We start from the raw sequence: 72,089 nt of genomic DNA on the forward strand, positions 1-72,089 counted from the left end.
ATGACACCGACCTTATAATAACGTGATATGATATATATTTATATATATACTAACTATATTAATATATAGTTTCATATTATTATATAAAATGATGTCTACGACACCGAACTTATAATAACGTGATATGATATATATTTTATTGTGTATATATATACACTAACCATATTTGTATAATTTCACAATATTATATAAAATGATGTCTATGACACCGACCTTTATAATAATGTGATATGATATACATAATTATTTAATTATGATTATCATTATCATTATATGCATCACATGACTATCATAAGTTTTTATTCAACACATAATCAATTTTTTTCTTACTTCCAACGGTCACAAACGGTAACAAAACGGCTAGTTTTTGCCCTATAAATATGATCACTCAAACACATTTTCAATCACACCAAAATCACTCATTCTCTCAATAATTTCTCGATTTTTCGAAGAAGAAGATGATGGAATTTTTAAGGCTAGTTTTTATAACTATTATGGTTGTCATACTCACAAGTCTTATATTCATCGGTGATTATCCACCACACACTTTTTCTCTATTTTTAAACATACTTGTACTTGTCGTTTATCCATTATTTTGTATTGTCATATTAATGGAAATTAACTAATAAAATGCATTGTTATTTTTCTAGTACCACCATGTCAAATTTGGCAAAGCTTGAATTCGTTGCGCTCGATATCACTGGAAAGAATTATATGACATGGACTCTCAATGTAGAAATGCATCTTGAGTCATTGAATCTAAGTGACAAAAAATTAATATATCATCCTCAAAAGATAAAGCAAAAGCTATGATTTTCTTGCGTCGACATCTTGATGAAGGATTGAAATGTGAGTATCTCAAAGAAAAATGCCCAATAATTTTATGAAAAGAGTTGAAGGAAAGATTTGAGCATATAAGAAAAGTAATACTTCCGACCGCCTGAGAAGAATGGAATACGTTGAGATTTCAAGACTTTAAAAAATTCAGTGATTATAATTCTGCGATGTATCGGATAGTCTCACAATTGAAATTTTGTGTGCATGTGGTTACTGAAATGGAAATGCTTAAAAATATATTTTCCATTTTTCACGCATCAAAAAAATGCGTGGATTTTCGATATATTCCGAACTCATCGCATGTCTTCTTGTGACGAAAAGAAACAACGAATTGTTAATGAGAAATCATCAATCTCGACCCACTAGATCAACGACATTTCCGGAATCAAATGTCATAATTAAAAATAAAAACAAAAATCAAAGGCATAGACAAGATTTTGGTCGTGGACAAGGTCGAGGACGTGCGCGTGGGCGTGGACGTAGAAATGATCGCGATCATGGTCATGACTGTGGATATGAAAACAATCGAGATAGTTACTTCAATAACTCATCTCAAAAAAACGTCATGAACCACCCACCAAAAAGGCAGCATGAAAACATGAGTGAAAATGAAAATCACTCAAAAAGATTTGAGAGTGTTTGTTATAGATGTGACACTCCAAGACATTGGTCACGTACTTACTGAGCCCCTGAGCACCTTTGTAAGCTCTATAAAGTATCGATAAAGGGAAAAGAAAAAGAAACCAATTTTGTTGAAAACAGCAACCATTTAATTTTTCAACTCATTTTGATGTTGCTAATTTTTTGATTGATTTCGAGGACATTAATTAATATATTGGTGGAACTAGAATGTAACATATTATATTTTTCATGCATTCCTGTATTATTATAAAACATGTTATATTTTGCATTTGTATTGTCTTTCATTTTTATTGCATATTTTTTTAGACATGCAAAACGGTATGAGCAAAGTTAAACAAGGAAATTATCCAATGGAAGCTTGCATACCTGATAGTGGTACAACGCACACTATTCTCCGAGATAAAAGATATTTCTTGGAACTAAAACCAACAAAAACAATGGTGAATACAATATCAGGTCATGTAGACTTGATTAAAGGATGTGATAAAGCACATTTTTTGTTACCTAATGGTACAAAATTTCTGATAAATGATGATTTATATTCACCACAATCAAAAAGAAATTTGTTGAGTTTTAATGACATATATTCTCATGGATATGATACTGAGACAATAACTGATAGAAATCAAAAATATATGTGTCTTACTACATATGATTCAGAAAAGAAACATGTAGTTGAAAAACTACCAATGCTCCCTACTAGATTGGATTATACGCATATAAGTCCAATTGAATCAAATATGGTGGTTGATAATTCATCAATATTAGCCAATTGGCATGATCTATTGGGACATCCTGGTTCAAAAATGATGCAAATAATTATTGAAAATACACATTGTCATCCACTGAAAGACCAGAAGATCTTTCAGAATAATAAGTTTCAATGTAAAGCTCGACTTGTTGCACAAGATTTTTCTCAAAGGCCTGAAATTGATTATGAAGAAACGTATTCTCCCGTTATGGATGCAATTACGTTTCGGTATTTGATTAGTTTGGCAGTGTCTGGAAATTTGAAAATGCGTCTTATGGATGTTGTTACATCTTACATATAAGGATCACTTGATAGTGATATATACATGAAAATCCGTGAATGATTTAAGATGCCTGAAGCACAAAGTTCAAAACCCAGAGAATTTTATTCTGTGAAATTGCAAAGATCATTATATGGGTTGAATCAATCCGGCCGAATGTGGTATAATCGGCTAAGTGAACACTTGATGAAAAAGGGATATGTAAATGATCCAATATCCCCTTGTGTTTTCATCAAGAAAACAACATCCGTACATGTAATTATTTCTGTATATGTTGATGATTTAAACATCATTGGAACGAATAAAAAAATTCAAGAAGTTATGTTGTACTTGAAGGAATAATTCGAAATGAAGGACCTTGGAAAAACCAAGTATTGTCTGGGCTTGCAAATCGAACAAAAATAATGTGGAATTTTTGTTCACCAGTCAAATTACACAGAAAAGGTTCTTAAACATTTTAATATGGATAAATCAAATCCTTTAAGTACTCCAATGGTTGTTAGATCATTAAACATAGAAAAGGATCTATTCCATCCATGTAAAGATGGTGAAGTTATTCTTGGTCCAGAAGTACCATATCTAAGTGTCATTGGTGCCCTTATGTATCTTGCAAATTGTACTAGACCTGATATATCTTTTGCTGTTAATTTATTGGCAAGATTCAGGTCATATCCAACAAAGAGGCACTGGAACGAAATTAAACATATATTCCGTTATCTACGAGAAACGACAGATTTGTGACTTTTATATTCAAAAGATATCAACCAAAGTATCATTGGTTATGTTGATGCTAGATATTTATCTGATCCGTATAAGGCACGTTCCCAAATCGGATATGTATTTACTCGTGGAGGCACTGAAATTTCTTGGTGTTCACAGAAACAAACACTCGTAACAAATTCATTAAATCACGTCAAGATTATTGCGCTACATGAAGAAAGCCGTGAATGTGTTTGGAAAAAATCAATGACACAGCATATCCAAACTTCTTGTGGATTTTCAGTAGACAAGAAGCTTGTGACACTATATGAAGATAATATTGTATGTGTTGCTCAAATGAGAGAAGAATACATCAAAAGTGACAGAACCAAACATATCCCCCCAAAGTTCTTTGCTTACACTCAAGAGCTTGAGAAGAATAAAGATATTGATATCTGTTACATTCAATCAAGTGAGAACTCATCAGATCTCTTCACAAAGACACTTCCTACGACAATATTCAGAAATCATATATATAACATTGGGATGCGCAATCTACGGAATATGTGAAGAATCACTCGTGTTAACATGAGAGAGAGTTTACGTGGTTGCACTCTCTTTTTTTTTGCTATGGTTTTTATCCCACTGGGTTTTTTCTTGTAAGTTTTTTAACGATACAGTATAAAAACACGTAATTAATACAGTAACTATATCACGATCATCATCACAAGGGGGAGTGTTGAAAATAAATTATATTTAAATTTGAATGTTGAATGTTGAAAATTGAGTTGTAAAATTTTGAATATTAGTGTGTGATGATGTAGATGATGATGTATTAATTTTTGAACTAATCTCCAAATTAGATCTATAAATAGTCTCTCCATTTGTATAGAAAAACACAATTTAAGAGAGAAAATTTTATTAAGTATAGAGTTTGATATATTTTTAGTTTTGGAGTTTTTACTTTTTACCATAAATTTTTACTTTTTCAAAATAATAATGGATTTGAAGTAGAATAAATCAACTAGATACTCATTTGGTTTGATAGATAGGATTGGATATTATAAAAATTAGATGATTATTAATAATTTTGAATTTGATGTTGAATATTAATAAATAAATAATAATATGTTTGGTTTGAATGATTAAATTTAAGGTAAAGTGGTAAATTACATTTTTAATATTTTTAATGATTAATAAAAATAAAACAATAATATATGTGGGGTAATACCATAATTTTATATCAATGATACGATTAATGTGAGAAAAATAATTAATTATTTGATTGATATGAGATAAATAATTGTAAGATCGAGCGCTTATTGCTTTATCAAAATCTATAGTTGTGGTAATGGTGTAACTCAAATCTTTTAAACTGCACAGCAGCCCAAGCACCATGGTTCGATCTTTCAACCTAGAAGCGACAATTATTGCTCCCCAACAATCCCCCTCCCAATAATTGCACTCCTTGCAATCAATGTGAATCGAACCCATGACCTTGGCTCTGATACCAAATGTATGACCGAGCGTTCGCCGATTTACCAAAAATTATAGCCGGTGGCAATGGTGCAACTCAAATATTTTAAACCGCACAACAGCCCAAGCATCATAGTTTGATCACTCAACCTAATAGGGACAATTATTGCACCACAACAATAATTAATGAAATCAAACATAAATGAGACAATCTCGCACAACAAACACATATATAATTGTTTTATATTTGGGTTTTGGTCTTTGGGGCATTTCTGTACATTTTGGTAATACACAGGTAAAAGAAACATGACCAGCTGTATTCAGCATGTGTACAAACATTTCCAAACAGCAAATTTATAAGGTAGAGGATTTATTAGCATATATTTATTTTATTCAGGGAGTTATATGCCACTTTCACCTATTACGGGAGAGCCCTATGCAAATCTCCCCACTTAATAATATTTTTAATGGAAAATGACATATATCACCCCAGTGAAATCTCGAGTTTGCTGATAAGTCTCTATAAAAGTTTTGAGCAAGTAGCCCCAGTGATTCTATATATGTTGCATACACACTCCTACCGAATAAAAAATAACTAAACTGCCCTTAAATGACTTTTTATGAACTCTTTTATCACCCTTTATTGAAAATTTAAATTAAAATATCAATGCATTAACTTATATTTTTAATTATGTTTATTTATATAATCACTTTAATTAATTTAAATATTAAATTTTTTTTTAAAAAAAGTAAAATTACTACTTAATTTAATGTAATAATACAATTTATTATTAAAATATATTTCGCGTATAACAAATATTTAGGGGTGTTCATCGGTCGGTTCGATTTTAATTTGTCCAAATTCGGTTCGGTTTTCCGGTTTTCGGTTAATGAATAATGTAATCCGAAGTCAAACCGTTTTAGTTTGGTTCGGTTTTGTACTATAATGGACCGATTTATACGGTTCGGTTTAGTCGGTTTGATCAATAATACATAACACAATAAAATGTAAAGGTGTTCATCAACCGATTCTATTCCGTTTTCGGTTTTGTATTTCGTTTCTTTCGGTTTTAGTTTTAGAGATATATAATCCAAGATCCTAACCATTTTTATTCTATTTGATTTTGTTTTCTGCCAAAATTATTCGATTATTACGGTTAGTTATTTCGATTTTGATAAGTAATATAAATATATTGTAAATATAATATGTTATCATTTTTTACATGATTTCTTATAAAAAATTTAAAAGTACAGTTTAAATGAATTACATAAACAAAAATCAACTAAAAATTACGTTAAAAAACCATCAATTAATTAACTATGAATTAAAAAAATAACAATAAATTACATAAATAACAATCAACTAAGAATTATTTAAAATAATTATACATTCACTAAATATTATCTCATAACATATATATAATATAAATATAAATATAAATAAAATTATTAATTTAATGAATTTTGATTTTTTTCGATCGGTTCGGTTTTGACATATATAATCCAAAATCGAACCAAATAAATTTCGGTTTTAAGAATTATATCCGAATTACAAAATACGATCGGTTCGGTTCGCGGTGTTTGGTTTTTCCGATTTGGATTTTCGGTTGTATTCGAAATTTGAACACCCCTACAAATATTAAGATAAAATAATTATATATAATTTTCATAGTTATTTAACTAAAATTGGATTATTTTATTCAATATAGAATTATAAAACAAAATTAATTTAATTATTTATTTAAGTATGGTATTTTTGTCATTTTTTAGCTGGAAGGGGTGTGCATGAAATAGATCTAGAATTACATAGGGTTATTGGCTCAAAAAACTTTCATAGAAAATTATCAGCAAACCCGAGATTTCACAGGAGTGATATATACAATATTTTCTAGTGTGTAGTATATTTTATTGGATAATAGTATATTTTATTATAAAATATAAGATATTTAAAAAATGAAATATTAGATAGATGATGTGGTATGATAAACTCACAAATATTTGGGAGAAATATTCTCACTACTGTGGGTGCTCTAAGCACACTAGAATATCTCGCACATTAATTAAATAGTATTTACACTGATGACAAGTTGGTATGGACATCGATTTTCCAGATTTTATAAATTGTTTTTAATCTTTATTTGTAATTTTCCATTTTATTTATTTTAGTTTTTTGAATTAATTTGTTTCCTGATTTTTAATTTATGAGTACAATTTTTAAAAATCGAAAACTTTTAGTTAGGATAGCTGTGGGTATTTAGAAGAGGATGAATTAATACACCGACCAATTTTTTTTCTACTTGAAGTAATAGTTCTCATCTGTGTATAGTAGCGAAAAACCAATCTCGAACTTCGGAGGGCAGTAGACTACTGGAATAGTGCAACACTTAGTGAAACAAAGCATTACAAAGAAAATTAAAAGATAAAGAGCACAAAGACTTTTTTTTCTTGAAGTTCGAAGGATAAACCTTTTTTACGTCCCTCATTCTTTTGTTTTCAGAAGATACGACATGTATAAACTCACTTCAGTCGTATTTATCTTTGCCTAACGAAACTCCTAACACTTAACACTTTGATAAAATGAAAGGATTCTGGTAAAGACTTTTTCAACATATTACAAGTACTCGTGCTTTCACAAAAAAATACTGGCTTACAAAAACTTGTGAGCAACACAATAGCACAAATGATCCTCTTCATCAAATAGAATTTAATTTGAATGTGTTGAAATGTGTTTTGCAGTAGCCTTGTAAAATCATGATGGTAAGTTCTTCATTACAAAGATATTCGAGAGAGAGATGTATCATAACACATTAACAATACTTTAGTATAGTTTATTAAATAGATTTTACTTTTAAGTAGAACGATTATTCATGTGAACCATTCTCTAATTTAGAATATACGATTATCATAAATATAGTTGGCCTACCAAAACTAATAGTTGGACTACAAAAATTCTAAAGAATAATAATTAAAAAGAAAATAAAATATTATTTAGTTTAGACTGATGTTTTACTTGAAACCGGATAATGTCATCACAAAACAAGACGACATGGAAACCCAGTTGGCATTCTCTCCACATGATGAGATCAAATCTGCAGAAATGGTGGCATCCACTGTTGATCTCTTATCTGAAATCTTGCTCCGCCTCCCAACAAAATCAGTAGTTCGTTTCAAATTAGTTTCCAAACGCTGGTTTCATCTCATCAGTGATCCAAGATTTTGTCAACTCCTCAATCCCAATCCCAATCCCGCAGTCGGCCTCTTCTTGCCCCTTTCCGCCTCGAATTCCGGATACGAATTCGTCCCTTTCAGTTCCGACAAGTCTTCTTTCGAATTCGTCAAGAATCATCTACCTTCTGGGGTGATCAGAATCTTGCAGTCTTGCAATGGCTTGATGCTTTGTTGCAGAAAGATCAGTAGTGATGATGATCCCGAGTACTTTGTTTACAATCCCACCACCAAGAAGCACTCGTGCATCCCAATCCCACCGAAACCAGATTATGAAACAGATCGTGGGATTTCGAAAAGAATCCGTGGGATCAACTTGGCTTTTAATCCCGTCGAGTCGTTTCGCTACAAAATTGTCTCTGCCTGCTCATTTGACTCACATTTCTGGATCGAAGTTTACTCGTCCCACACCCGCTGTTGGCGGGTGCAAAGCCTGCAGCCCTTCTCTTCTTCGGCGGATTTCGAGCGAGGCGTGTATTGGAACGACGCCGTACATTGGATGGATACAGACGTTGATAACGCAAGGCCATTGTACTTCAATGTCGGAACCCAAACACTGAGCAACATGCCGAAGCTGCCTCTTGCATACAGCAGACACTGTAAAAGAGATCACTATTACTTCGGAGAGTCATGCGATCACTTGCATTTCATCGACATGCGCGGCCCGCAAGTGAAGCTGGTCGTTCACGAGCTGAAAAGGGATTATTCGGAATGGTTCGTCAAGTACCGGGTCGATCTTTCGGCGGTCGTGGTGGCTAATCCTGTGATGGCTTCCATACGGGGGGGCGACCCCATGTTCTGGGGAGGATTCGTGTACGAGGTTTTGGCTGCGGTACGAGGTGAGGAAGAAGGGGACTCGTTCTTGGTTTTGAGGATTCCAGGGAAAGTCGTGAGATACGACATTGTGCTCAAGAGTTTCCGAGACTTGGCGGAGACGTTGGAACGTGGAATTATTGTTCGGTCGAATTCTTTCAAGTACCCAAAAGTTGGTGGCTTTCAGTATATTCACTCTCTTTGCTCATCTGCTTGATTTCATTTGTTTTCATAAAATTATTTGACCACATGCGGTGATTATATGTTTCAGTATATATATATATATATTGTTTTTGTAAGATAAGCTTGCCTTGATTATTATGTTTAATGAGCCTCCAAGCACGTCATATAATTGACAACAATTAATTTGGTTAGTGCTCTGTGAGCAACATGTATCCCATGATTTGGAAATCTATTAATTTGGATCAATCAGAACTCGTCACGCTAGCCACAGGATATGGATAGCATCGACAGTTCCGTACATGATATGTAGCAAACTCGAATTAAAATGATAGATTCATGGATGAACATAGTATTAATTAGTCGCATTATTGTACTAATTAACTTGTGGGGCCGGGGGACGATAAGAAAGGAGGAGATGGGGGCTACTTGGAAAGGTGCTTAAATATATAGTGGCTGTCAGTTTTTCTTATTAGAGAACCAATGATTTAGATTCGGGTTATTTTTATTTTTAATTTTAAAAAATAAAAATATTTCAAATTTAATATCTGCCACAGCGGATTGCAATCTGCTCATGTCCGCTGCCAGCATCAGCACATGTGCAAATTGCAAGTCCCCATGTGCAACATTTTTGTTTTTTTTTTTACTTTTTCGTTTTTTTTTTAGTTTTTTAATTAGTTATATAATTAATTATATTTTATAAAATAATTATTTATTTAATACCTATGATATTTTTTCTTAAAAATCTAAATTTTAATTCTAATTTTTGAATTCTAATTAGGATAACTAATTTTTTTATAAATATAACTTACCACAAAAAAAATTACTTTATATCATAATTTTTAATTTAAATTTTATTTAATAAACCTAAATAACATATTAATATAAATTTATTTTATATCATATTTTTTAATATAAATTTTATTGTTTTATTAAAAAATTGGTTAGCGGAGTTATAGATTTATTTTAATTCGTTTAGATCTCTACAAGTCCTTTAGTTCTATGGATAGATCTAGAGGATTAATTCGGATATATTCGGGTCGGTTCGAGTTCACAATTTCCGAGATGATTTCGTTTCGGCTCGATTTCGGGTTGAAAAATTTTCTAATAGCATTTTTGCATCAACTCGACTCGAATAAATATGAACTAACTCCTCTAAATTTATCTACAGAACCGAGGGACCTCAACAAATCCAAACGAATTAAAATAAATATATAACTTTTCTAACCAAAAGTTAAGTTTAAAATAGAATTTATATTTAAAAAATATAATATAAAATAAATTTAATGAAAATATGTTTATTTAGGTTAAATATTTTTTTATAAATATATCTGACCAAAAAAATTTTATTTAATCATTCTAATTTTTTTAACCGTAAATTTTTTGTTTTGTTTTCTTAATAATTTCTCAGCCGGTCATCAAATTCGAAAATTAGAATTAGAATTTATATTTTTGAAAAAAAATATTATCATACTAATACTAAATAAATAATAATTTTACAATTTTATAATTAATTTTACGAAAACAAAAACAAACCAAAAGGGAAAAAATAACGTTGCACATGGGGACTTGCCACAACGGATTGCAGTACTAATCTTGCAATTCGTTGTGGCACACATTTAATTTGAAATAAATTAATTTTTTTAAATTAAAAATAAAAAAAATCTTTATATTCCGATGGAAAGCTTTGAACCAAATTTGAATAGGAAAATAACGATGAATTGTTCAACAATCAATCATATTACGAAATTGGAAAAATTGATTTTTTTGGTCCTCGGTATCTTTCTTAATGTGATTTTGTTTTTCTATGCTATCAAATTTTATTTTTAGTTCGTTATTTTTCTTTTGTTTTGCTATTTTTTTTAAAAAAAATTTACCGCTCAAATAAAACCATTACATTGCTGATATATTTTGGTTAGCATTTCTTCAAGTGATGAACGGATCATTGTTTTGAACAACTTTACACTCGTTAACACAAATTCTTAAGCCAATTTTATTTCAATATATTATCAAAAATGAAAATTACATTACATTACTTTTTTTTTTTTGAGTTAGGGAGAAATTATCACAACTGAATCTCGAATTCAAAATCTGGTTTCATACGTGAAAAATTGGTTCCAAATGAGGTACACATCATAGGCTATATTACTTAGATTTTTATTAATACCTATTGAATTTGATAATTGTTGCAATGTTAAGAACGACAAAGATTTGGGTGAGAAAATCGTATTGAAGCCCACAGGGATATAGGCGAGTTGGTAAGGCCTGAGGTGACATGGGAAGAGATTCTCCAGTGTTGCGGGTTGGATTCTCTTGTGGAGCATATTCCCTGTTGAAATATTGCGGGGGTATGCTCTGGGAGTTGGACCATGTTGCTCCATCCTACAGGTCTCTGCCTTTCGTGCAAATCCTTCGATTTAACCTTCGCATGAGCCAATAGGCATCTAACTCATATGAAATGAGTTCCTCTTCGGGGTCAAACCTTAAAAGAGAAAATCGTATCGAATATTTGTGGAAAATTGTGCTCATACCAATTAATCCTTGTATATCACATTTTATTTGTTTAAAAGTTCAATCAATTTATTCCTTATATATATAAATTAAAACATCAGCCACTCTATAAATACATTTTTTAATAAAAATATGATGCTAATTGAAATTTTAAAATACTAAAAAAGAAACTAAAAATCATTTTTAATGAGTATTTAATGTAGAATTTAAATTTTATTTATTAAAAATTGTTATTTCTTTAATGGGACAACCAAATTTTATGATTTTCTCTTATCTAAGTGTAATAATGTTATATAAAAAAATTATAATTATACTTTTAAACTTGCCACAATAGTGTGTTTAAAAGTTAATAAATACAATTCAATTTAATATTTTAAACGACGAATTAAATAAATTATTTTAGCATTTCATTTTTTTTACCATATGTTTGTCGTGCTGCTATTCAAATATTTAATAATTAAATCGCGTTATATATAATTTTCAATCATATTTCATTATTATTAAGTATTTTAAAATCATTGATATTCATATATAAATCACAAAATAAATTTCAAATTTCTAACTTTTGAAATGGGAAAAAAAAAAAAGAAAAAGAAAGGAAACTAGAAACTAGAAATATTATTACTAAACAGAAGGGAGATCGTTTGTCACAACGGAATTTAACCACCTAGGGACCGGAGATGATCATGCACGCGTCGCAGTTGTTAAGGTGTCCATCTAATTCGATTTAATCGACTCAGCCAAATTCGAAGAACAACCCAGAGAATTCCCAGACACAAATCACAGAGATTGCTCAAGCAAGAAAATTAACAAATTCAATACAGAAAACTTAAAGCATAAGAATTAAGAACACCATTTACGTGGTTCAGCTATAACCAGCCTACATCCACGGGAGATCGCCACTTCTTATTAATGAACAATCCAAGATTTGATACACTTCTCCAGTCGAATAACAAAGAAAAGAAGATTGATACAGATTTACAAAATTACAAATTGAGCTTTCAATTCCTCAATCACAGCTGCAATCTTGCTTCTTTCTTTCCTTCGATTCCCAGTGAGTGTGAACCTTGTTGGTCTTCAATTTTTTGGAAAATTGATTCTTTAACGTCTCTCAATCGTTTTCTCTGATCTCAACTTGTATCTGTTGTATCCCTCAAAGAAGAAAACTGAATCCGTTATAAGGCATACGCCCAACTCCACAACGGCTAGCACATTGATGGGCTTCCTTTTAATAACAAACCATATTTAGGCCCAAAAAATTAAATCATGGTCAGTGACTTAATTCTTGCATTAGGCCCAACAATACTATTTCCCTCCCGAGGCCCATACATGATCAACTGGTTTGAAAGAAACACCTCTACAAATCTTCACCTTGACTGATAACCATAGCTGATCTCCATTCCTCCTCCTTACTGATTACTTCAATTCCACTGCTCCAATCAAGTCTAAGAAAAGCTTAAACTTTGAATGAGGCAATGTCTTCGTTAGAGCATCTGCAGGATTATCATTTGTACTGATTTTTCAATTTTGATTTCACCTTTCCCAATTATGTCTCTTACAAAGTGGTGCTTTACGTCTATGTGTTTGGTTCTTTCATGGAAAGTCTGATGTTTTGAAAGATAGATGGCACTTTGACTGTCACAATGAATCACCACTTGTTCTTGTTTCAACCCAAGTTCAGTGATCAACCCTCTTAGCCAAATTGCTTCCTTTATAGCTTCTGTCAAGACTATATATTCTGCCTCTGTTGTTGAAAGGGCAACCACAGATTGAAGAGTAGCTTTCCAACTTATAGCAGTCCCAAACATTGTAAACACATAACCAGTTAAAGACTTCCTCGTGTCAATATTTCCAGCATAGTCTGAATCCACAAATCCTTCCACTGGTTTCTGTCCATCTTCTTGTTTCTGATACAACAGTCCAATGATTTCTGAACCCTTTAAGTACCTTAATATCCACTTAAGAGCTTCCCAATGTTGCAACCCTGGGTTTGCCATGAACCTGGAAACCACACTTATAGCATGAGTCAAGTCCGGCCTGCTACACACCATAGCATACATTATGCTGCCCACTCCACTTGCATAAGGAATGGATTCCATTTCCTTCTTCTGATCATCATCTGTAGGAGATTGATCTGATGACAGCTTCATGTGATGTTCAAGTGGTGTGATAACAGATTTTCATTCTTGCATACTGAATCTCAATACTACCTTAGCAAGATAATTTCCTTGGCTTAGAAACAGATTTCCCTTTTTCCTGTTTCTCTGGATTTTCATTCCCAATATCTTCTTGGCCTCTCCAAGATCCTTCGTGTCAAATTCAGAGTTCAATTCTTCCTTTAGCTTCTGAATTCCAGCCTTGCTTCTACTTGCTATAAGCATGTCGTCTACATATAATAAGAGATATGTTTTTGTATGATCCAGCTCTTCCTTAAAGTAGACACATGTGTCATAGCAGCTTCTATGAAATTCTATGTTCTTCATGAACTCATCGAATTTCATATACCACTGCCTAGGACTTTGTTTCAAACCATAGAGAGACCGTTTAAGCAAACAAGCTTTGATTTTATCACCTGGAATTAGATAGCCCTCAGGGGGTTCCATGTAAATGGTCTCCTCTAAATCACCATGAAGGAAAGCTGTTTTTACATCCAGTTGTTCCAGCTCTAGATCCATCTGGGTGACTATTGCAAGTATCATTCTTATGGAACAGTGCGTCACTACAGGGGAGTAGATCTCATTGAAGTCTATCCCTTCAATTATAGAGTAACCTTTGGCGACTAATCTGGCTTTGAACTTGACTCTATCTGCTGTTGTAGAGTCTTCTTTGATCTTATAAATCCACTTACAACCTAGGATTCTTTGATGTTAAGGTTTATCAACCAATTCCCAAGTTTTGTTATACAACAGTGAGTCGAGTTCTTCCTTCATTGTCAACTTCCACTGATACTTGTGTTTTCTTTGCATTGCATCTTTACATGATGATGGTTCATCATACTCTACTTGTTCTGCTGTGCTTAAAGCATAAGAAACCAAATTTGCATCTGAGTATCTGATAGGGAGCTTAATTTCTCTTCTTGGCCTATCCCTTGCTAATCTGTAAGATTCAAGGTTGGTTTCTGTTTGTGGTGTGATAGATTCAGTAGACTCCTCTTGATCTGATAGATGTTGAGTTTCACCTTTTTCCTTCTCCTGTAGCTCCACCTCGACTTGAGTATCATTTAGACTTTCATTTGATGTTTTAATCTCGGCTTTCCTCAAGTCATATCCCATTCTTGTTTCATCAAAAGTCACATCTCTTGAATTGAAACACCTTGGTCCATTTGGCTCCAAGTTCCAGAGTTTGTACCCTTTAACTCCATCTGGATATCCTATGAAGATACACTTTAGAGCCCTGGGTTCCAGCTTGTCTTGTTTGATGTGTGCATAAGCAAGGCAACCAAATATCCTCAAGTTTGTATAATCAGCTGTTGTGCCTTTCCAAAGTTCAAGAGGTGTTTTGAAATTTAGGCTACTCGAGGGACTTCTGTTTATCAAATAAGTGGCAGTGGCCAAGGCTTCACCCCAGAAAGTCTTAGGAAGACTTGCATTCAAAATTAAGCATATTACTCTTTCCAGAAGTGTGCGATTCATCATTTCTGCCACTCCGTTTTGTTGAGGTGTGTATGGTACTGTATAGTGTCTTGTGATCACTCTTTGAGTGCACAGATCTTTGAATTCCTTGGATAAGAACTCCAAGCCATTATCTGTCCTTAAGAGCTTGACCTTATGTCCTGACTTATTTTCTGCCATTTCAATCCATTCCCTGAATTTTCCAAAAGCTTCATCCTTTGTTTTAAGAAGGTAAGTCCAAACCATTCTTGAATAATCATCAATGATTGACATAAAGTATCGGCTACCTCCATGAGTGTGAGTTTTAGAGGGACCCCAAAGATCAGAATGTATATATTCTAAAGGGCTTGTAGCAGTGTGCTTTCCTTGGCCAAACTTAACTCTCTTAGCTTTCCCTAGAATGCAGTAATCATAGAGGTCTAGCCCTTGTAGCTTATCTCCACATAGAAGTTCTCTCTTAGAAAGTTACATCATACCTCTTTCACTCAAGTGACCAAGTCTCATATGCCATAGGCTAGACTTGTCTTGAGCTTCATGAATAAGAACTGAACCTCCTATTACTGTCTTAGCTTGAAGAAAATACAAAGAATTCACCCTCCTGCCTTTCATGACCACCAACAAACCTTTAGACACTTTAATCACTCCAGCTTCAGATTTGAAAGAGTATCCGTTTGATTCCAGTGTACCTAAAGAGATTGGATTTCTCTTTAGTTCTAGTACAAACCTTACATCCTTGAGGATTCTGTTTGTTCCATCATGCATTTGCAACCTGATAGTTTCAATTCCCTTTACTTTGCAGGACTTATCATTCTCTGGTAATACCATACCTTGATCTGTTTCTGTCAATTGTTCAAACCAAGACTTTACTGGGCACATATGATAGGTACAGCCCGAGTCTAGTATCCAAGCATTTTTCATCTCATTATCTGCCACTACTAGAGCTTCTGTTGTGTCATATTCATCAGATACTAGAGCCACTTCTCCATTATCATTCTGTCTTTCAAACCATTTCTTCTTTCTTTCTGGACAGTCTCTTTTAAAGTTTCCTTCTTTATGAAAAGTGAAGCATTTATAACTTGTTTTTCTCTTTGATCTTGGCCTGGTCTTGACAGACCTTTGCACCCGTTTTTTTGCTCTGCCTCTTACATTAAGTCCTTCTCCCAGAGTCATTCCAGTAAGCTGAATCTTCCTCTACAACTCCTTTGATTTAATGGCAGATTTTACTTCTTCCAAAAAGATAGTTTGATCTCTTCCATACAACATAGCGTCCTTAAAGTTTTCATAGGACTTTGGCAGAGCATTCAATAGTATGAGAGCCTTGTACTCATCATAAAGTTTCACGTCTACATTTTCTAAGTCATCCAAGATCTTGATAAAATCATCAATCTGGTCCTCAATGCCTTTTCCATCCTATATCTTAAAAGAGTAAAAGCGCTGCTTCATATATAATCTATTAGCAAGGGACTTAGTCATGTATATAATTTCCAATTTTAACCACATAGCCGATGCAGATTTCTCCCTTGCTACTTCCCTTAATGGCTTTTCTCCCAAACATAGAATGATTGCACATTGAGCTTTCTCCAATATGTCATTCTTTTCTTTATCATTTAAAGAAGTCGACATTTCCTCTTTAATTTTCAGAGCTTCTCCTAACCCTTGTTGAATCAAGATTGCCTTCATCTTGATTCTCCACAAAGCAAAGTCATTCTTTCCGGTAAACTTTTCGATATCGAATTTCATTGACCCGAGCATGGTTCCTTTTATTCCCACAGACGACGCCACTGTTAAGGTATCAATCTAATTCGATTTAATCGACTCAGCCAAATTCGAAGAACAACCCAGAGAATTCCCAGACACAAATCTCAGAGATTTCTCAAGCAAGAAGATTAACAAATTCAATACAAAAAACTTAAAGCATAAGAACCAAGAACACCATTTACATGGTTCATCTATAACCAGCCTACATCCACGGGAGATCGCCACTTCTTATTAATGAACAATCCAAGATTTGATACACTTCTCCAATCGAATAACAAAGAAAAGAAGATTGATACAGATTTACAGAATTACAGATTGAGCTTTCAATTCCTCAATCACAGCTGCAATCTTGCTTCTTTCTTTCCTTCGATTCCCTGTGAGTGTGAACCTTGTTGATCTTCAATTTTTTGGAGAATTGATTCTTTAACATCTCTCAATCTCTTTCTCTTATCTCAGCTTGTGTCTGTTGTATCCTTCAAAGAAGAAAACTGAATCCGTTATAAGGCATACGCCCAACTCCACAACGGCTAGCACATTGATGGGCTTCCTTTTAATAACAAACCATGTTTAGGCCCAAAAAATTAAATAATGGCCAGTGACTTAATTCTTGCATTAGGCCCAATAGTATTATTTCCCTCCCGAGGCCCAATACATGATCAGCTGGTTTGAAAGACACACCTCTACAGCAGTAATTTGGTTGGAAACAGAAGCTTCCGGAGCTATAGAAGCAAGAAACTTCACCATGGTGATCGAGAGAATTTGATTCCAAAATCCATCCCTGAGATTCAAATCTATTGGCTGCTATACAACCCTCAAATATATGGCTGGCTAGGGATAGAATTGGTTGGATTGCAGAGAAAAAAGTTCCCCTGGCCAATATCTGTTCGCCAAGGCTAAAATATCGACCGCTTCAGTTGTACGTAGTAAGTACACATGAACACCCTCTTGTTACGGGCTTGCCAAATACTCCAAAGGATCATAGAAAAGCTAGCTAGCTAGCCACAACTACATTTCTTCCATTATCCACAACCCAACAAAAGAGGTCAAAAAGCCGACCACCTTTGAATCGTTCAAGCTCCAGCCATATAGCACATCTTTTCCGAACATCAATGGCATTCTTGCATTTCCAGAATGCATGATTTCCGATACCTGTTACAAATAGGATATAGCTGAACTCCTCAAGAAAGAAGTTGAAACCGTGCTGGAATTGCATCATTCAAAGCTCTCCTAACGTGAATTTAACTTTATTAGGCATATGAGCTTTCCATGTAAGAATTTGTGAAATATAAGGTGATAAGAGAAAAATTATTGCATATATGATATTGAAGATGTACGATATATATATAACCACTACTACAAAAGAATCAACCATTGATTGTAATTGATTCTGCCTAAGAGGAAAATAATCCTAATTGATTCACAATGTGATTTATTTACGTAGATACAAAGATTGGAATCCGGCATAATATTCAGTCACTGATCGACGCACAGTGACGTCTCCAGCCCAATCGACATCACAAAAACCAACTAATTAAATTCACATCATTTTTAGAAGGAAAGAAAAATCCTTGTCCAGGTGAATTCTTCAAGTATCAAAGCAAACGATGGACTGCATCTAGATGGGTCCGTCTAGGTTGTTGCATGAATTGGCTAAGTATGTTAACCGAGAAAGAAATTTTCGACCTTGTTATTGTTAAATAAATCAACTTTCCCATGAGTCGCCGATAATGTGTAGGGTTTTTGAGTAAGCTGCAACCCTCGGTAGGAGTGAGTTTTAAGGATTGCTGCATGGGAAACTTTGCTGGTTTTGCGCCAAGTAACCCTGCTTCTTGGAGAATATAAATAGTGTACTTGCGTTGATTGATCGAAATTCTCATCTTTGAACGAGCTATTTCAATCCCATGAAAATATTTTAGCAATCCAAGATCCTTGAGCTTGAAACGGGATGCAAGAAAGGCTTTCACATTGTCAATGGCCTCTTGACTATTCCCTGCTATGATCATATCATCGACATATAACAAAATAGTTGTAAATGAGATTCCACGCACCTTGATAAAAATAGAATGATCAGCCTGCGACTGTTGCAAACCAAAGTGAAGCCGACATACAAGTGACTCCCTATGTCGATGGAAACCCGGAGGAGGATGCATTTATACTTCCTCGGTTATATCTCCATGTAAAAAGTCATTTTGGACGTCCATTTGATGGAGTTTCCAATCATTAATAGCGGCAAGAGCAAGGAGACACCAAAAAGTGGTGAGTTTGGTGACAGGAGCGAAGGTTTCATGATAATAAATACCTTCTCTTTGAGTGAATCCCTTGGCTACAAGAAGGTCTTTGTATCGCTCAATGGTGCCATTAGAATAATATTTGATCTTGAACAACAATTTGCATCTGATCGGACGATGTCATGAGGGAAGGGGCATGAGAGACCAAGTATTGTTTGCTTCTAATGTTGAAATTTCGGCCTCCATTTCTTCAATCTATTTAGTATCCTTACAAGTCTGCTCATACATTTATGGTTCTGATATACAAAAGATGTTATGGGTAAAGGAACGATAAGCATTGGAAATATTTGAGAATGACACATACCTGTATAATGGGTGTTGTAGTAACCCGATTCCAAAAATAGGCGATTAACTATCTAAGCATGTTTAGAATGGTTAAAACATAATTAAGGAATTCTCGGATGAGATTATTTAGCAAAAAATCGGATTCAGGACCTTCGGAAATGGTCCGGAGGATTTCAAGTTCTTGAGCAGTTCAGAAGATCCGAACTTGAGCTAGAAACAGTTCGGTGGTTCTGTTCCCTTCGGAAGCAAGATTGGAGTTCTGTAGCTTTGGACATTTTGAAAGCTCTGATCCTGAGTTTAGAATATCCGAACGTTTTCTCGATAGGCAGATAGGGCTTTGTAGTGACCCAACCTGAAATCATTAACTAATTAGATATTAAGAATGCAATAAGTATTAAATTGAAATAACAAATCCAGCGAAAACTTAAACCATAAATACAACATACGCCGGCAAAACAACCGGGCTAAATAAAATATTATACAACCCCATCGAACGGAAAGTACTAAAGTCCAATCTAACAACCTGAACAGAAATAGGAACACCATGCAACCACTGCAGCTCAACGACTGTTGCCCCCGTGTTCGTCCAACCTAAGTCATGTCCTATCGAATTGGGTGTCCAACACAAAAAACTTGGACGTGAGCATAAAACGCTCAGTACAGAAGTACAAATATACATATATAATGCATACACATGCAACATGAAGGGTACTGGAAACCTATCCAAAAGACTGCTCAATCAAGGCACCATGGTATGTAGCACGTTGGGCCGTTGCATCAGGAGGTGGCTCACATACCATAAAACTCGTGGATATAACCGGATCCAAATCCATAGAAATCCATCCACTAAAATACAGGGCTGAGCGACCCCTACTACAGGCCAAGAAAATCAAGGCATAAAGCTCAACGTGTACATGATGCCGCATAATATCAATGCACATAATAATGCCACAAAAAAACATGCAAACATAATACATGTATATTCAACCTGGTATCTCGGATAATACGTATGTACCCCAATTGAGAAACCCAAGCACCCTAGCAACTCTAGCAGTCCAGGTATTCAAAATCCATGCCTATAAGCAATAATTACTATATCACTTATTGTGCTCTAAAAGCTTTAACTAAGACATTACATACTCCCTAATCTCTTTAGAGATCCAAAGTTATACATGTGTCCGTAGTCAGCCCGCTGATGAAAACTGCCTCAAAACTTAGGCACAGCTCCGCTCCTATCCTCGAAGTGCTCCACCACTCCCGGCTTCCCAATATGAAGCCTAGAAACCCCTAAAAATTTTAAAAAACTACTAGAATTAGAGAGAAAAGAGATGAAGGTTCGAATTCTAAATGAGTCCTTTGGTCTCTATTTAAAGGCGCAGTTCGGACCGTCCGAACTCTCCAACCAACCCCCTCCGAACACATGTTCTGGATGTGACATCACGACTTGCGTAATATGATCGGAGCATCCGATCTAAGCCTTCGGAGCGTCCAATATTAGCACTCTGTCTATCCACTTATCCGGATGAGATCGGATCGTCCGATCTCTCTTTGGAGCGTCCGATCTGCACAGTGCCTCCGAACTTTGACCCAAAGGCTCTAATTGGTTTGGAGCGTCCGATCCTGGTTCGGACCCTCCGAACTACCCGATATACAAAACTCTACCGGGCCATTCTCGATCGTTCTGAATTCATTTCAAATTCCTTAGACTCAATTAAGGATCCCTTAATAATGTTTTATCTTAATTAATCATAATTAAGCATTGATTATCTCAATTTGGAGACGGGTTACTACAGGCTTTCTGATTGGCGACTTGACTTGATTTGACAAAGCTGATTTCGGAAGCTCCGAACCCCTAGTTTGGTAGGTCCGAACTTTGTCTCCAACTGGGTTGTCCAACTTTTTCTTTGTTCTTCAGGATATAACTTTTCCTCCCCTAGAGTTGGAAACTCCGACTCATCAAAGTGGCAGTCTACAAACCTTGCAGTAAACAAGTCACCTGTTAGAGGTTCCAAATATCTAATAATGGACTGTGAATCATATCCCACGTAAATCTCAAGTCTACGTTGTTGACCCATTTTGGTTCGTTGTGTAGGTGAGAGAGGGACTTGTACTTCATATTCAAATACTCTAAGGTGAGAAACATCAGGTTCTCGACCATAAGAAAGTTCTATTGGTGAGTATTGATGATAATTAGTTGACCTTATACGAATCAATGTTGCAGCATGTATTATGGCATGTCCCCATGCAGAAGATGGGAGTTTTTTTTTCATCAGTAATTGTCTGGAAATTAACTGTGAATGCTTAATAAATGATTCTGCGAGGTCATTTTTTGTATGAACATGGGCAACCGAGTGTTCCACTGGAATCTCTATTGACATACAATAGTCATTGAATGCTTGAGATTTAAATTCGGCAGCATTGTCAAGACAAATTGTCTTGATGGAATAATCTAGGAATTGAGCTCGTAATTTAATAATTTGTGCAAGTAATCAAGAAAAAGTTATATTTCGACTTGAAAGCAAACTAACATGTGAACATCTAGTAGATGCATCAACTAGTACCATAAAATAGCGAAATAGTACACATGGTAGGTGTATATGACCACAAATATCCCCATAAATTCTCTCCAAAAAGGTTAGAGTTTCAACACTCACCTTTGTAGGAGAAGGTCTTATAATTAATTTTCCTTATGAAAAAGAAACTCATGGATAATTATTGTGTAAAAGAATCTTCTGGTTTAAAGAGTGTCCACGTGAGTAAATTAATATTTTGTGTACCATTGTTGCCCCAGGGTGACCAAGTCGATCATGCCATAATTTGAAGTTTTGTTGGTCAACAAACTTCTGGTTTGTGACAATGTTTGATTCAACTGCTTTTATTTTTGTAAAATACATCCCAGAAGGGAGTGCACAGAATTTTTTTTTTACATGCTTTTGTCCAGATGTAAAATATTTAATGCAGAGATATTCAACATTTTTCTCATTTAATGTTTCAATATGGTATTTTTTTGGCGAATATCTTTAAAGCTGAGCAAATTTTTACTGGATTTGCTAGCATATAGTGAATTTTCAATATATAGGCTTGTATCATTTGGTAAAATGATTTTTTTCCTTTCCATAACCTTCAATAATTTTTGATTCACCTGATATTGTTATAAAATTATTTTCAGCTAATGTTAATTCCATAAAGTATCTTTTATTTTGAAGGATGGTATGTGTTGTACCACTGTCTGCGAGAAATTCATCGCGATATTTCATCATTAATCTAAAAGAAAATATAACTCAGTAAGCTATAATTTCAATAAAATGATAAATAAAATTTATTAAATAATAAATAGATAACATCCCCAAAAATCCTAAACATGAATTGAAATTCAAAACAAAACGATACCATGATAACCTAAGAACGAAATAATTGAACTTCAGAGTAGAAACAAGGCCATAGAAAACAAATATTCCTTGTTTTCTAACACACCACCACCAATCAAATGATCTATATTTCCATCAGGATGAGAGAAGAAATTAGATACATTGTGAGGACCTTGATTCTAATCATCTAATCAAGAAATAATCATTCAAATAATCTACAGAGAGTTCGGACAAAAGGTAAAAAAAAAACTTTAAAGCATGCATGGACCCTGTGCACCCTCCGTGCCCGGGTCCGTGCATTAATCTGTATCCAACGGTTTGGAGGCCACAAAATACACGGACCCCGTGCACACCTCCGTGAAAAGGTTTATGCATGGACTCCGTGCACCCTCCGTGTCCGGGTCCGTGCCCAAGATTTCAAAAATACAAAGTTACTGTCTTGAACACTAAGCACATGGACCCATGAATGGATGCATGTTCGGGGTTCGTGCATGAACAAATTCCAACAATATCAAAATGCAAAGGTACACGGACCCCTACACGGACGTAGGCATGTGGTCCGTGCCCTATAAATTTTTTGAAAAAAAAAAAAAAAAGAACGGACAGCAAAACATGCATATCGAAACCAAATCTAAAATCCTCAAATCTCAATATACAACATGCATAAATCCAGTACAACTTGTCAACAACAGTACATCAAGTTTTAAAGTTTTACAATAATCAAACTAGTAGAACATGCATCAGATTCTAAGTTCTACAATTCAAATACAAAACAACAAAGAGTTTGAATATAAAGTTCGACTTCTAAAACCAAGTCCTCACTTCTATCATCACATCCCAGTCTAGTCATGTTGCCTCTGACTCGAACCTGCCCCACCTGTTGCCAAGCACACATACAAAGACAAGACAATAGCCGGATAACTTCGGTGAGAATAACACTCCCAATAAAAGAGAAAAAATAGGCAATATCAAATAATATATCAAAAATGATATATCAACAACCTGACATGTACTTTCACGTAGTATATCAACAACATGAATAACAATAACTCAATACAAATGCAATAAAATGCAATGCATGTCATCAGGGTTCAAGATTATCTATTCAGATAATCAAAGGGAATATCTTCTTTAATTGGGATCCCGAGGCCAAGATATATCACCGCGATCTCACCGACTCTCCCGATCGAGGTAAATGCGGCATATCTTGCTTCTCTAGACTTTGGAGCATCATAGAAAGTTGGTCGGGTCATTAGAGTTATTCTCAACTACAAATGCCCCTCAGCTATAATCCCCAAATTGTCTAATTCGAACAGTGAAAAAATTATTGGCTCAATATGAATGCATATGGTAATCGTAATATATTTAAGAAACTAAACTCAATGCATTTAATCAACCTAAACAGGTAATCATGCATGCATGTGATTTAGGGACTCGAGAATCAATCGAAACTCGAGTATTCAACCCTTTCCAATCGATATCGTATTTTACATTTTTCTTCGGTTCGACGTAGCTGCAATCCGGACAAGCTATAAAAACAAGAATTTCCAATCACAATTCTATTCAATCAAAATTTAACTATTAAGGTAAACTTTTTACCAATCCTTGATCAAATCTTCAACGATTCGAATTCTGCCAATTTTGAACTTCAGGATCTTCAACCAAATCTTTACGGAGATATAAAGGAGTTCAATATCAAACAATCCAATTCAAATCAAGCCCAAAAAATCAATCAACTCCTAAATTCTGAAATCTCAAATCGGCGGCATAAAGACTATAATTCGACTAACCGAAAATCACAGACAGCAATATATCAATCCAATACAACTTCTAACACCAATAATCCATCAAAACAATTCAAATTCCAACAGCATCTTAAACCCCATTTTTTGAATTTAGCCTATAAAATCATAACAAATCCAAACGACATTCTTTTTTCGACCCGTCTTCGAATATACGATCTATTCTAGCCCAAGAATGATATATCCAAAAATAATAAAATTCTGACAACATCCAAAATTCAAAGTATAACCGATCGAAGAGAAACTTACTGTACAACGAAACTCTCGCAGCCGTGATCACGAATATACATTTGGAGTGAAATTCTATCGGACGGAACGAGCACGAAATGGAATTCGAAAGCTTGGAGAGGAGAGGCTATGGTGGATCGGCCCAGAGAAAAGAGGAAGGAAGGAATAATGGTGATGACACGCCTCTCACTCCCTTAATTATAATTGACCAAGTCAAATTGGCAAAATTGCACTTTGGTCCCTGAATTCTCAAAAATTTCAATTTAGTCTCTGATCGAATATCAATTAAATCCTCAAATTTCATAATCTCTGGTTATCAATCTTAATATAGCGACCCTACCCGGATCCACTACCTAATCAGAGTTTAAATAACGCATGCATTAAAATTAAAAGCATAAAGAACGGAATCACTACAAGAAAAAACACCTATAGTGACACTTTCTTAATGACATTTTTTTAAAAGTGTCATTAAATATATACATATAATGACATTACTTAAAAATAAAAATTTTAATAAAATAAAAACCCTATTAAATATATAATGATGACAATATTAAAAAATTTCAGTAAAAGTATGAGCCATTTTTAGGCTTAAATTATTTTTCATTTCTCTTCCTTTATAATTTTTTTTTTGGAAAAGAATCTCTCACCATATTATGTATATTATGATGACAATATTAAAAATGTCAGTACAATATTAAAAATGCCAATAAAATTATACACCTAATTAATTCACCTCTCCCTCCATATCGATCAATGACCCCGCCTAAAAATCTCCAATTTTTTTTCTGGAGTGGCGCTTAAGATTTTCCATCGCAATCTCCAAAATCTCACTCACGAATCGATATCCCGGCTCCGCCAGATCCTCCCTATCCTCGACATCTTCTTCCATCACCGCTTCTTACGCCGTCTCTTCACCAGCGCCGCCATCGTTGTGCCGCCGCCGAGGTTCTTATTTCTTTTCCCTTCTCTCGCAATACATAGCCTAGTCTCAAGTTTTGTGATCTTTTTTTGGGCATTTGCTGTTGATTTATGTGATTTAAGGTGGTAAAGAGATTTCAATTTGACAAAGAAAATTTTTATCCGTAGGAGAATTGTGTTTCTCGGCATCGTGATGTTTTTCAATCATTTTGCTTGAGTTTGTTGTTGATTTTGTTTTTTTGTTTTTGGTTTCAATGAAGTGTTAAAATTCATCTAACTACCAATTATCGATTATTTTCCTATCAGTAGAGTCTTATCTGCCGGGATTCAAGTTTGGTTCACGGCAAGGCTGTTGATCTTTTCTAGTTCACCCTGCCAAGTAAGGTTTTTTCAGTGCCATTTTCTTCAAACTTTGACGAAGCCAAGATTCCAGTTTCCCGTTCAACTTGATAAAAGATTTCAATTTTAATGCAGGGAAAGGCTGCCTACGTCTTCACCCATCAACGGCTTTTGCACCGTCTGTCACCAACGCCGCCATCTTGCTCAGGTATGTTATTTATTTTGTTTTGGTTTTCATGAAGTGTAAAATTCGATCCAATATATTTTCATTGATCTAGCAGACTGATCGGTGAGGTTTTATTGGTGCTATATATGTTCTTCAAACTCAACTAATTAATTTATCAAGAATCGCACTGCCCTGGTTCGAATCGATTTGATTTGATCAAGTCTTGGGTTGTAGGCAGTTTTGAGTCTCACTAACATAGTAGTAGCAATGCATATTGTAAACTGGTTTTGTATTGGCCCTATTTCTTTCGAAATGGTTGTTAGTTTCTGCCACAAGACAGGGCTTGTGAGTTTGCGATGTTAACTCCGGTGCAGATCCATGAGGAGACTGAGAAAGCTGTTGGTAATCCTAGATTACCTGTTCAGCATCACAGTCTAATCATGAAGAGCCATTAAATCAAAAGATTTGAACACGTTAGAAATTGTTTCATTTACATTGCAAGTTTCATCACCGTACTTGTTTGGATAGAAAAATAATTTCAATGGACATAGTTCTGAGTCTCAGTAACATAGTTTTGAGTCTCACTACATAGTATGTGCAATGCATATTTTTGTTTTTTTAAAAAAAACCTCTGGTTTTGTATTGACTGCCATTTTATTTTGCTTTTTTTCACTTTCTGGAGCGAAGCATATTGTAAACTATAATTTCTGTCCCATTTTATTAAATTTGGTTTCTGTAAAATTATGTAAGTTTTCTCAGTCCACAACTCATATCATTATGAATCTGTTAGTTCCTGGAACTGTGAGTTTCTAGTTTTTTGTGAATATAGAAATTCTTGCTAGTGTGAGCTCATAAAGAACTGTTGGGGGCTTTATTTTAGTGAGTGGGCAACAGCTATCATGTGCTAATTTATTTTCAATTCCTTAGTTATCACACGTAAAATAATGAATCAATAATATCTAATATAAAGCCAATAAAGTATTTGGGATGCCATGCTGAAAATGCATGTGGGTTGCTGCCACGATGGGTAGTAATAAATCCATGTGATTGAAATAATTTCTCAAGCAAAAGATTTGATGGATCTAGATTTCTTGAGAGGATAAAAAATTTAGAGAGACATATAAATGTTGTAAATTTATTGCAAGAAGTTGACAATTATATGTTTGTAAAGTAGTTGCAAGCATTTGAATTTATTGCACTAGCTGCATCAAATTTCCATTGGAACTTAAAAGTTTTGTAAACAAGTAGATGTTGGTAGGATATTATTTGTTTGATTTGGATTTTTTGGAACAATATGTTTGGGATTTCTTTGTCTTGTAAAGTAATTGAAACATGAAAATCTTTATTTGCATCAAATATTGTTTTGTTGATTGAAATCTGGGGTGTACTAAAGAATATTCTGAGATGGGTAATTAGATAAGTTTATTTATGGAATACTTCATCACAATTAAAATAATAACGTACGTAACTGTATGAATGAGCTAAGAAAAATGTATATATTTATATACATAATATAATATTATGAATATTATAAATTTTATTTATTAATACATAAAATAATAATATTTGTCAAAAAATATCTTTTTTTTAAAATTAATATAAAAAATGAAACAGTACCAATAGGCAATAGTTATAAAAATAAACTGAATTACCAAATTAACGAAATCTGGCTTAGATCGATGCTTCCACCTTGATATGTTATAAATTACTTTCTTGTGTCAATTTAATTATGAGGAAAAAAATTTTTATTTTAATTATGAGGAAATAAATTTTTATTTTAAGATGTTGCATGTAAATTTATTTTAGTAATGTTCTCGCCAATTAATTATGAGTGAAGTAATTTTAGATTAATATTTTAAACGTAGATTAATTTATAAGTAGAAGTTTATTATATAACATGTTGATTGTGGAGTGGTTTTTCTTTAACATATTTTATAAAATTAATATCATCTCATTTCTTATATTTATAGTTTATAATTTATAATTGTATGTCTTTGTTTGATATTCATACTCCACATATATATACATATATTATATATTTGTTTTTTGAACTTGTGTTAGTAGATATTTTTATCAAACTTGTGATGGATAAAACTTGGATGTATTTGCCGAGACAAACTGAGGAATACAGAAAAGGACTGGAGAGTTTCCTAGATTTTGCATTTTCTAATGCAAACGTAAATGGAAAAATTGCATGTCCTTGTGCAAGATGTAAGATTGGCATATGTGTTTCAAGAGAGGATGCTTATGATCATTTGACGGTTGATGGATTTATCAAAGGTTATACCCACTGGGTTGCTCATGGAGAGATATCAAGTAGTGCATCTTCAGTATCTAGTTCTGTTCCATATCGTGCTGATGTAGATGATATGGAGGGGCTAGTTCACGAGGCTTTTGGGGTCCCACAACACGACGAAAATATTAACAATACATCAGGATTTGAAAAGGATAATGATATTCCAATTGGGGAGGCCCAAAAATTCTATAAACTAATTGATGATTCGCAAGAAGAGTTATATCCAGGCTGCAAGAAATTTTCAAAACTTGCATTCATCATTCGCTTGCTTCACTTAAAATGTCTTGGTAAAATGACCAATAAAATCTTCGACATGCTTTTGGATTTGTTGAGAGAAGCATTTCCTAATGCCATGAAGGATTTACCAAAATCATATTATGAAGCAGAGAAATTGATGAAGCAATTAGGACTTGGCTACGAAAAGATCGATGCTTGCCCTAATGATTGCACCTTGTACTGGAGGTTGGACAAAGAAAGAGTTAAATGCAAAACATGTGATGAGCCAAGATGGGAAACTTCTGAAGGTGATCCAAGTGGTGAGAAGAGGAAAGTTGCACGAAAGGTTTTATGGTATTTTCCAATAAAGCCTAGGTTACAACGTTTGTTCATGTCGTGCAAAACAGCAGTCCATATGAGATGGCATTCTGAATCTCGCACAAAAGATGGTTACATGCGGCATCCAGCCGATTCCCCAGCTTGGAAAACGTTTGACCATAATCATCTAGAATTCGCAAAGGATCCCCGGAACGTAAGGCTTGGATTAGCTTCTGATGGATTTAATCCATTCAAAAACATGAGTGTGGTGCACAGTACATGGCCAGTCGTTTTAGTGCCATATAATCTTCCGCCATGGATGTGTATGAAACAACCATACTTTATGTTATCGTTGTTAATACCTGGTCCATCTGCTCCTGGAAATAACATCGACATATACTTGCAGCCCCTTATTGCAGATTTGAAGGATTTGTGGGAAGTAGGAGTGGAGACATATGATGCATCAACCAAGCAAAATTTTCAGTTGCATGCCGCATTGTTATGGACGATAAGTGATTTTCCTGGATATGCAACCTTATCTGGGTGGAGTACCAAAGGTAAATTTGCATGCCCGGTGTGCCACAAATTTACACATGCACGCTGGTTAAAAAATGGCAAGAAATACTGCTATATGGGTCACCGCAAATTTTTGAACAGTGACCATGAGTTTCGCAAAAATGCTCAACATTTTGATGGAACTGAAGAGTATGGAAGACCACCACCCTTACTTTCTGGAGACGAAGTGATCAACGAGTTGAAAAATTTTAAATTGAAATTCGGAAAAACCGTTGATGATAATCCAGAACTGCCATACAATTGGAAAAAGATGAGTATTTTCTTCGATTTACCATATTGGAAAGATAATGTGATACGTCACAATCTTGATCTTATGCATATTGAAAAGAATGTATGTGAATCAATTTGCGGGACATTGCTGAATATGAAAGGGAAAACAAAAGATAATATTAAATCTCGTCTTGATTTGCAAGAAATTGGCATACGTTCAGCACTTCATCCTATCAAGAAAGGACCAAGTAGAGTTTCTCTTCCTCCAGCATGTTATTCAATGGGGAAAAAAGAGAAGGGTATATTTTGCAAGGTTTTGAAAAAAGTTAAAGTTCCAGATGGCTATGCATCTAACATTTCACGATGTGTTCAACTGAAACCAGCAAAATTAATTGGTCTAAAAAGCCATGACAACCATATTTTGATGCAGCAGTTGTTGCCAGTAGCACTACGTAGAACTTTGTCTAAATTAGTACGGACTCCTTTGATTAAATTGAGCAGGTATTTTAGAGAGCTATGTTGTAAAGTAATTTCTCCTACTGATGCGGTTCGTCTTAGGACAGATATTGTGGTGATCTTGTGTCAATTAGAGAAGATTTTTCCTCCCTCATTTTTTGACATAATGATTCATTTAACCGTACATTTGGCTACTGAAGTACAACTTGCTGGACCAGTTCCCTACCGATGGATGTATCCATTTGAAAGGTAAAAAAAACAAATCTTATTAACTGTTTATTTAAGATAGTATTTTTGCTAAATAATACAAAATTTATGTTTTTGATATAAGGTACTTGGGGACATTGAAGTCTTATGTCAGAAATAGGAGCAGGCCTGAAGGATCCATTGCTGAGGGGTATTTGGCTGAAGAATGTTTGAAATTCTGTTCTTTATATTTAGCTGATTATGTAGAGACAAAATTCAATCAATCGACAAGAAATGATGATACAACTATCGACTCAACACTCGCATTGGATGTGTTTACAAACTCTAGTTATGCAATCGGAAAGGCCATTGCAACAAAGTTTGATGATGAGACATTAAAGAAGGCACATCAATATGTGTTATTCAATTGTCATCACATACAATCCTACATACAGTATGTTTTTATATATTTATATTTCATTTAAATATATAATCATCATTGTTTATCCAATTACCGTTCTTAAATTTCAGGGAACATCGTGAGATTTTGAATCTTAGTCATTCTGGTCTTCCTCCACACCAAATTGAACGTATGCATAGTGAGTCTTTTGCCTCTTGGTTTGCCAAACATGTAAGTTTTTGTTGTAAGCTTAATTAGATTTATATATTCTGATTTTTTCATACAAAATTTAACAATTTGTTCTTGTGTGATAGATTGAAAATATAAATCTTCCACAAGATTATCCGGTAACAAATGATCTGAAATCACTTGCCGGAGGCCCGAATTTCATAGGGATACAATATGCAAAATTTGTTTCAAATGGATTTAGGTTTCATACAAAAGAAGTTGAACGCAAGAGAAAAACACAGAATTGTGGTGTAATTGTTCGGGCCACTACTTCAAGTTATTCAAGTATAAGAGATCAAAATCCAATATCAAGTGAACTTGATTATTATGGGATTTTGAAAAACGTGATTGAGCTAGATTATGGTGGAGGTCGAAGAGTTGTTTTATTCGAATGTGAATGGGTTTCCAAAGGCAAACGACTAAAATTGGATGATGATGGTTTTGTGTTGGCTAATTTTACAAATGTGAAGCGCAACAACGAGCCTTATATATTAGCATCTCAGGCCATGCAAGTTTTTTATGTGGAAGATCCACTTGATTGTAATTGGCATGTTGTTATCACCACTGATGCAAGAGCAAAGTATAAGATGCAACCTCTTGCAGATGTTGATTCATATCTTCAAAGTTGTGTTGGTAATCCTACAGACGATGATAACCAAGAAGTCGTTTGGGTTCGGGATGGCGTTGCAGGAGAGGAAATTGATATTGATACATGATGAGATTTAGATTACAATGAAATTTTTTCTATAGTATATTTTTTTATGTTTAATTAATCTTATATAAAGTTATAGTACTAGAGTGGATTTCTAGATACTTGAGGAATGATGGCATTGTGAATTTTATTATTTTTTTCATTGTAGACTTTTTTTTTAATTTCATATCAAAGGAGATGCAACTAAATTTATGTTTATTTGTAATTGTAATTTTTCTCTAGACAGGAATGACTCAAGAGGGTAAAATTGTCGGAAAATCTCATTTTCAACATCAAGGTGAGATAGACGCACAACCTCGAATTATGGTTGCCAATCACGCAGCTCGAAATTCAAAAAGAGGTACATGTCAAATTATGCATTAAGGATATGTTTCTTAATTTTGTATAACTCTTATTTTATTTTTCATTTTGTATGAATGTTTTTTATTTAGTTAAAGTCGGTCTTGCTAAGCAACTTGGTAGCATGGTAGCTAGCGAAAAAGGTTAGAACTTTCTTGTTTGTAATTAATAATTACACTTGATTATATTTTTGTGTAATCGTTACTTTTGCAGAATTTCAAAACAAACTAAATGTGATGAATAACCAAATGGATGAAGCTTCAAAGAAGCAACAGAATGATGCACAAGGTATTCGATACAAAAAGTATATGAAGCATAGTGTTTAAGATCAAAAGATTAAGTTTGGATATGTGCAATGTTTACTTAATGTTTTGTTTATCCAATATGAAAATATGCAGTTTTTAATTTTTTTTTTATAGGAATGACTCATAAGTTTAAAACCGTTGGAAAACCTCGTTTTGAACTTCAGAATGAGTTTGCACAATCACATATTATTGACAATCATGCAATTCGCAATTCTAAAGAAAGAGGTAACGTCTCATTTTATGTATACATAACATTTTGTTGGTTGCTTGTGTATAATTCTTATTTGACCTTGTGAATTTTTTTAAATATTATGCAGAAGTCGGTGTTATAAGGGAACTTGGTAGCATGAATGACAATGGAAAAGGTTACAACTTTCTTGCTTATAATTATAAACTAAATTTGCTTATATTTTTGTTTAACTAATATTTGTGCAGAATGTCAAAACATAAAAGATATGTTGAATAACCAAATGGATAAAGGTTCAATACAGCAACAAAATGATGTACGAGGTATTAGATGTAAAAAAAAGAGATGAAACTTATGGGTTTTTTTTAATTGATTAAGTTTGGATATAATTCTCTATTATGCTTATTTCATGCTTTATTTATCTTATATGTCTTGTTTTTATAGGAATGACTCATAAGAGTAGAAGTGTTGGAAAATCTCATTTTCAACTTCAAGATTTGACAAATACTCAATCCCGGATTATGATCCACAATCACGCAGCTGGAAATTTAAAAGAGAAAGGTAGCATATCATTTTATACATCAAAAAATTATTGGTTGCTTGTGTATAATTCTTATTTGACATTTTTCCTTTATATGTTATGAACTTTCTCCAAGTCTATCATGCAAGGGAAGTTGGTATCACGGCAACTAGCGAAAAAGATCAAAATGTTATTCAAATACATGATGCTTCAAATAAGAATCACCTTGAGTTTCAAGGTAATATCCTAAAACTAAGATATAGAAAGACATGAAATTATAGATTTTTAGTTCCAATGTTGAAATTTAGATGTAACTTAGTATAATACTTCATATTTTATTTATCATATATTCAAATATACAGGTTTGACATCTAAGATCACATCCAGCATTAACCGAAATTTTGAAAATACGATTCAAGACCAAACTGATTTTATGGATGAAGAATATGATCAAGGTAAATTATAAGAAGAATGTAATAATTTGTTTCACTATATGTATTCAAGAATTTATTTTCCTTTGTCTATCTAGATGTTGATAGTGAAAGTGAATATGATGATGCTGAGAAAAAGATTAGAGGCCCTACATTTATGAAAGAAATTTGGGGTCGACCTAGTACGCTGCCACGCATTAAGATTCAATGTGATGATATGGGGCGTCCTATAGGATCAAGAAGAAATAAATTTACTGACTTTTTGGGTACTTTGGCAAGAAATGGTAAATATTGTCCGATCGACGTGGAAGGTTGGCATAAAATGCCATTAGATATTAAGAAAAAAATGTTAGATGTAATAAAGGTAATTGAAATGTTATTGCATAATTTAATTATTACTTAAATTTCTATTATAAGCTAAATTGTTTGGATATCTTCACAGGAAAAGTACGATCTTCCTCCTGGAACAGAGAGTTGGACACTCAATTCAATAGCAAAAAAATGGAGAAACTGGAAGTCAGAACTAAAAAAAAAAGTATTATGATCCTGAGTTGCCAATACAAGTTCTTTTGCAAAAAAGAGATCAAAGAGCCTTTGTTGAACAATATGTGAAACTAGTTGCTCACTGGAACACAGAAAAATCAAAGGTATGTATTAATTTATGTGTGTAAAATGAACTTAGCAAAGTTAATTGATACGTATTATGATGAGATATTGCGTTTAAAATTTAAATGTTTTCCTCTGTCATTAACGTTGAGGCCAAAAGATTGTGAAAATGGGTGTTTTATTGTTGCAGTTCCTGCATGAGTATCAAAAGAATGTATTATTTAGAAAAATTTTCATATATTTTTTGTTTTTTTGTATGAATTTTAATTTAATGTATTAGGAGAGAAGTGAAAAAAATAAAATTGCTCGAAAGCAAAAGATAATGAATCAGACAACTGGAAGAAGATCTTTCGCTCAAATGCAACAAAAATTGGTAATTTCTCTTCTCAATTTATTTTAGTTTTTCATGCATTAGAATGTATAAATTGATAACCTATTGTAATTTTAGAGAAAAAAAAATGGGCGGCTTCCATCACGAGTTGAATTATTTTATGCCTGCTTCACTCATGCCAGTGGAAGTCCCTCGAGCAATATTGTGGCAGAAAAATTGGTAAGTTTCATTATAAATTTAAAGTACATTAATTTCAAAGATATTTGTTTCATCATCATTTTGTATAAATTATGGTTTGAATTTTTGGTATAGGCTGCAATGAAAGAACTGGAAAATCAACTTCATGAAGATGAGGATGATCAGATAGGTCAAAATGACATTTTTGCTCAGATCATGGGACCAGATAGACCTGGCCGAGTGCGTATGCTTGGTGATGGTGTTAAAACAACTGATTTATGGGGAGAAGTTCCAAGTCGTAGTACATGCAACCGAATAGTGATGGAGCAAAAGACACTGTTAGAAAAAATGGATGAGCAAATTAGAAAGCAAGGTCAACACATTGCAATGTTAGAATCAAAGTTTTTGAGTCAACCAAACAAGGACCTTGGTTCAAACTACAACAATATGCAGCATACACCATCATCTAGCAGTCCATTACTTTCTGATCCAGCTAGTTTATCTTTGAGGGTAAAGTATTTTTCAATTTTTTGCTTTATGAATTTCGGGTTAAGAACATCAGTTAAATGCATAAATGATTTTCATTTCTTTGATCAATTGAATGCTCTTGCGCTTTGCCTGCTATGTTTTTTTTCTAGATTTTTATTTTCTTGAGGTTCCTGCCTATGCTTGTTCTATGCATAAATGATTTTCATTTCTTTGATCAATTGAATGCTCTTGCGCTTTGCATGCTATGTTTTTTCCTAGATTTTCATTTTCTTGAGGTGCCTGCCTATGTTCTTGTTCTATGCATAAATGATTTTCATTTCTTTGATCAATTGAATGCTCTTGAGCTTTGCCTGCTATGTTTTTTTCTAGATTTTTGTTTGCTTGAGGTGCCTTCCTATGTTCTTGTTCTATCTACTAAATTTTGACATCCTGTCTAAATTCTGTAATGTCCAACGTTTCCTATCTTTCTAGGCCTTGTGCCTCCAGTGTAGACATTATATATGGGCTGATTGTTTTGGCCCATGGGTGAACTTGACTAATCTGCTATGTACAGCCTCTTCTTTTCAACAAAAAGTTTATTGTAAATTTGATGGGAACATGCTGATTTCTTTGGCTTTAGTGTGGAATATTTGTTTTTGTATTGGCAGCCAATCAGTTAACCCTGCAAATAATATTTGTTTAGAATTTGTTGGGAGTATGCCGATTAATTTGACCCTTCTTCCTTGTTATTCATTCACTGTACCATATTATTTGTCTTCATCAAATTCCTTCTTTTGCATTTTCATGTAGATTGGATGTTCTGTCTCGTTACAAAGTCTATTTGATTCGACGAAAATTGTGGCAAAAGGAGTTGTTCGTGGCATGGATGCTAATATTGAAGTTGGGAGACAGATGCTAGGACCAAATTGGTGTGAAATACAAGTTTTAGTTGTCTTAGAAAAGGAAGAGAGTTTGATTAGGCCATATGATCTTTTACAGAATTTTGGAGATGCGCTTGGAGGAATGATAGCTTGGCCTTCTCATTTGGTATGATATTTGATTTTCAATTAACTATTTATTCTATATACTTGTCAATTGTCATGTTATTGTCTTTTTAAACCAATATCATTTGTATTTGCAGTTGAAAGTTAATCAAGAAGACTTCTATTAGTTGAATTTGGAAATGTCAGCTTATCAGTGTCTTATTTGGTATGATATTCATTAGTTTGAATTTAAATTTCGATTTTTTTATTTATGTGAATATTTTATACATTATATTATATTTAAACAAATATATGAATTTTTATTATAGGTGACAATTTTTGGATTTCGTTTAAGATGGGATGGTTGAAGATGCAGTACAAGTTTGCAGATATTTTTCTTGAGACTTGGTTTTTTTATTTGTTCTTAAACTGAATATTAGGTACGTTGGTGTGAATATTTTTGGATATTTTTTGATGTGACAAATTTTTCATTAATATTGCACATTATTGATTAATGCAAGATGAATGTCAAATATTGATTAGTCATTTTGATTTTTATTTTAAAAATTTTATTTGTATTTATGTTCATTTTTTAAATGCGTGAATTATATAATAAAAATCTTGGAATTGGACGGTATTATAATATGACAATTCTTTGTGTCACAATAACGTATAAAATCATGTATATAAAAATATAATAATAGAACTCATATGATGACATTTTAAATTAAAAGTCATTATAAATAACTATTTATGACAAAGTTTAATGTCTATATAGATAAGTATAAAGGACATTTATACGTGTCACTATAAATTACATAACGAAACATTTTTAATTGACCTTATAAACTATCTTTAATGACATTTTTTATTGTCATTATAAATGAAATACATGGCACTTGTAAGTGTCTTTATAAATGATTTTAAAGGGCACATAAACTTGTCATTATTACCATTATAACAAGACAATTATAAGTGTCATTAAAATATGGGTTTTCGTGGCACTTGTAAGTGTCTTTATAAATGATTTTAAAGGGCATATAAACTTGTCATTATTACCATTATAACAAGACAAATATAAGTGTCATTAAAAGATGGGTTTTCCTGACACTTGTAAGTGTCTTTATAAATGATTTTAAAGGAGACATAAACATGTCATTATTATCAATATAACAAGACAAATATAAGTATCATTAAAAGATGAATTTTCCTGACATGTCAAATTGTCATTATATTATTTTTTTTAGGACACCTATGAAGTTGACATTAATATCATATAATGACATTACATAATGTCAGCAAGGCTAAGACGACATTAGAATAGAGGACATCTTTTGGAGATGTCACTAAAACTTTAATGTCACTAAAAGTGGAATATAATGACATTTCTCAATGTCACTATAGCCTTTTTTTCTTGTAGTGAATATTTAAAATACAACAAATCCAATCGGCAGAATACAACCGACGACAAAATAGTGTATAAATACTATTATACAACCAAATCAAAAGTCTTAGGGTAACTAACTCTACCACTAAAACCTCACTGCAACAGGTAACAACCTCAACTCTGCTGCGAGTCACCTAGACCGTCCAGCCTCAAACCTGCCCTGCCACAAGGAATCCAAAAAGAAACCAACACAGGGGTGTGAGCGACAACGCTCAATACGAAAGCAATGATATATAAACCAATATGAAGCAATCAAATGACTTTAAAATACTGGTTAAAACAGTCTACTCAGAGCTCCATGAATACACAGTATCGTGCTAAGAGAGCGACTCCGCGGGGTACTTGTATATTCTCCTATCAACAATAGCGTAAAAACCCACCGTCATGGCCGCTCTTAGTGATAGAAAAACCAGGGGCTGAGTCTCCCCAGACACGAATCCATAAGGAGTAACCCCTCACCGATGGAAACTGTCAATGAATCTCATCATACCAGATGCAGTCAACCGTAAAAATATGCATGTGCTAAAGCCGTAAAACATGGTAAAACATATAGCACATACTCATGCAACATATAAGCATATATATCATGCCGGATATCTCAGTCAGTACTTACGTACCTCTAACACTACAGGCAAGTCCTAGCACCACTGGTCTAGATCCCACGCCTACAAGTCCACACTAAGGTGTCAACAATGCAAACATCCATGCATCATTAAATAAGCTCTAAAAGCCTTAACTAAGCTATTCCCTACTCCTAAATATTTTTAGGAATCCAAAGCTATATCTGCGTTCGTTGTCAGCCCTTTGCTGTCTCTTGCCTCAAAAATAGGCCACAGCTCCGCTACGACGCCGGAATTGCTATGCCACTTCCGGATTCCCCTTAGGACGCCTAGATATCCATAGATCTAAGTTAGAAGACCTAGGAATCGAGAGAGAAGAGAGGAGAGGTGCGAGTGAAATGAGCTCTCGGACCCTCTATTTATAGCCGAAGTTCGGGCCGTCCGACCCCAGTTCGGAGCCTTCGAACACGATCGGAGCATCCGATCCCTACTTTGGGGCGTCCAAAGTCCCATCAATGCATCAGCCATGACATCACCTTGTTGACGTAATTAATGATGTAAGCCCTATCCCTGTTCGGATCCTCCGAACCTGCCAACGGGCCGTCCGAACGTCTTCGGAGCCTCCGAACTTCACTTTGGATCGTCCGAACGTCTTCGGATCCTTCGGTCTTCTCATCGGGCCATCCGAACATTAGGAATATTAATTATGATTAATTTCCTTAATCACTTTATTGGATTACGGGTTACTACATTCTCCCCCCTAAAGAAATTTCATCCTCGAAATTTAAGTCTAGAGGAAAACTCGAAAAGTCAAACAATGTTCTTTATTACAATTCAACATTAAAAAGTACAAATCTTCCTTACAAAGAAAAGTACAAAATATCAAAACAACTCTGGATGCTCGGCTCGCATTCGGATTTCCAGCTCCCAAGTTGCTTCTTTAGTTCCCCTACGCTGCCACTGCACCATCACTAGAGGTATGCTCTTATTGTGAAGCTCCTTGTCCTTCCTGTCAAGAATCCTGAGAGGTCTCTCCACGTAGGACAAATCCTGATCCATTTGCACCTCAGTCGGATGCAAGATGTGCGACTCATCCACCACGTACTGCCTCAACAAAGACACGTGAAACACATCATGGATACTGGAAAGATACGGTGGCAAAGCTAGACGATAAGCCATGTCTCCAACTTTCTCAAGAATCTCGAACGGACCGATAAATCTCGGCAACAACTTGCCCTTGAGTCCAAATCTCATCACCTTCCGGAAAGGTGACACTCGCAGAAACACACGTTCACTTGCCTCGAAATGTAATGGTCTGCGGTGAGTGTTAGCGTAACTAGCCTGTCAATCCTGGGCTGTCTTAATCCTTTTACGAATCATCTCCACTGCATCGGTCATCTGCTGAATCATCTGAGGACCTTCGACTTGACGCTCGCCAACCTCGTCCCAAAACCAAGGCGTACGACAACGACGTCCGTATAAGGCCTCGAATGGTGCCATGCCAATGCTGCTGTGGTAACTGTTGTTATAAGCAAACTCCACTAACGCCAAGTGGTCATGCCACGCTGGACCAAAATCCATCACTGTAGCTCGAAGCATATCCTCGAGAGTACGAATAGTCCTCTCACTCTGCCCGTCAGTCTCCGAGTGGTAAGCTGTACTCAAACTCAGAGTAGTGCCAAGAGCTCGCTGGAAGCTACCCCAAAACTTAGAGGTAAACCTCGGATCTCTGTCGCTGACAATACTCAACGGAGTTCCATGCAGACGAACAACCTCTTGCACATATAAACGTGTCATCCGATCGAAAGTAAAGTCCCGATTGTAAGGCATGAAATGCGCGGATTTTGACAATCGATCAACAACAACCCAAATAGCATCACAATTTCTAGAAGACATAGGTAAGTGGCTGACAAAATCCATCGTCTCATGCTCCCACTTCCATTCTGGAATCTCTAAGCTGTGAAGCAAACCACCGGGTCATCGAAACTCTGCCTTGACCTGCTGACATACAAGGAATCGAGACACAAACTGATAAACACTGCACTTCATTCCTTTTCACCAGAACCTCGTACGTAGATCCTTGTACGTTTTCATGCTGCCTGGATGCACAGAAAATCTACTACGGTGAGCCTGTGACAGAATCTCTTCTCGTAATGTGGAATCATCAAGAACTACCACACGTCTAGAGAGACACAACAGACCATCATTCTGCAAATGAAAACCAGAATTATTCCCATCTTGAGCCAAATGGGCTAACTTCTACGTCTTCAGATCAACGGCCTGCGACTCACATATACGAGTATACAAGGCTGGTTCGGCAAGTACTAACGAAACGCGAACCCCCTGTTGTTCCTTCTTATGCCAAAAAGTGAAACCCAAGGAACAACACTCATCTACCACTCACGCAATTGAGCTGGTACGAAGCGAACTCACGTAAACTTTGCGGCTAAGAGCATCCACAACTGGATTAGAAGTGCCTCGATGGTACTTGATCTCACAATCGTAGTCCTTCAGCAAATCCATCCAATGACACTGCCTCATGTTCAACTCGGCCTGAGTGAACAAGTACTTCAAACTTTTACGATCAGTGAAGATCTCAAACTTCTCACCGTACAAATAATGACGCCATATCTTAAGAGCAAAGACGATGGCTGCAAGCTCTAAATCGTGTACGGGATAGTTCTCCTCATGAAACTTCAATTGCCTAGAGGCATAGGCAATCACATGACCTCTCTGCGATAACACACATCCCAAACCCTGGAGAGAAGCATCAGTGTGAACTAAAAAGCAACCTGATCCAGACGGTAGAGCCAACACTGGAGCTGTAGTCGGACGGCGTCGCAACTCGTGAAAACTCTCATCGCACTCCGACGTCCAAACTAAAGGTACATCCTTCCTCGTCAGCTGCGTCAAAGGCTTGGAAATCTGAGAAAAGTTCTCCATGAATCTCCGGTAGTAGTCTGCCATCCCAAGAAAACTACGAATCTCTGAAATTGTTGTCGGACGCGACCAGTTCAAAATGGCTTCCGTCTTACTAGGATCAACGGAAACACCGTCTTGTGAAATCACATGACCAAGAAAGACAACTCGATCAATCCAGAATTTACACTTGCTCAACTTAGCATACAATTATCTCTCTCTCAGTATCTGCAATATTGTACGGAGATGGAACACGTGCTCGTCAACGCTACGAGAATACACAAGGATATCGTCGATGAACACTACCACGAACTTATCCAGAAAGTCGCGAAATACTCTGTTGATCAAATCCATGAATATTGATGGAGCATTCGTCAATCCAAACGGCATCACTAAGTATTCGTAGGGACCATACCGTGTACAAAATGTTGTCTTAGAGATATCCTCATCTCTAACCCTCAATTGGTGATATCCCGACCGCAAATCAATATTCGAATAAACAGAAGTACCATGTAACTGATCAAACAGATCATCTATCCACGGAAGAGGATACTTATTCTTCACCGTCGCTTGATTAAGTTGTCGATAGTCTATGCAAAGACGCATCGACCCATCTTTCTTCTTAAAAAAAAGGACTGGGGCTCCCCATGACGAAACACTCGGCCGAATGTAACCCTTATCAAGAAGATCTTGAAGTTGACTCTGCAACTCTCTCATCTCAGAGGGTGCTAATCGATACGGAGCTCTAGAAATCGGTGTTGTCCCTATCATTAACTCAATGCCAAACTCGATCTCCCTCACTGGTGGTAAGCCTGGAATCTCCTCCGAAAACACATCTGAAAACTCACGGACTACAGGTATCTCCTGGATGTCTGGTCCCCCAAAGGATGCATCGATGGCGTAGATAAGGTATCCTTCCCCGCCAGACTCTAAAGCACGCCGGGCTTTCAGAGCAAAAACCACAGGCATCGGGGGTTGCGCTCCCTCACCATAGAAGTACCATGCCTCACCATCCTCAGGACGAAACTGAACAAACCTCTGATAGCAATCCACTATCGCTCTGTAGGTAGTCAAGAGATCAATCCCAATAATGCAGTCTAAATCCTCCATAGCTAGGATCATCAGGTTAGCACTAAGCTGATACCCCTCGAAATCCAAAGAGCGACCAACCACTAGAGGTTTAGCTAAGACCTCGCTACCCATCGGAGTAGAGACCACTAACAACACGTCTAAAGGAATAAACGACAATCTATACTTTTTAGCAAAACGTGATGAGATGAATGAGTGTGACGCACCTGTATCAATCAAAACATACGCAGGAAAACCACATAAACTACAGGTACCTGCGATCATCCTGTCGCTGTCTGCCTCCGCCTGCTCCTGGTTTGGTGAAAAGACTTGCCCCTGAACGCATGGCCATAAGGAAGAATGACCACGGAAGAAGTCTGTCGTGGAGATGGCTGCGACTGCTGGTGTTGCTGATGAGAAGGATGTTGCGACTGCTGTACTGTCGCCTGAGAACCTCTGGAACCACTAGCCACTCCTATCAACATAGGGCAGTCCCTCTTCATATGTCCCTCCTGACCACACTAGTAACATGCGCTGGCCGAAATAGGGCACGGTCCTGCAGGATGCCTCTGCTTGCACTGACGATGTCGGCTCATCCTCTGGCTACCGAAACGCTGCACTCCGCCAGATCCGGAATAAGAAGAAGAAGTACCACCTTGTTTCTTGAAAGACTGGACCCTCGGACCCAAAGAACTAGACGGTCATGATGAAAAGGAAGGAATCATAGACCGGTTCCTCCGTATACTGTCCTCAGCTTGATGGCAACGGTCCACTAAACCCTCATAGGTCATGTCGCTCCCAACAGCAACCATCTGATGAATTTCAGGGTTCAAACTCTGAAGGAAATGATCAAACTTGGCCACAGAACTCTCAGCGATATGCGGGCAATAAGGAAGTAGATCAAAGAACTTCTGCTGATACTCCTCAATAGTCATCGTCCCATATCGCAGTCCAAGCAACTCACTAGCTCTTGCTTGACGAAGGGCTGGAGGAAAATACAATCTCTGGAAAGCGGTACAAAACTCAGTCCAAGTTGATGCTCCTCTCGCTTCTACAAACGGTGCGAAAGTAGATCTCCACCACTTCCTCTCTCGTCCCTCTAACAGAAAACCAAGAGTCTACATCTTTTCCTCATCTGTGAAATGGAACTCTCTGAAGCAATGCTCCTTCCTATCTAGCCAGTCTTCAGCAGCCTCCGGGGTCTCACCTCCTGCTAATGGCTTAGGGCTCACTTGCATAAACCTATGCATGCTGACTCTCCTTTGCTCTTCGCGGTGTCCACGGCAATGTCGACGACTGTCTCCACCGACCCAACGACCATCACCACCATTGTCGTGGCTCTCATCGTAATCTGCCATCTGTCAATTAATAACAGATAATGTATTAATCCGTTTTACTAATTTCCAGTTGCAATGCGCTCTGATACCAATAAATGTAGTGACCCTACCCGGATCCACTACCTAATCAGAGTTTAAATAGCGCATGCATTAAAATTAAAAGCGTAAAGAGCGGAATATTTAAAATACAAAAAATCCAATCGACAGAATACAACCAACGACACAATAGTGTATAAATACTCTTATACAACCAAATCGAAATTCTTAGGGTAACAAACCCTACCACTAAAACCTCGCTACAATAGGTAACAACCTCAACCCTGCTGCGAGTCACCTGGATCGTCCAGCCTCAAACCTGCCCCGCCACAAGGAATCCAAAAAGAAACCAACACAGGGGCGTGAGCGAAAATGCTCAATATGAAAGCAATGATATATAGACTAATATGCAGCAAGCAAATGACTTTAAAATACTGGATAAAACAGTCTACTCAGGGCGCCATGAATATACAGTACTGTGCTAAGAGAGCGACTCCACGGGGTACTTGTATATTCTCCTATCAACTATAGCATCAAAACCCACCGTCGTGGCTGCTCTTAGTGATAGCAAAACCAGGGGCTGAGTCTCTCCGGACACAAATCCATAAGGAGTAACCCCTCACCGATGGAAACTGTCAATGACTCACATCATACAAGCATAGTCAACCGTAAAAATATGCATGTGCTAAAGCCGTAAAACATGGTAAAACATATAGGACATACTCATGCAACATATAAGCATATATATCATGCCGGGTATCTTGGTCAGTACTTACGTACCTCTAACACTTCAGGAAAATCCTAGCACCACTGGTCTAGATCTCACGCCTACAAGTCCACACTAAGGTTTCTACAATGCAAACATCCATGAATCATTAAATAAGCTCTAAAAGCCTTAAATAAGCTATTTCATACTCCTAAATATTTTTATAAAGCCAAATCTATACCTGCGTCCGTCGTCAGCCCTTTTTTGTCGCTTGCCTCAAAACTAGGCCACAGCTCCGCTACGACGCCGGGATCGCTATGCCACATCCGGATTCCTCTTAGGACGCCTAGATCTCCCTAAATCTGAGTTAGAAGGCCTAGAAATCTAGAGAGAAGAGATGAGAGGTGCGAGTGAAATGAGCTCTCGTACCCTCTATTTATAGCCGAAGTTCGGGCCGTCCAAACCCAGTTTGGAGCCTCCGAACACGATCAGAGCGTCCGATCCCTACTTCGGGGCGTCCGAAGTCCCATCAATGCGTCAGCCATGATGTCACGTTGCTGACGTAATTAATGACGTAAGCCATGTCCCTGTTCGGATCCTCCGAACCTGCCGACGGGCCGTCCGAACGTCTTCGGATCCTCAGGTCTTCTCATCGGGCCGTCCGAACATTAGGAATATTAATTATGATTAATTTTCTTAATCACTTTATTGGGTTACGGGTTACTACACTTAATCTCCTAAAAATCTTTATTAGGCTAAATTTTGGGGTGTTACAGACATCCAAGTGAGTTATATCAACTGGATCATCAGTATCCACAAAATTTTTCTTTATTTTTATTTTTTCCTTCATCAATTTTTGGTAAAAAACCATAAGATGTTTTGTTGTACGACAGGTACGAGACCAATGTCCTTCCACCCTACATCTATAACATTTATCTTCGAACTCCTTTGAACTTTTCTCTTTTGATTCTTCGTTATTCGAATTCCACGGCTGGTGGCTTAATGTTTATTTTCAATTTGTTGCTGGTAGTTTCTTCTTTGGCCACGCCCATGCCCACGCCTGCTCTCATTGTAATGATTTTGAGCTGAGTTAGCATTTGCTTCAGGAAATTCAGTTCCATTTGCTTCAGGAAATGGTGTAGATCTATTTGGGCTCAATTGGTGATTTTTTATGAGAAAGTCATTATTTTTTTCAGCAACTACTAAGCAAGATATTAGCTCAGACTACATTTTGAATCCACGTTCACGATATTTCTACTGCAGGAGCACATTTGATGCGCAAAAAGTAGAGAATGTATTTTCTAACATGTCTTGATAAGTGACTTTCTCTCCACAAAGTATTACGGTGGAACTGATCTTAAATAATGCAGAATTATAATCACTTACAATCTACAGACTTGAATCTTGTAAGCATAGATGCATCAATTCGTATCGATCTCTTGGAAAAACAATAGTTCTCTGATGGTCAAATCTTTCTTTTAGATTTTTTCAAAGCTCTTGTGGTTCTTTTACAATGAGATACTCAGCTTTCAACCCATCATTGAGATTATGACGAAGAAAAATGAGAGCAAGAGTGGGCATGGGCAGGTTTGAACAAGGTAATTAGAAACACACAAAACAATTTAGCATAAACATTTTATTCAAAACACGATTTACTACAAACATTTTATCGACTTAATATAACTTGGAAACCATGCGATTATTTTGACACGAGAATAAATCACCAACAAAAAAAAAACACAAATAACAATAAAAATAAACACACTCGTCGTAATCAAGAAAATAAACTAGTAGTCCGATAGGTCGGGTCCGGGTGGTGAAGTTCCTCCAAAAAATTGTTCGAAAGGTGCAAAATTCCCAGCAGAACTATCCCCCGTTGCTAGTCTTTTCTTATAAATGTTTTGTTGTTGTTTGATCAAGTATGAACGCACTGACTCATCAACAGACATGGGGTTCAACAATAGTATTTTATTATCTTCCTTCTCCGTATATCATTTCTTTGTCTCTCAATATCAATGAGCTCTTTTCGATGGATCTCAGCATTCTCCATCACAGCCACCATTTTCTCACTACATTTCGCCATTATGGAAAGATCCTTAAAGTGTACTTCATTAGCTTTTCTTTTTCCTTTGGCCTTTTTTATGCCAATTGGACGCTTAAAACCCCCTGATGGGCTATCTTCATCTAGGTTTATAGCAAATCCGGATAAAACTGGAGAATCGGGTGTTGGTGATTCTGTGTTGGGAGAATAGTCTGATTGGGATTAATCGATGTTCCCATGGTTTGGTACAAAATTAGGTAAAACAGCGTTGGATGGTCTAAACTTCTCTTGATCTTTATGTAACTGCCAAACATGATCAAACCTCCAAGTCAACCCAGATGATTGCTTAAATAATTCTTTTGCTCGATCCAACTACAACCACATGTAATTTGTATCTTAGTTGCATACTGTAAAAATAAAATTTATTTGAAATATATATTCTAACAAAATTTACTACTCACAATGTCTTTCTCAGAAACACCACTTGATCAACACTTATTTGCTGACTATTTTTCAGAGTCTCCAATTTACAATGAGTCAATGTTCAAACTACGTTTTTGAATGTCTCGCCGCCTATTCTTGCGAATTATGGAATCCGTTGAAAAGCATGACAATTACTTTGTTTAGAAAGTAGATGGATTAGGGAGACCCAGGTAGTCACCAAACTAAAAGATAACTGCTGCATTGCGAATCTTAGCTTATGGTACATCGACAGATTCAATGAATGAGTATATTAAAATCGGTGAGTCTACTGCAATTGAAAGTTTGAAAAGATTTTGTCAGGCTATGGTGGAGGTGTTTGGTGACTGGTATCTTCGGTCTCCCAATACCGAGGACATTGAAAGGATTCTCCTTATTGGAAAACAACGTGGATTTCCGGGGATGCTGGGAAGCCTCGATTGTATGCATTGGAAATGGAAAAATTGTCCTATCGGTTGGGCTGGACAATATGCAGGTCATAGCAGAAAACCAATTATCATTTTGGAGGTCGTAGCAGATTACGAGTTATGGATATGGCATGCATATTTTGGTTTGCCAGGTTCAAACAACGATATTAATGTGTTGTCAAAATCTCATTTATTTGCTAATTTGTCCAACGGGGTAGCTCCTCCCGCTAACTATGTTATACAAGGAAAAGAATACACCGTGGGATATTACCTAGCCGATGGTATATATCCAAAGTGGGATACTCTAGTGCAAACAATTCACAATCCACAAGGTCCGAAGAGACAATATTTTGCAGCACGACATGAAATTTGTCGAAAAGACGTTGAACGTGCATTTGATGTACTTCAATCAAAGTGGGCAATAATTACTGGACCAACCCGATTCTGGAGCAAACGAGTCTTGCATGATATCATGACCACATGCATAATAATGCATAATATGATTATTGAAGATGAAAGGGATGAGCATGTATCAGTCACAAATTATCGCAAAACACCCACCCCATATGTTGAAATGACACATGATGAGCATGTTCGATTTCAAGAGTTTCTTGCACGACATCGTCAAATAAAAGATAAGTCGGCTCACTATGCACTTCGGGATGCTCTTATCGACCATCTGTGGGAGGAATATAGTAATTCAAAATTTTAGTATTCCTAATTGTCAATTGATGTATTGTTCTTTAAACTTTTATGTGTTGTTTATATTTATGTTAATTTTTATTTTGTCTGTATGATTAATGTTTGTGTTGTGTGCAATGCAACCGTTTTCATGTGTTTGTAATTTAATTACCAAATAAATGCATATTTTTTTAAAAAAATAACGAGTCGTGTAAATTTTATTTTGTTTAACATTATAATACATAATTATTAATATATTACATAATTTTAGTTTTAACCCTATCCAATTAATATTGTTGAAAAACATATTAAGTAATTTTTTTATTATATAAATATATATGTTTTAAAAAAAATAAATAGAAAATGAAGTATTTGATAATATTTAGAGGATATGGGTTGGAGAAGATTTTTGAAAATAGAGATCACAATCTCTATTTAGAGGATAGAGGATGAAATATAAAGGATATGGGTTGGAGATGGCCTTAGGAGCCTTACCATAATATTTAGAGTTGTGCTCTTCAGGAGCATCATCATAAAGGCGAAACAAAGTTATTATAACTATCTTTAATAGTATGCTCGTGTTGATAAAGATTAACGTGTTAAATAATAAAGAATACAGAGAAGAGATAATGGTTTGGAATATTTATTCATCACTTGAGACCTCTTTTTATAGAGTTCAATTACAGATTTTAATTGTAGATAACATGATATCATCAATAAAAAATTTTATCAATAATCAACAACTTATCTATAACATGAATGTTTAAGTTATGAATTTTTATGGAAAAAACTAGTTTTGATGTATTTCTGGTATGATTTTATTTTCGGTGATTAAGAGAATCAGGACTAACTTATCGGCAAGGTTTACAAAATTTTAAATCAAAATATGTTAATGTGCAGATTTCATGTTGTGCATGGTATTTAATTTTAAAAGATTAAGAATGAGAGTATTTTAAAAAAATGTATTTTAAATGTATGGGCCAGCTTTCGGCCCATAAGTTGTCTGACAAGTTAGCGTCAGATTTTAAAAATTCAGAACTCAATCATTTTTCATGTTTTTTGCCGCTGCCATTCTCTCCTACACTTATGTTTCAAAAATTCTCTCTAAATTTCATATTTTTTGTGTTGTTTGATCATGATAAGGTTAGGATCGTATTCCCAAAGTCCGGATTTCTATATCAAGCAAGAAAACACAAGTGTTATTCAATCTTTGAACCATTATCCAAATAATATTGATAAGTGCAATTTATGCACTTAATTTACATGTGATTTGGTTTGGATTTTGTGATGTATCGAGTGGATTTTATACGTGTTACTTGTTGTTTTTGTGAGATGCAAGGATTAAAAAAAAAGTACCGAGAAGAAGCGGAAAGAGGAATTAAGGACAGCAAATTTCAGAAAATTACTGGGAATTTTTTAGACATCTAAATCCGATCTTCACCGTTTAAATTTTAGGATGTTTTAAGGCTGTTGTCAAAATTTTAACTCGATCCGACGGTTAGATTGTGAGATATGAATTTTTTAAACTTGTTGCGCGTTGCAAAAATATACATACGCATGAAGCAAGAGCATTGTTGGATGAGAAGAGGCGCAGCTGCGGAGAAACAAGTGTATATGCGCTTGTTTTGGGCGTGAATGAGAAGATTTTAAGAGCTTAAGAGTGCTATTCAGAATCATCATCATAAAGGCGAAACAAAGTTATTATAACTATCTTTAAGAGTGTGATCGTGCTGATAACGTGTTAAATAATAAAGAATACAGGGAAGAGATAATGGTTTGGAATCTTTATTCATCACTTGAGACCTCTATTTATAGAGTCAATTTACAGATTTGAATAGTAGATAACATGATATCATCAATCGAAAATCTTATCAATAATCAATAATCAATAACTTATCTATAACATGAATGTTTAAGTTATGGTTTTTTATGGAAAAAAACTAGTTTTGATGTTTTTCTGGTATGAGTTTATTTTTGGTGATGAAGAGAATCAGGACTAACTTATCAGCAAGGTTTACAAAATTTTAAATCAAAATTTGTTAATGTGCAGATTTCATGTTGTGCATGGTATTTAATTTTAAAAGATTAAGAATGAGAGTATTTTAAAAGAATGTATTTTAAATTTATGGACCAGCTTTCGGCCCATAAGTTGTCTAACAAGTTAGCGTCAGATTTTAAAAATTCAAAACTCAATCACTTTCAATATTTTCAGCCGCCGCCATTCTCTCCTACCCCTATGTTTTGAAAATTCTCTCAAAATTTTAATATTTTTTGTGTCATTTGATCAATGATAAGGCTAGGATCGTATTCCCAAAGTCCGGATTTCCATATCAAGCAAGAATAGACAAGTTTTATTCAATCTTTGAGCCACTATCCAAAAAATATTGTAAGTGAATTTATGCACTTGATTTACATATGATTTGGCTTGGATTTTGTGATGTATCAAGTGGATTTTATTCGTGTTACTTATTGTTTTTGTGATATGCAAGAATTAGAAGAAAAGTACCGAGAAGAAGCGGAAAGAAGAATTAAGGACAACAAATTTCAGAACATTACTGGGAATTTTTTGTACACCTAAATCCGATCTTTACCGTTCATAATAAATTTTAGGATGTTTTTAAGTTGTTGTCAAAATTTCAGCTCGATCCGACGGTTATATTGTGAGATATGAATTTTTTAAACTTGTTGTGCGATGCATAAATACACATACGCGTGAAGCAAGTGCATTGTTGAATGAGAAGATTTTAAGCGCTTAAGCGTGAAAATAAGCGCATATGCGGCAAAAGTCAGAAACGTAACAAAGAACAAGGCGCTTCTGCATAAAAATGTGTGCATCTGCGCAAAAAGACAGAAATCTGAGAAAGGAGTAAGCGCATCTGCGGGAAAATCTCAAGCATATGCGGGGAAGTTTGGAAATCGAATTGACGCATCTTCTCTATTCATAGAGCATCTGTTAAAATAGGAAAAGATCAGAGTTTTGGAAACTCAAAACACTCGATTCCTGGGCTTGATTGTGGGCTTTTATACACGTATAAAAAGGAATTTTCAGAGGAGGAAAAAAGAGAAGAAGCGGCCGCCACAACTCAGAATTCAGAGACAAAAAAATGAGAGATTGATCGTGAACTTGGGAAATATGGGCAAAACGTGAAAAGCTTCAAGAACAAAGACGAAGATCGATCGATCGGACATGGTGTCGAATATTCGAATTTGTTTTCTTCCTTTTGAGCTTATTATTATTGAACTAATGTCTAGATTTCTGAACATGATTTATTTTGACAATATTTTAATTATGAACTAATTTTATTAGTCTAGAGGTTTATGGAACATGGTGTAGACTCTTCTACGAGTTTTTAATTTTATTTGATTGATTCTCCTAGATTAATTGTTTTTTCTAGCTTTGATTGTCTTTTCAATTACTTGATCACTAATTGAATTATTATATTTATTTGAAATCAATGCTCGAGAGAAGGGATTTTGAATAGGACCAATAGAAATTACACCGTTAATTATTTATATAGTTCGGAAGAGTGTATAACGTTAATGGAGCTTTAGAAAGAACATCGTTTTATACATATCTCTAAGACTAGATTTTTAATAGGAATTTTGAAACTGAATCTTAGTTTATACACATTATTTGTTGCTCGGGAGAGGAAAATAATATAATTAATTGTTCTTGGCTATTAATTTAAGAGAATTCATGAAAATAATTTAATTAGAAGTAGTTGTTGTCGAAACCAGGTGAAATCAAAACCTCTAGACCATTTTCTCTCATTGATACTTTTTTCTGAATTGTGTGCGAGCTCTGCCTAGAATTTCTGAATTATTTAAATTTTAAAAACAAAATTCTCTATTTAATTTTCTAGATAAAGTTTAGACTATTTTAATTACAAACACTGAATATTTTTCACACTACTCCTCGTGGGATCGACAATCTACTCACTAAATATTAAAACTTGACACCGTGCACTTGTGGACAAAAAAATATGCAACAAATATTATGTATTTGGATATCGATGTGCGTATTCTAATGTATACAATTTTTTTTATAGGAATCACCATAATTTTTTGAAAAAGCAATGTATGATGGTGTGTATCCGTGAAATTAACTTAGGTCGTTCTTGAAGAATTAAGATCATGTTTTGTGTATAAAGGCTTTTAAGAAGAGTACAAATATGTTTTATGATGATTTGAAGTTTTGATGTGATTTGGTATCATGTTCATGGGTACAAATCATTATATTAATATTTTAAAACGTATTTGATTTCTATTCATTGGGGATAACATGTTTTTTGTGTGCATGTATGTATTAAAAAAGGGTTTGAAAGAGTAAAAAAAATTTGATGTTGAGTTGAGTTTGATGTGTTTTTTGATTCAAATCATGGGGATAAGTTGTTAGAAAACTCTTATGATGTATTTTTTAGGTCTATTCCTTGTTAGATGTCGGTTACTAAGCGTGAGTATGAATTTGAACGAGCGTGTGTAAAAGCAGAGTTCTGCCCAACCCACGCTGACGGCCCCCTCGCGTAAGTTGGGGCGTGGCCGCCCCCCCTCCCCCCCAACACCCCCCCGGTACCCAATTCTTTCACCCCCATTTTTCTATGTTAAGGTCTGTAGTATCGTTGAGAACGGCTTACGTGGACAGGGACGAAACTCTTATATGGGCAAGAGTGGGCTCTTGCCCAACAGACTCTTGTCCATATTTTAATTTTTATGTATATATGTAGTCCATATTTTAGATATTTATGGCCCAAAATTATCTCAAAATATCTTACATGTACAGCCCACACTATAAAAACTTATGACCCAATGTGTGTGGGTTTTACTTCACATGCATATTGACTCACAAATAATTATACTATCATTAGTGTCATGTTCATGTCCGGTGTCCCTACCGACTGCTTACTATACAAATTAAGGTTACAAACTTACAACCATTTTTGTATGATATTTTTTACTCGAATTTTATATGTTATTTTTATTTTTATTGTGAAAAATAGTTGAATGTGAAGGATGATGTCTATTTAATATGAATTGTAGAAGGAATTCTAACAAAAATAAATAAAATCTAATGTGACTTTGTTCTAAATACATACATATATACATACATACATACATACATACATACATACATACATACATACATACATACATACATACATACATACATACATACATACATACATACATACATATGTTAGTTCAATTTTTAAGTATTTTTTTGTATAAATTGGTCATATTTTATTTTTAATTTATTTTTTATATTTATTCATATTTATTATTATTTATAAATTAAATTATAAAACTATTAGTACACATTTTATATGATTTTCAGTTTATTTCTGAAAGAATAATTTAAAAATAATATTATATATTTTAGTTTGATATAACAACTTTATATTTAATTGAATCTGTATTATTTATTAGGTTTAACATTCAAACTACAATTCCGATTTCGCCCCCTAGATAAAAAAAATTTTAGCTACGCCCTTGTACGTAGATCGATAACTATACATAATGCATAATGGTTTAAGTATTTATATTCATGAAACTTATTTTATGTATGAAAGCATGATATTTTATGAAAAGTTAAAGCACATGTTTACCTTCTTTTTAAATAGCATGAATATTTTTCAAGCATGAAATTTTTACGAGCATGATATGAATGAGCATGGAATGAATGAGTGGGAATGAAAGTATGAAGCATGAAAATATTATTTTTTATGTTTATGTGTACTTGTGTTGATGATACGGGACTGGTGCCCCGAGATGAGCTCTGGGGAGGGCATTTTCAAACCAAGAACGCTTAAGTTAGTATTAGACGGTACACACATTAATTTCGACTGTATAAGTTATACCAAATGATATACCTAGATTGCGCAAATAATTTAAGTCCTATAATTTTAGATCCTCAAAGAAAATCCTAGAAGAAAATGGAAGGATAGTTTAGTCTTATTGGCGCATTAGTTCGACAACATGCGAAGTAATTGTTTGACCCAAAAATATTATGTTTGATTTGGTCCAACAAGAGAATTAATTTCCCGTCACCCAACAGATTTAAGTTGACATGATGATGGGCTTTTGAGTTTGGGCCATAAGTTTGAGAAATGACCATCAGATTGGAAATATTTGGTGAATTGGTGGTTATATCACGGTGATGTTATGGCTAAGCAAGAGTGGAGAAGTGGATTTGGACCATGGCTCATAACTTGAAAAGTGGAGTAGGCTTCTAGGTCTCATCTAAGCACAAATTATCGTTCTTAGGGTTAATGTTTTTCCCATGTTCTAGAGTTATTTAGGTAGTGTTTAGGAAAGTTTTTAGAAATTATTTTTTAGCTTTTTTTTTTATAAATTTTTTTGAAATTTTGTGAAAGAAATGCTTACTAGAAGGTCTCTCAAACACTACCTTAAATCTTACATTTTCTAGTTTCTTTTGATTTCCAGCAATAGATTTCAGTTCCTTTGTGAAAGTATTATGCATATATTTTTTTTAAAGTAGAAGATAATGTCGATTGTCATTATTGAATTTCCTAGTGTCATTTTCACTGAAAATTTCTTAATTTTCAACACTTAACCAAAGAGATTAAAACCAACCGTAGAATCGAGGCTCTCAATCGATTGATTAAAAGTTAGACATTCACAATTTTATAATTTTGGCATGTGACATTTCTAGGACGTCAGAAAGCACACATGCCAAATTTTGTGCCAAACAAGATGTGTGAGTTTTATTTTAATAAAATATTATACTTTTTTAGAAAAGAATATTTAGGAATATAATATCAATATTGGTTAAGGTCATCCAATAAAAATCCTCTATTTTGTCTTCGTATATATTCCAAAATAGAAATCAAAATCTCTATTTTCAAAAACGTTCTCCAACCTATATTATTTAAATATTACCATGTATTCCATTTTTTCTATTTTTTTCATTTCCAAACACACACACATATATATGTAATAAAATACTTATATAATGTATTGTTCAACTGAATTAATTCAATGAGCTTGAAATAAATCGAATAATATATTAATAATTATGTATTAAATTAAGTCGATAACAGTTTTTTATATTTCTATGTCCAAAAATATCGCATGTTTATTAAGTTAAATTAAAGTCGATAATAAATATTTGTAATAAATTATGTTATGTATTTTTTGTCATGATCTTGTTCATTATTTTCATTTTTTGTTTATTATAAATATTAAAATTACAATTATTTATTGAAATAAATAAAAGTATAAAACACTTCAAATAAATTAAAAAGAAAAAAAATTTGAACACTAAAATTAATTTTTAAATGAAAAAATGAAAAAAAAATACAGAAAGAGTATTTTGCAATTTCTGAGCATGACATTTTTGTAATTAATGTCATCCTCTATTGTATTCCCTATTCTGCAGTGATCTTCCAAATATGGAGAATGAATGTAGCTGTGAGATCTCGATTCTAAACATCTAATTAAGGAGTAAACAATAATTAAGCAACCAAGATCTAAGAACTAAAAGCAAAGCAAAGGAAAAAAAAAAAAAATTTAAGAGGGCCGCGCTCGGGCGGCCGAAAACCGCCGCTCGAGCGCGCCCTGGATAGAGGCGCTACTGATCTCAGAGTGGGGTGCACTCGGGCTGCTAAAAATTGCAGCTCGGGCGCCCCCTACAGCAGAAACAGAACAGCAGAAAAACATACTTTGCAACTCCATCTAAAACTATTCCAATGCAATCCAAATAAACACATACATTATAAATGCAGTTCCTCCGATTAATACATGAAGTTCTAGAGTTTAACAACTACTCCAAAATAGAACATGCCATGATAACAACACGGCAAAGCTTGCATGTCAATACAACATAATAACGAAGTTTGATATCTAAACATGTTCTAACAACACTAAGTAGACATGCTGACACGACTTCTAAACCGAGTCTCACTGCTACAACTTTCTCTCGGAGCTAACCATGCCTCTTCTGACTTGATCCTGCCCCACCTGTTGCCAAGTACACATACAAAACAAAGCAACAGCCGGATAACCGGTGAGAACAACATTCCCAGTAAAAGCAACATAACAATTTATACAACAATCAACATGCTTTCAATACAACAATTAAATTAATAACAACGTAATGAATGCATGTCTTTTAAACCGGGATATCAATCTGATAAACGAGGGATTGCTGCTGTGCTTTTGGGATCCCGAGGATAAGATTACGTAACAACTCACCGACCCTCCCAATCGAGGTGGTGCCACGTATCCCACTCCTCTAGACTTTGAGCAACCATAATGAGTATGCTAGCACTAGGCGAAATACTACAACCTAGGCCACTCAATCATAGTTCCCAAACGTCTAAACAAAAAGGGCGGTTCTGCCCGCTGAAAACAAGATTGGCTCAAGATGAATGCATAACATAAATATAACACATAAGTCATTTAACAAAAGCCAATACAATCAAACAAGACACAAGTTCCTCATGCTAGAACAAGTGTAAATGCAAGTATGTGATTTCAAAGGGGAAACTCGAGAACCACAGTCCCAAGTATGCTATCCCGCTACGATGACTGTTTTTACCTTTCAATGCAGTAGCTTCCAACTCTGGATACGCTACAAAAGAGACTGTATCAACAACTATACAATCTAACAACAACAAGGCAACGGTTCAAGGAAATTCTCTATACCGTTCTTTGTTCAAATCTCGGAAACGATCAAACAGTGCTAACTCTGAGCTTGATACCTCCAAACGAATCTGTACGGAGACAAAAGAATGATCAATAACCAAGATCAACTTATAAGCCAAGTTCCAACAACTCAAAACGGTTCAAAATCCCCAAAACTCAAACCGACGGCATAACGGCTATAACTGAACAAACCAGTAACGCAGACAGCAGTTCAATACCGATAACAACTCAATTCAATGCTAATACAACAACAACAAGACAAACCCAACAAATCTCAAAACCATGATTTTCGAAAATGGCTTCCAAAAATCATAACAATTCCGAATGTCGCTCTATTTCAAAACCGACAGATAATAAACGACCAGAACTCTGTCAAGAACAACATACTCGAATCTAGAACGATTCTAACAACATCCAAAAACTAGAATGTATCGGATTGAAGAAGAACTTACGATATAACAGAGCTCTCACTGCAGTGATCACTAATCTGCCTTCAGAAATAAATTCCAATGGCCGGATCGAGCTCGGAAGGAAATCTAAAAGCTCAAAACTCCAAAAGGGGCGGCTTTAATGGAGGTTCATGGTTGGAGAGGAAGATGGAGGCTTCTCCAATTAAAATCTATGTGTAGATAATATATAAAAATCAATATTTGCGTTTTAGTCCCTGAAATTTCCAAAATTTACAAAAAGGACCCTGATCAAAATCAAACCGGCTCGAGAACTCTGCAATCTCCGATTAACTCAAATAAATTCATTTAAGATAAAAACGGGGCGTTACACAATTCTCCCCCACTAAGAAGAGATTTCGTCCTCGAAATCAACAAGAACCACAACTCATAAGATAGAATAAAGAACTAAAGATAGTAAGAAGAACTCACGTCATCCGAATAACTCTGAAAAACACTGTCTCATGTCAGACTCTGTCTCCCAAGTCGCTTCCTCGACTCCTTGATGGCTCCACTGCACTTTCACCAACGGAATCAACTTGGTTCGGAGTTGCTTTACTTTCCGATCAAGGATCTGAATCGGTCGTTCAAAATAGCTCAGAGTCTCGTCTAACTCGGCTTCGTCAGGCTGAAGGATATGAGAAATATCTGGTTGATACTTTCGCAGCATAGAGACTTGAAAAACGTCGTGAATACCAGATAAAGACGGAGGAAGTGCAAGTCTGTAGGCAAGATCGCCTATCTTCTCGAGAATCTCGTACGGCCCGATGAATCTCGGAGATAACTTTCCTCTCTTACCGAATCTGACAGTGCCTCTGAACGGAGAAATCTTAAGGAATACACGGTCTCCCTGCTCAAAACTCAGAGGTCTACGTCTGACGTTCGCATATTTCGCATGTCTATCTTGAGCTGACTTCATTCTGGTCTGAATGATCTTAACCTGCTCTGCCATATCTCTAAGCATATCCGGTCCCAAATCTGGTGACTCGGACAAATCATCCCAAAACAACGGAGATCGGAATTTCTTACCGTACAATGCCTCAAAAGGCACCATACCGATACTCGCTTGAAAGCTGTTGTTGTAAGAAAACTCGACAAGAGACAAAGAATCCTGCCAACTAGTGCCAAAGTCTAGCACTACCGCTCGCAGCATATCCTCTAACGTCTGGATAGTCCGCTCTGACTTTCCATCGGTCTGAGGATGATAAGCTGTACTCAGATGCAATCGAGTACCAAGTGCCCCCTGAAGACTGTGCCAAAAGTGAGAAGTGAATCTAGGATCTCTGTCTGAAACGATCGACTTCGGCACACCATGCAATCTCACAACATTGCTAACATACAACTCAGCCATCTGATCATGACGATACGTCATCCTGTACGGAATAAAACACGCAGACTTCGTCAATCGGTCGATCACTACCCAAATGGCATCGCATCCTCGAACGGATCTTGGTAGCTTCGTGACGAAATCCATAGAAATGTGATCCCATTTCCATTCAGGAACAGATAAACTGTGCAACAGACCTCCTGGTCGCTTCCGTTCTGCTTTCACCTGCTGACAGTTCAAACACCGAGATACAAACCTCGCTACGTCGCTCTTCATTCTCTTCCACCAAAACTGGTTCTTCAGATCGTTGTACATCTTACGACCTCCAGGATGAACACTGAACCGACTGCAATGAGCCTCTCGGAGAATACGCTGTCTCAATTCTGAAATATCTGGCACAACAATACGGTTATTCACAAACAAGACGTCATCTCTAACCTGGAATTCTGACTGATGCCCAGATCTGACTTTCTCTACTGAAATCTGGATGCTCGGCTCAGACTTCTGTGCTTCTTTGATTGCAACAAACAACTCTGGCTCGGCTTGAATAGCAAACACTCTGATAGTCTCCCTATCTGTTTCAAACTCTAAACCAGAAGTGCAACAATCATCGATCAACTGAGAAACACCAATAGTAGAAAGAGATAAAGAACAAAGCTTTCGGCTCAACGCATCTGCAACTGCATTCGACTTTCCCGGATAATACTTGATTTCACAGTCGAAATCCTTCAACAGGTCTAACCATCTTCTCTGTCTCATATTCAGCTCTGCCTGAGAAAACAAGTACTTAAGACTCTTATGATCAGAAAAGATCTCGAAGGACTCACCATAAAGATAGTGACGCCAGATCTTCAAAGCAAAGATGATCGCAGCTAGTTCAAGATCATGAACCGGATAACGAGTCTCGTGCGGTTTCAGCTGCCTCGATGCATACGCCACCACATGCTTATGCTGCATAAGAACACAACCCAAGCCTCGGTTAGAAGCATCACAATAGACTGTGAAACCTCCAGTACCCTTCGGAATAGAAAGAATTGGAGCACTGGTCAGTCTCCTCTTCAGATCAACAAAGCTAGCCTCACAATCTGGAGTCCAAACAAAAGGCGCATTCTTCTGAGTCAGCTGGGTAATTGGCTTGGCAATAGACGAGAAACCTTCGATGAAACGACGGTAATAACCAGCTAAACCCATGAAGCTTCGGATCTCAGGTACTGATGTCGGTCTAGGCCAATTCATAACCGCTTCTATCTTGCTGGGATCGATAGAAATCCCATCTTCAGAAATGATATGACCGAAAAAAACAACTCGATCTAACCAGAATTCACACTTGGACAACTTGGCAAACAACTTCTCAACTCGCAAAATCTGCAAGACGATTCTCAAGTGCTCTGCATGGTCAGTACGGTTCTTTGAGTAGATAAGAATATCATCGATAAAAATAATGACGAACTCATCTAAATAACGCTGGAAGATACGGTTCATCAAACCCATAAAAACCGCTGGGGCATTGGTCAAACCGAACGGCATGACTATAAACTCAAAGTGACCATACCTCGTCCTGAATGCGGTCTTAGGAACGTCTTCCTCTCGCACTTTCAACTAGTGATAACCTGACCTCAGATCAATATTAGAGTAGACAGAAGAACCCTGCAGTTGATCAAACAAGTCATCTATTCTGGGTAAAGGATACCTGTTCTTGACTGTAGCCTGATTCAATTGGCGGTAGTCGATACAGAGCCGCATAGAACCATCCTTCTTCCGAACGAATAGAACAGGAGCACCCCAAGGCGATACACTAGGTCTGATGTATCCCTTGGCAATCAAATCCTCAAGCTGCTCCTTCAACTCTCTCAATTCAACGAGTGTCATACGATACGGAGCTTTTGAAATAGGTTGAGTACCTGGCACTAAGTCAATACTGAATTCGACTTCTCGAATAGGCGGCAATCCAGGAACATCTTCCGGAAACACATCCGCAAAATCTCTAACCACTGGTATATCGACCAAAGCTGGGCTAGATTTCAGTACATCAACTGCATACACCAAAAATCCTTCCGCTCATCTCTGTAGCAAACGAGTCTTAGATAACACTGAAATTAAAGGAATTCTAGATCGAGAACCCTTACCAAAGAATTTCCACTCGTCTGTCATTTCAGGTCTGAACCTGACAACTTTCTGGAAACAATCAACTGTTGCCCTGTACGTGGTCAAAGCATCTATACCGACAATGCAATCAAAATTTGACAACCCAAGCACAATACAGTCGAATTCTAACAAATTCCCCTCAAAACAAAGTTCACAGTTCCTGACTAGTCTAACAGAAACAATTCCTCCACCCAAAGGTGAAGTGACAGCTACTACTGTAGGCAACAATTCAGTTGGCAAAGCATGCAATAATACAAATTTCTCAGAGATAAAGGAATGGGAAGCACCTGTATCTATCAAAACATGAGCAGAATGACCAAAAATCGAACAGTTACCTGCTATAACATCATCAGGTGCTGCCTGAGCCTGATCCTTTGTCAAAGCAAAGACTCGTGCTTGCTGTCTCGGAGGCTGATTTGCACTAGAGTTACCTCCCTGTCTGTTCTGCTGCTGAGGCTGGAAAGAGTGCACTGCAGAAGACTGCCTCTCAGGCTGAGCTGCAGGTCTAGACGAACTCCCACTCTGAGCTCTGTCTCTGTTACGCTGAGGGCACACCTTAGAGAAGTGTCCCGGTTGCTGACAGGTGTTACAATTACCAAAGACTCCCACACACTGATCCGGTGAGTGTCTTCCTCCACACTTGCTGCAGTACAAGGATGATGACCCAGAACTCGGTCTTGAACCGAATTGCTTCGAACCACTGGAACTGGACGAACTGTTTCCTTGCCTCTTGAACTGTTTACCTCTTGCTTTGTACTGATCTTTTCTGTTTCCCCCACTGCTACCACCTTCATACCTCTGCTGTTGGTTCTGATGCTGAGGTGGCTGATTCTGGTACTGAGATGGTTGGTTCTGATACTGCCTCTGCTGCTGAGGTGCCCCCTGATTACCTCTTTGCCTCCACAAGCCTGCTTCTGCTCCCTTTGCATAATTCATGGCATCCGCAAAGTTGCTAGGCCTGTTGGTGTTAACCAACGTGAAAACATCGGGGTTCAACCCGTTAATAAACTGATCTGCCATTGCTTCTTCATCTCCGGCAATTAGCGGTGCAAAATGCAACAGACTATCGAACTTAGCCACGTACTCTTCAATGTTCAGATTCCCTTGCCTCAGATTGGCAAACTCTGCTCCCTTATCCTTGCGATATGAGATAGGGAAAAACCGCTTATAAAACTCAGATTTAAAAAGAGTCCAAGTAACCTCTGTACCTCTACTCTCAAATGCTTTCTTTGTCATGATCCACCAGCTCTTCGCAACCCCACGTAGCTGATGGATGACTAATCTGATTCTGCGGTCATCGTTGTAGTCAATGGAATCGAACAATTGATCAATATCATCCAACCAGCTTTCACAGTCAACTGGATTTTCTGAACCCAACAACAACGGCAGATTGAACGACTGAAACCTCTTCAGCAAGGTTTCCATAGGAGTCGCTGAAGCATCCAACTGATCAACTTCAGTGCTAGCTTGCTCAGTTGCAGGGATAACTGGCGGTGTGTTTCTGTTTATCACTCGACGAGGACCCATCTGATAATCAAAGGTTAGGACACGAGATATCTCAATCGCTACAATCAGTGCCCTTACAACCGCTAGGAATACCGGATACCAGTCGATAACAGAAACATATATATCTCAAGTAGATCATGCTTTATTAATTTAAATCACACAACCATGTAATTCAAATAATGCTCAAACAATAAAGCATGCTCGCATGGAATTAAGTACACAATAAAATAATTCAAACACATGCGAGGAGCCAATACATGCAGACTCGATCTACCCGCTCACTCTAGTTTGACCAAGAATCTTAACTCTCTGATACCACTTAATGTGAGACCTCGGTTCTAAACATCTAATTAAGGAGTAAACAATAATTAAGCAACCAAGATCTAAGAACTAAAATCAAAGCAAAGGAAAAAAAAAAATTTTTTTTTTTAAGAGGGACGCGCTCGGGCGGCCGAAAACCGCCGCTCGAGCGTGCCCTGGATAGAGGCGCTACTGATCTCAGAGTGGGGTGCGCTCGGGCTGCTAAAAATTGCAGCTCGGGCGCCCCCTACAGCAGAAACAGAACAGCAGAAAAACATACTTTGCAACTCCATATAAAACTATTCCAATGCAATCCAAATCAACACATACATTATAAATGCAGTTCCTCCGATTAATACATAAAGTTCTAGAGTTTAACAACTACTCCAAAATAGAACATGCCATGATAACAACACGGCAAAGCTTGCATGTCAATACAACATAATAACGAAGTTCGATATCTAAACATGTTCTAACAACACTAAGTAGACATGCTGACACGACTTCTAAACCGAGTCTCACTGCTACAACTTTCTCTTGGAGCTAACCATGCCTCTTCTGACTTGATCCTGCCCCACCTGTTGCCAAGTACACATACAAAACAAAGCAACAGCCGGATAACCGGTGAGAACAACATTCCCAGTCAAAGAAACATAACAATTTATACAACAATCAACATGCTTTCAATACAACAATTAAATTAATAACAACGTAATGAATGCATGTCTTTTAAACCGGGATATCAATCTGATAAAAGAGGGATTGCAGCTGTGCTTTTGGGATCCCGAGGATAAGATCACGTAACAACTCACCGACCCTCCCAATCGAGGTGGTGCCACGTATCCCACTCCTCTAGACTTTGAGCAACCATAATGAGTATGCTAGCACTAGGCGAAATACTACAACCTAGGCCACTCAATCATAGTTCCCAAACGTCTAAACAAAAAGGGTGGTTCTGCCCGCTGAAAACAAGATTGGCTCAAGATGAATGTATAACATAAATATAACACATAAGTCATTTAACAAAAGCCAATACAATCAAACAAGACACAAGTTCCTCATGCTAGAACAAGTGTAAATGCAAGTATGTGATTTCAAAGGGGAAACTCGAGAACCACAGTCCCGAGTATGCTATCCCGCTACGATGACTGTTTTTACCTTTCAATGCAGTAGCTTCCAACTCTGGATACGCTACAAAAGAGACTGTATCAACAACTATACAATCTAACAACAACAAGGCAACGGTTCAAGGAAATTCTCTATACCGTTCTTTGTTCAAATCTCGGAAACGATCAAACAGCTGCTAACTCTGAGCTTGATACCTCCAAACGAATCTGTACGGAGACAAAAGAATGATCAATAACCAAGATCAACTTATAAGCCAAGTTCCAACAACTCAAAACGGTTCAAAATCCCCAAAACTCAAACCGACGGCATAACGGCTATAACTGAACAAACCAGTAACGCAGACAGCAGTTCAATACCGATAACAACTCAATTCAATGCTAATACAACAACAACAAGACAAACCCAACAAATCTCAAAACCATGATTTTCGAAAATGGCTTCCAAAAATCATAACAATTCCGAACGTCGCTCTATTTCAAAACCGACAGATAATAAACGACCAGAACTCTGTCAAGAACAACATACTCGAATCTAGAACGATTCTAACAACATCCAAAAACTAGAATGTATCGGATCGAAGAAGAACTTACGATATAACAGAGCTCTCACTGCAGTGATCACTAATCTGCCTTCAGAAATAAATTCCAACGGCCGGATCGAGCTCGGAAGGAAATCTAAAAGCTCAAAACTCCAAAAGGGGTGGCTCTAATGGAGGTTCACGGTTGGAGAGGAAGATGGAGGCTTCTCCAATTAAAATCTATGTGTAGATAATATATAAAAATCAATATTTGCGTTTTATTCCCTAAAATTTCCAAAATTTGCAAAAAGGACCCTGATCAAAATCAAACCGGCTCGAGAACTCTGCAATCTCCGATTAACTCAAATAAATTCATTTAAGATAAAAACGGGACGTTACAGTAGCACTCTCCAAAATAAAGAGTGCAAATAGAGTTGGGTTGGGTTTTCCTCTTTTATAATGGAGAAATCTTTCGTTATAGAGGAGAGGTTGGAGATGGTCTAATTGCATGTACAGATGTATATAACTTCTATGAAATATCCAGGGTCGGGCCTTTCTTGAGGCTAAAGAGTCCATGAACTCAGGCCCCAAAATTACAACTTTTTTTAGGGCCCATTTATTTGGGTTTATATAAGTATATAGTAATAATAAATATAAGTCTATGATTATGAAAAAGGCTTTAAAATTCAATCCACCCGGCACATTTATAACTCTTTCACATTGAACAAATAACCATTCCGAGAAAGTGAGCTCATTTTACGAAATAAAGGGAAAAGTTGTTTTCTACTTTTCGTTTCTCGTTTCTATGAGAAAATCACTTCTCTGCCTTGGAGGGTTTAATCTTTAAGCTTTTCATCACGTAGAAAAATTTCATCAAATCACTAAATCTACGCCACAACCACAGGTCAGTAATTAGTGAATATGAAATATTATTTTTGTTTTAGATTTGGGAAAAACGGGAGCCCTAGGCCCCTAACTTGATATCATTGTTTATTTGTTTTGATTTTTAATATTATTAAATTATTGTTTGTTGGGATTCAAATTTTATTGACTTGTTAAACAAATTTCTTAAATTAAAGTGTTGACATTAATTCTAGATTATATAATTGGGCTGTGTTGATTAATCCTTCTCGAATAATCACAAATCAGATTGCTTATTTTGCTTTGAATTGTGCCATCGATTTTATATTATTTTTTCAACTATGACTGCAATTTTATAGCTATTACATTGCTATTTTGTGAATTGGTTTAGTGAACAAAAATTATATTTTGTTTCATTGTTTTTTTGTTAGGCAAATTCATATATCATGCCTCCCAAGTACATGTCGGGATACCAAAAAATAAAAAGAAAGTTGAGGATAGAATCGTTAATTCAAAGTCAAGCTGGAGATATCGGTAATTATTTCACTCCCAGTATTGCAGAGAGTAAAAATGTGGCTGAAAATTTGATGAATGAAGAAGAATGTATTGAATTAAATGATGAGGAGGAAGTGCTCGAATCTGTCAATATGGATGAAATGGGCAACAATGAGGGGGTTCTTGAAAATTCCAATATAGAAGAATCCAATTTTTCTGAGAAAAATGATGAGAAAGTTCAACATGAAATTTTAAGTCAACTGACTTTTTTTGATGATCCAGGAAAGTGGGATAGTATTGATCAAAAAATGATAGACTTTTTGGTAGAGAGGGGTCCAAAGAGAGATGCTCGTACTTTGTTTCCAAAAGATAGTACTAATAGACATTTTAATGTATTGCATTATAAAAGAATTTTGCCAAACGGGGAGGAAAATGATAGAAGATGGTTGTTGTATTCAAATTATGTGGACAAAATCTTTTGTTTTTGTTGTAAATTGTTCAAAAAACAAAAGAACAAGATTGATATCAAATTAGCTAATGAAGTATACAACGACTGACATAATTTAAGTTGTTGTCTTATAGCCCATGAAGCGAGTAAGGAGCATATGTAGTGTATGACTGATTGGATTGAACTGGAACGAAGTTTACAAAAGAATCAAACAATTGATGCAAAAGCACAGGTACATTTGAACAAAGAAAAAGAACACTGGAAACTTGTGTTGCACAGGATAATTTCCATAGTGCAAACATTGGCGAAAAATAACTTGGCATTTCGAGGAAGTTGTGAGAAACTTTATGTTGAAAATAATGGCCTCTTTTTGCTGATGGTTGAAATGATTGCTGAGTTTGATCCGATAATGAAAGAGCATCTCCGGCGTATCAAAGACCATGAAACCTATACTACATATCTTGGTAAAAAAATTCAGAATGAATTGATACAAATGCTGGCAGATGAAGTAAGAAAGAAATTACTTGAAAAGGTCAAAAAGGCAAAATACTTTTCAATCATCTTAGATTGTACTCCATATATTAGTCATAAGGAGCAAATGTCTCTTGCCATACGATGTTTGGATGAGTCGGGAAATTCAACAAAAGTGAAAGAATATTGGATAGAATTTATAGAGGTGGATGACACGACTGGGCTTGGGCTTTTTATGCATCTTAAGGATTCTTTGATCAATCTTGGGCTTGATATTGATGATATACGAGTTCAAGGGTACGACAATTGATCTAACATGAAAGGAAAACACAAAGGTGTACAAAAAAGGATTCTTGAAATAAATTCCAGAGCCTTTTATACTCCATGTGGTTGTCATAGCCTTAATTTGGCATTATGTGATATGGCGAACTGTTGTCCTCAAGCTATGTCATTTTTCGGAGTGATACAACGCATTTATACATTATTCTCCTTATCTACCAAGCGATGGAGAATTTTTAAAGATCATGTAAAGGGTTTGACAGTTAAGCCATTATCACAAACACGTTGGGAAAGTCATGTAGAGAGCGTGAAACCTATAAAAGAACAAATTTCTAAAATTAGAGATGTTTTGCTTGATTTGACAAAAGAAACTAAAGATCCAAAAACAAAGAGTGAAGCAGAGTCCTTGGCATTATATGAACTTGAGAGGTTGAATTCTTACTTGGTATGGTGATTTGGTATAAGTTGTTATTCGCAATAAACACTGTGAGTAAATTTTTTCAATCCGAAAATATGGATATTGATGTTGCTATCTAACTCTTACAAGGAATTGTGGTATTTCTTGAAGATTATAGAGAATCTGGTTTTGATAAGGCAATTGTTGAAGCTAAAGAAATGGCAAGTGTAATGGGTATTGAAGCTGTATTTCGAGAAAAACGAGTTGTCCGTAGAAAAAAACAATTTGATGAAAGTAGTAGTACTGAAGTAGCACTGTCAGCAGAGGAGTCGTTCAGAGTTAACTACTTTATCTTTATAGTTGATCAAACTCGTTCGTCTATTAAGTCTCGATTTGAACAGTTTAAAAAATATGAAGAAATATTTGGTTTTCTATTCAAGGTAGAGAGACTACAACTTTCGGATGATGAAAGCTTGTTGACGTCTTGCAAAAATCTTGAAAGTTCTCTTAAACATAATGGTTGTTCTGATGTTAATGGAGTTGATTTGTTTTTGGAGTTAACATTTTTGAAGTGTTCTTTGCCAGAAGAATCAAAATCAGTCATTGATATATTAGATTATTTGAAAAGGATGGATGGTTGTTTTCCTAACGCTCATGTTGCTTACAAAATCCTGTTAACTAAACCAGTTACAGTGGCAAGCGCAGAAAGAAGTTTTTCAAAGTTGAAGCTCATCAAAACATTTCTGCGATCTACTATGTCACAAGAAAGATTGAATGGGTTGGCTATGTTATCAATTGAAAAAGAAGTTATTGAACAACTTGATTATACTGATTTGATTAATATTTTTGCCACCAAAACTGTAAGGCGAGTTGTGTTAAAGTGAACATTTGCAATATGTTTGGCATGTTTAGTTATAACAGAAATATTGCATTGTAATAAATATTGTATTTTAGTTTTGCCGATTTTACTTAAGAAAATTGTAATGAAGTATTATGAGTGTTCGTAGGGCCCTTTTTTTTAAGTTAGACTCAAGCCAAAAAACTAATATGATCGGTCCTGGAAATATCGATATTAATGAAAACCTCTATGAAAAAAATTTATTTGTTAACTTTCTATGTTTTCAAATCTCGAGCACACACGTCCTTGTCCGTACATACTTTCAGAGGTTCATGTGCTCAATATTTGAAACACAAAGAATTCATTGAATTTTTTTCCTGAAGAGTTATCATCAATATCGGGAGTTCATATAGATAGCATATGCAATTTTTCCTATAGATATATACATATAAATTTTTATATTTTTGATCGGGGCAATCTTGCTCGGATTTTAATATGCGAATAGAAAAAATTGAAGTGTTGAAATTCAAGGAATAGCCCAGTTAAATTTGGGCTTGGGGATGACCTGCTACATTATTTTGTCCATTTAAATTTTGCCTTGGGGATGACCTCCTAGATTGTTGTTTGGACTTCGAAATAGCCCATTTAATTTGGGCTTGGTGTTGGCCCGCTAAATATGGTTAAAAGTTGAACTTGCAACCTCGAAATCACTCTAATAAATTCGATCAAACAATGATTCTTTCCTAGGAGGTTTTGCATTCAGGTTTTGGTAACAGTGTTAAAATTTTTTAGGAAAATAGCAAATTTAGTTTCGTAAATTGACATGTTTTGAATTTTTGTACGCTAACTTGTCAAAGTTGGGTTGTCAAGCAATAACTCTGCATTTTTCTAGTCAGTCATATTTCATCAAACAAGCGTCGATAATTTTCTGATACTCACATGTTCGAGTAAGGGAGTGTTTGCAAAAGATTATGCTTTTATAGTAGTGATTAAATTAATTGATTATAAAAAATTTAAGAAAAATCAAAAGTTGGTAGTGTTTGAAAACAAATATGAAAATTTAAAAATCAAAGTTGGGTAGTGTTTGATATATAAGTTATTAGACTGATTTTAACATTGACTTTTTTATTATAATCATTTTTGGAGAATCATAATCATCATATGACTAGCTTTTGGATTTCAATTAAGTTAAGCATTAGTTAACACATACTTTGGATTTAAAAACACACAAAAGTGATTTTTTTTAAACAAAAATCTAACAATCACTTTTTTTAGGGATTACAAACACTCCCTAAAAACTAATATTCAGTTCTTGAAATATCCAAATCCAAAAATAAGCTAACTCACCGGATGAGTTTGGCTACTTTCTCAAAAAAATTTATGCAAAATTTGGTAATTATAAAAAATATTTGTCGAACGATTGTCTTTACTTGTCTCATTATGTCGACTCGGGATTGGAGAGGTCATTTATAACTAAACAACAAAAACACGAGGTAAATATTTTTGCCAATTTGTGGATAAGAGGTGCAAAAAGAACCCTTGAAACTATAGAATAATATATATATATATATATATATATATATATATATATATATATATTTGTTTGTGTGTGAAAAATGGACCTACCACATGAAACCCAATTAACTCTATGCTTAAATGCCCATGCATCATTCCTAGGCACAATTTTTTTTCTGATATCCTTATATTAATTTTTATTTTTTTGGTATTTTTTTCATAAACGGTGAGTCAATTTTTCTACTCATAATTAATTTAAATTAATTGCAAACCCACTCCGACAACAACATTCGATACCCAGTGCCGGTAAATATCGTCACTAAAAACAATTTTCATGTGGAGTCATGAACTTAAACTTAATATAATAAATTATATATTATTAACCGAAAAAGAATAATTATACATATAACAAAAAAATCATTACATTGAATTGTTTAATGAAGTTGTGTTCTAGAATTAAGAAGGTAAACTGAGCTTTGAGTGCAAAAAATGGTAGACTATAATGGACTAATTAAGTAAAATAAGTAATTAAAAAAAAGTAAAGTGTATTACAGCCTAAGACTGACTTTAAACGTGACTCACATGTATTTTGACCAATAATGATGGTTGGATCCATAGTTGTGGTAATAATACCTCCTTAGGGATGATATCAAGTTACTAATTATGATCTAGAAGAATATACATACACATCGATATATATAACCAAACAAAATTATTTTATTAATAAAATGGAGTACATGGGGAAAAAATGATTGTGAATAACATCTTTCAGTATAGCTATATTAAAAGTTTTTTTTACATTACCCACTATAAACAAAATTATGGTTAAAATGATGTTAAAAATATTGCATTCCAGTCTCTATCAAAAAAGAAATTTTTTTAAAAAAATAAAAATAAAGTCAAAAAAAAAAAAAGAAGGGATATACCAAAATGTGAAATGAAAGGTGTGTATGTGTTGTCATACCTTTTCTCAATCAAACCCACCCTTTATTATCCAATGATCCAAACTACTGATGGTCCATGTCTGTGGTTCACCCTACACACACTACTGTCACAACTCAAATTAAATTTAATGTCTTGTTGCTATAACTATATCAATATATAGGGAAATAATTTAAATTTTATCTAATTTTTTTATTTTTGCTAAAAAAAACATAAACTAAAATTGACATAATTGAGTCTAGAATTGGGAAAAAATACCGAATTTTTGGTATACCAAAGTTACTGTACCGAAAAAATGTCGAATTTTCGATATACCGAAGATTTCCGTACGGTAACGATAACGAATTTTTCGGTACGATAACGGTATGAAATTTAAAAATTTAGGTATATATCGATATACCGAAATATAAAAACAATATAAAAGTTTAAAAATATATAATACTTATAAACAAAATATTTTAAAATTTTTAAAAATGTTAGGTTTTTTTTGGTATAAAACGGTATATATCGATACCGTACTGAAATTTCGTTATACCGTAAAATTTCGATATGATCGGTATGTTATTTATATGTACCGAAAATTTCGTTATACCGAATGTTCGGTACAATATATGTATAAAATTTTCTTATATCATAATTTTCGATACGATATATGATTTCAGTACGATGCGGTAGTACTGTATACCACTCCTAATTGAGTCATTTGGGTTTAAATGGGAAAAAAGTTTGCTCGCCAATTTAAATATAATCGAATTCGTTAGTTTCGAATGGAATCCGATGAAACCTGACGTTAAAATCTCACGATCATAAACACATGAAGCTAGTGTATTTTTTTTTCAATTTTTTTTTAATGAACATGAAGCTAGTGTATTTTTTGTTCAATTTTTTTTTAATGAACATGAAGCTAGTGTATTTTTTTTTCAATTTTTTTTTAATGAACATGAAGCTAGTGTATTGCAACATATAAAGGTGTTACTGTGAATCATCGGTCTCTTCTTGTACAAACCTTTCGATGTGGCGAATGTTCCTACTTAATTTGCTCATGGTGTTTTACCCGTAAATATATATTTGTCTTCCTCTTAATTTATTTGTTTGCATAATTTTGTTATTTGTTGTAATAATATCTAAATATATAATATTTTCTATTATGACTGAAAAGGTGGGTGTGAGATCTTAATTATTATTTATACATGCGTGTGGGTTGATATCTTGCTGTGTTCATTCTCCTCTTTGCTACAATTATTTTCCTGGTCCAACACCACTTGCCAGAAATTTAATGCTTCAATTATATATTATTATATATATATATATATATATCATTAAAGGAGAAAAAAATTGATTGGCTATATTTACTTGAAAATTTTTCACCTGAAAATAACTTTGATTTCTTGCATTTATGTATTTACCAGTACTGATAAATGTTCGCCATTCCGTCAAGCATTCATATAACTTATGGTAGAAGAAAACTTTACACCCCTTGTACACATGAAAATATAGAGCAATTAATCCTCTTTATTTTCATTTTATAATATATATATATATATATATATATATATATGCTTGGAAAGCTTCCATAATTGTAATATATTTACTTAAGTATGGCTATTTTAATTTTGGATAATGCTACATGTACACTGAGGGTTACACATTAGGTTACACATTACATTTAAAATTACATGATTATTTTACATTAATTTTTGAAATATTTTTTCCAAATAAAATGCAGGGATAATCATGTAATTTCAAGTGCAATGTGTAACCCAACGTGTAACACTCCGTGTACATGTAGCATTACCCATTAATTTTTAATTCAGTAATTTTTCAGGTAACAATTTTGAGTTAGGAAGTTGGTCATTATTGTAAATTTTAGTTTTTTTCCCCATAAACAATATTGACTTAGCATCAATGGAAAATCACATGTGGCACCATAAATTACTGATGTGGTGCCCGATGTTAATGCTAACGTGTTTCATGAAAATTCGGTACTTCAATGAAAAAAGATT

The 72,089-nt window shown here is 35.2% G+C and overlaps 7 protein-coding genes across 15 annotated transcripts; all 7 read left to right on the forward strand.

Moving 5' to 3' along the window:
- The first annotated feature begins 7,614 nt into the window (after positions 1-7,614).
- Positions 7,615-9,051, forward strand: LOC140884713 (F-box protein At5g07610-like). The gene has a single exon (XM_073291557.1). It carries the CDS (start codon positions 7,687-7,689, stop codon positions 8,938-8,940), a length of 1,254 nt encoding a protein of 417 aa, XP_073147658.1. The 5' UTR covers positions 7,615-7,686; the 3' UTR covers positions 8,941-9,051.
- A 16,485-nt stretch (positions 9,052-25,536) lies between these two features.
- Positions 25,537-34,539, forward strand: LOC140880537 (uncharacterized). 9 transcript variants are annotated; one of them, XM_073285071.1, is made up of 15 exons: positions 25,537-25,702; positions 25,982-26,054; positions 26,150-26,222; positions 32,001-32,118; positions 32,210-32,260; positions 32,331-32,405; positions 32,537-32,647; positions 32,740-32,787; positions 32,858-32,932; positions 33,054-33,170; positions 33,266-33,367; positions 33,492-33,584; positions 33,659-33,924; positions 34,003-34,207; positions 34,447-34,539. In XM_073285071.1, exons 4-14 carry the CDS (start codon positions 32,007-32,009, stop codon positions 34,102-34,104), a joined length of 1,152 nt encoding a protein of 383 aa, XP_073141172.1. In that variant the 5' UTR covers positions 25,537-25,702; positions 25,982-26,054; positions 26,150-26,222; positions 32,001-32,006; the 3' UTR covers positions 34,105-34,207; positions 34,447-34,539. The 9 variants fall into 9 exon arrangements, with proteins under 9 accessions (XP_073141172.1, XP_073141173.1, XP_073141170.1 ...); XM_073285072.1 differs by having other exon boundaries at positions 25,985-26,054; XM_073285069.1 differs by lacking the exons at positions 25,537-25,702; positions 25,982-26,054; positions 26,150-26,222 and adding an exon at positions 31,024-31,069.
- Positions 26,637-30,730, forward strand: LOC140882025 (uncharacterized). Its single transcript, XM_073287747.1, has 2 exons — positions 26,637-30,501; positions 30,694-30,730. The coding sequence occupies exons 1-2, from the start codon at positions 28,169-28,171 to the stop codon at positions 30,695-30,697; spliced, it is 2,337 nt and encodes a 778-aa protein (XP_073143848.1). The 5' UTR covers positions 26,637-28,168; the 3' UTR covers positions 30,698-30,730.
- Positions 34,489-36,313, forward strand: LOC140879190 (uncharacterized). Its single transcript, XM_073282858.1, has 5 exons — positions 34,489-34,539; positions 34,615-34,716; positions 34,810-35,184; positions 35,953-36,189; positions 36,284-36,313. Exons 1-5 carry the CDS (start codon positions 34,489-34,491, stop codon positions 36,311-36,313), a joined length of 795 nt encoding a protein of 264 aa, XP_073138959.1.
- A 10,646-nt stretch (positions 36,314-46,959) lies between these two features.
- On the forward strand, positions 46,960-47,838 carry LOC140879192 (protein ANTAGONIST OF LIKE HETEROCHROMATIN PROTEIN 1-like). Its single transcript, XM_073282863.1, has one exon. It carries the CDS (start codon positions 46,960-46,962, stop codon positions 47,836-47,838), a length of 879 nt encoding a protein of 292 aa, XP_073138964.1.
- A 17,324-nt stretch (positions 47,839-65,162) lies between these two features.
- On the forward strand, positions 65,163-66,425 carry LOC140879193 (uncharacterized). The gene is made up of 2 exons (XM_073282864.1): positions 65,163-65,641; positions 65,840-66,425. Exons 1-2 carry the CDS (start codon positions 65,163-65,165, stop codon positions 66,423-66,425), a joined length of 1,065 nt encoding a protein of 354 aa, XP_073138965.1.
- A 111-nt stretch (positions 66,426-66,536) lies between these two features.
- LOC140879194 (uncharacterized) lies at positions 66,537-67,675 on the forward strand. Its single transcript, XM_073282865.1, has 2 exons — positions 66,537-66,823; positions 66,970-67,675. Exons 1-2 carry the CDS (start codon positions 66,537-66,539, stop codon positions 67,673-67,675), a joined length of 993 nt encoding a protein of 330 aa, XP_073138966.1.
- Positions 67,676-72,089: the final 4,414 nt, after the last annotated feature.

The sequence above is a fragment of the Henckelia pumila genome, chromosome 2, assembly GCF_033568475.1.
Source record: "Henckelia pumila isolate YLH828 chromosome 2, ASM3356847v2, whole genome shotgun sequence".
Lineage (NCBI taxonomy): Eukaryota > Viridiplantae > Streptophyta > Magnoliopsida > Lamiales > Gesneriaceae > Henckelia > Henckelia pumila.

Coding starts and splice junctions, on each gene's coding strand:
- LOC140879192 (XM_073282863.1), top strand. CDS start 46,960: ATGAATGAGTATATTAAAATCGGTGAGTCTACTGCAATTGAAAGTTTG.
- LOC140879190 (XM_073282858.1), top strand. CDS start 34,489: ATGAATCAGACAACTGGAAGAAGATCTTTCGCTCAAATGCAACAAAAA. Junction 34,717..34,809: donor ATATTGTGGCAGAAAAATTG/GTAAGTTTCATT, acceptor TTTTTGGTATAG/GCTGCAATGAAAGAACTGGA. Junction 35,185..35,952: donor CAGCTAGTTTATCTTTGAGG/GTAAAGTATTTT, acceptor ATTTTCATGTAG/ATTGGATGTTCTGTCTCGTT.
- LOC140879193 (XM_073282864.1), top strand. CDS start 65,163: ATGTCGGGATACCAAAAAATAAAAAGAAAGTTGAGGATAGAATCGTTA. Junction 65,642..65,839: donor GAGGAAAATGATAGAAGATG/GTTGTTGTATTC, acceptor ACTGGAACGAAG/TTTACAAAAGAATCAAACAA.
- LOC140882025 (XM_073287747.1), top strand. CDS start 28,169: ATGTCTTTGTTTGATATTCATACTCCACATATATATACATATATTATA.
- LOC140884713 (XM_073291557.1), top strand. CDS start 7,687: ATGTTTTACTTGAAACCGGATAATGTCATCACAAAACAAGACGACATG.
- LOC140879194 (XM_073282865.1), top strand. CDS start 66,537: ATGGCGAACTGTTGTCCTCAAGCTATGTCATTTTTCGGAGTGATACAA. Junction 66,824..66,969: donor GCATTATATGAACTTGAGAG/GTTGAATTCTTA, acceptor TGAAGATTATAG/AGAATCTGGTTTTGATAAGG.
- LOC140880537 (XM_073285069.1), top strand. CDS start 31,031: ATGCATAGTGAGTCTTTTGCCTCTTGGTTTGCCAAACAT. Junction 32,261..32,330: donor CATGGTAGCTAGCGAAAAAG/GTTAGAACTTTC, acceptor TTACTTTTGCAG/AATTTCAAAACAAACTAAAT. Junction 32,406..32,536: donor GCAACAGAATGATGCACAAG/GTATTCGATACA, acceptor TTTTTTTTATAG/GAATGACTCATAAGTTTAAA.